The 71,289-nt window shown below is 49.8% G+C and overlaps 1 protein-coding gene across 1 annotated transcript; it reads right to left on the bottom strand.

Annotated features, from left to right (window-relative positions):
• Positions 1-43,661: 43,661 nt before the first annotated feature.
• On the bottom strand, positions 43,662-69,635 carry TBC1D21 (TBC1 domain family member 21). The gene is made up of 11 exons (XM_065559014.1): positions 69,369-69,635; positions 68,351-68,458; positions 64,647-64,750; positions 61,283-61,377; positions 56,607-56,717; positions 53,931-54,031; positions 52,776-52,872; positions 51,624-51,721; positions 47,813-47,929; positions 43,793-43,882; positions 43,662-43,706 (listed from the first exon to the last, which is right to left on the bottom strand). The coding sequence occupies exons 1-11, from the start codon at positions 69,426-69,428 to the stop codon at positions 43,662-43,664; spliced, it is 1,026 nt and encodes a 341-aa protein (XP_065415086.1). The 5' UTR covers positions 69,429-69,635.
• Positions 69,636-71,289: the final 1,654 nt, after the last annotated feature.

Below are 71,289 nucleotides of genomic sequence, written 5' to 3'. Positions count from 1 at the left end.
ACAACGGTGCAACGCGCTTGATTTGTGGAGAAACAGCTGCGGGCGACGGCGTAGAACTGGACCCTTGGATAAGGTAGGAACAGTCCAGTGGGGACTTTACCTGTTTTGACCTGGGGACGCCCAGTGTCTCCCTAGAGTATGGGGCAGGGACAGGGTACTGCAGGCAGGGCAAGGTGTACGCCCTTAGAATGCATTCTGGTGAACTGGAAAGTGTTTGGATCGGATCCGTTGATTAAAAGTAAATTAAAAAGGTTCTGTACAGTAGACTGGCCTCAATATCAGCTAGAGGACCAGGAAAGGTGGCCACCGGAGGGATCACTTAATTATAATACGATCCTTCAATTGCTTTTGTTTTGTCAGCGTACGGGTAAATGGAATGAACATATGTATGTACAGTTGTTTATGTTGTTAAGAGATAGATCAGATCTTTTGCAAAAGTGTAATTTGACTCCGACAGGTTCGGTATTAACTATTGTTAGTCCTCAGAACCCTTCCCCGGTTGTAATGGCAGAGTCGGTGTCCCCTTCGGCTCCAATACCCCCACCGTATAAAGATAGGGTGCCTCAGGTCCCAGAGATTGCCCCCTTGGTGGGATTCTATCCATTGATTACTGAGACTCGGATAGCCTGTCCTGGAGCAGACAATCGCCCAGCCACTACAATGCAGGTTTATACCCATGTGCCTTTTAACCCAGTGGACCTAGCAGCTTTTAAGGCACAGGCAGGGGAATTCTCTACGAATCCAAGCAAGTTTATCTCGGTCTTTGAGGGGTGTCTGGCTAGCCATAAGCCTGACTATGATGACTGTAATGTCCTTATGCAGACCCTGCTGTCTGAGGTGGAGCATGATCAGGTTGTGTCTAAGGCACGAGAGGAGGCACAGCTTAGACATGAGGCAGATGCAGCAAACGTTCCTGTTGCTGCAGTTCAGGTCCCTACAGCAGACCCCCGGTGGAATCCCAACGTGCCAGCAGATCTCACCTGTCTCACTGTATACAAGGAGCTCCTATTACATCGTCTCCTACACTCAGCTGTCTGACATAACAATTGGGCTAAGCCGTATGAGCTAGTACAGGAGCCAAAAGAGAGTCCGGTTGCTTTTCTGCAGCGTATTCGGGATACCATCAGGCAAACTACTAATGCAAACCCCGATGATCAGGTTACTGAGGCAATTATGAAGGGTATCTTTACCAGCCGTGCCGCCCCTGATATTAAAAGGAAACTGCAGAAAAAGGAGGATTTGATGGGCATGACAATGGCACAGATTTTGGAAACTGCAAACAGGGCTTACAGCCTTAGGGACGGAGAAAAGGAAAAGAGGCAAGTGAAAATGATGGTTGCAGCAGTACAGGCTGAAGGCAGGGGAAGATTTCAGGAAGGTGGAAGGGGAATGAGAGGACGTGGGTGCCCTGGCTCACAGGAAAGGCGTCTGGGTCGCAACCAGTGTGCCATATGCCGAAAGGAGGGACATTGGAAAAATGAGTGCCCCGAAAGGGAAGGTACCCCTATGATGGCAGCGGAGGATCAAGAATAGGGGTGTCAGGGGAGACAGACTATCCTGCCCCCAGACCCCGAGTAAAAATGCGGGTGGGAGATTCAGACATAGACTTTTTAATAGACTCTGGAGCTGCACGAACTGCTGTAAACCAACCCCTTCAGCTGCCTGTGGCAGATTCCCTCACTGTGGTGGGAGCCACACGGAAAGGAACTAAGTGCCCAGTACATGCCCCAGCAGAATGTGCTTTGGGAAACAGAACTCTATCTCACAGACTGGTTTACCTCCCCGATTGTCCAACGCCACTATTAGGACGGGATCTGCTTTGTCGCTTAGGTGCCACCCTGCATTTCACTCAAGATGAAATAAGCCTCACCTTACCTCCAGAGAATGCCTGGATAACGACACTTGCAATTGAGCCCTCAGCCATGCAAGCCCCAGAGTGGAGTCAGTGGGAGAAGCGGGTTTTTCCTCTGGTATGGGCATCAGGGATCCCAGGAAAGGCAGCCCATCATACTCCTATTACTGTTCAGCTCTTGCCAGGAAAAGGTCCAGTGCGAATTAAGCAGTATCCGATCAAAAGGGAAGCCAGAGAGGGATTGCAGGAAACTATAGACCAATTCCTAAAGTGCGGGGTACTTCGAGAATGCCAGTCAGCTTGGAACACTCCTATCTTGCCTGTACAAAAGCCCAATGGCACATACCAGCTGGTCCAGGACCTGAGGGCAGTTAATGAGCGGGTTAAGACTCTACACCCCCTTGTTCCAAATCCGTATACATTGTTGGCCTCTATGGGGGGCAGTACACCCATTTTTCAGTCCTGGATTTAAAGGATGCTTTCTTCACGATTCCAGTTGACCCCCAGTCTCAGGAGATTTTCTCCTTCGAGTGGGAGGACAAAAGGAGGGTTAGAAAGCAGCTTTGCTGGACAGTGCTGGCTCACGGATTTAAAAATTCCCCCACCCTTTTCAGCCAGGCCCTGGCTAGAGACTTGGAGGAGTGGGACAACGAGGACAAAGTCCTCCTCCTGCAATATGTGGATGACTTATTAATTGCTGCAGTGGGTCTAACCTCTTGCCTTAAAGCCACTGTGAGCCTCCTGAACTTTGTTGGACTTCGAGGATATCGAGTAGCACTGAGTAAGGCTCAAATTGCTCCCCCAGTGGATGGAATCTGACAACGGAACACACTTCACATCCCAAGTCATTCAGAAGATATCGGATGCCCTACAGATCCCCTGGAAGCTTCACACGCCATGGCGACCGCAGGCCAGTGGGGTAGTGGAGCGTACAAATCAGACACTTAAGCGGCACCTCTCAAAGGTTTGCCAAGAGGCTTTCCTTAGGTGGCCTGATGCTTTGCCCCTTGTTCTGCTCCGCATTCGCGCTCTCCCTAAGGGCAGGTTAGGGCTCAGTCCCTTCGAGATTATGTTTGGAAGGGCATGGCCTATGAATGGTACATCGGTTCTGGCAGGGGAGTGGGAAATGGGGTGTGGCTTCTTATCTCAGTACATGTGCTCTCTGTCTGCTGTTCTCTGTTCTCTCCACAGGTATACCAAAGATTTGCAACCTCTCCCGCTGGATGCCCCGATCCACTCCTTGCAGCCAGGCGATTCCGTACTCGTCCGGACCTGGAAGGATGAGCCTCTCCAAGAGAAGTGGAAGGGACCCCACACCGTCCTGCTGGTCTCCCATACAGCAGCAAAGGTTGAGAGACACAAAAACTGGATTCATCACTCTCGTCTGAAAGCAGTGCCTGCTCCTGAACGGTGGACCGTCCAGCCTGCAGAGAAGACTGCCAGCGACGATTTGGGACTTAAGCTGTTATTCAGACGACAATAGTGTCTGCTGAGAATGCCCTGTGATCTCTTTGGACAGTCACAGCGCACTCCCTGCGAGACCTCTGAGCGTTGGTTGTGTTTGTTTTCATAGGACCAGCCTAACCTAGTGGCCTGGTCCCTTTTGTTTTTAATCTGCTTACTTTTGATAATTGTTATTTTGTGGGTATTTGGGGAATTGTGATTGTTAGGCCCTAGGATCACCTGCCCAATATGAGTTCAGATCCAGGGTCTGCCACAGTGGTGCTCTTTGCCATAGGGACACTCCTCTTGTTAACTCCCGTTTCTCCCCAGGCACATGCGGGATGGAAAGGGATCCCTACTAACTTAGAGACAAACACATATGAGTCCCTGAAGGTTTGCTTTGCCCAAGAGTTTAACCTCTCCAACTGCTGGGTATGCTCCCAAATCCCACACCATGCTGCAGGGTTACCCTGGAAGGTGGTTCCCCAGAAATCCCGGCATACTCTCTCATTGAGAACCCCAGCTCCATGGCACTCAATCGTATCTTGTCTACAGAATATGAGAAAACTCAGCCAAAAGCTTGTTGAGTATTCTCAAAGGAGGGAGCTGTTGGGGTTACTAGGCCTGCCTGAGCCAGAGTTCTTCCATGTTTAAACTCTGTCCTTCCATGTTTAACTCTGATCGACCTCAACAACCAAGGACAGGAATTGGAATGTGTAAATAGCCAGTTAGCAATTACAACCTTGTTCATACCAGGTACCAAACAATAATGATGATGTTGGCATGTTTCTAGCTGGGGAAGGGGTAATAAAGTAAGGGTAAACAGAACCAAATAACTGTTTGGGGAGAAGTTACTAACAAGCTGGATTTATAGCCCTAGAATGATTTAATTGCTTAAATGTATAAACATGCCTTTGGTAGAGAGGGGAGGGGGAGTGGGGGGGTGATAGAGAGGGGGAGAGAGGGGGGGCTTAGTTGTAAAATGTATAAAGAAGAGAGAAACTGTTTTTGCTGGTGTGCTTGATTTGAGACTTGCCTGTCTCCTTGCACCACTTTGAGATCTCAAATAAAACTTTGATTGTTTCTCCACCCCGGTATGTTTATTGGCGCGAAGCACTCCGGGCAACGAACCCCACTGTTGCTGTCCTCGGGCCCCTGTGCCGGCAACAAGAGGTCACAACATGGCCCAGAGCACGCAGCTGCATAGGCAGGCAGCATGGTGCAGAGCAGCTGCTGTTCATGGACATGAGGTGTGGCTGCAGGGGCCGTGCTACTTATTGGAAGGCCAGACCATCCTTGGACGGCAGCTGCAGTGAACGGCAGGCTCGAATGAGAGAGTTATGGAATCTATAAATGCAAACAGTGGCCTTGTTAAATATGAGTGGCACTTGCTTTAATGCAGAGAACAGCACACAGCTCAGGGGGTTGATTCTCCATAGAGGGATTTTCCACAGCTTGATACAAGCATGCTCCCAGCCGCCCCCTGCTGCCCTGGAGTGAATAAGCTACAAAGCAACAGCAATCAGCCCCACTGTGTCTGCTCCTGTGCTTACCCAGCTGCACCCTAACTTGGATGCAGGTCTCATGAAACAATTTTAAAGTGCAACTGAATAATCATGGTGGGGGGAGTGGAAAAAGGACCACAGCTCCATGGCCTGATCCTGCCCATGGAAATCTTGGCCATCTGAGCTAACAGCAGCTCCTGCTCAAGGGAAGTTTCTGTGTGTTGGGAAAGGAGGCTGAAGGTGCCCTGATTGCCCGGATAGCTGTGAAGGGAGCATGATGGCGCACATTTGAAAGGAGCAAAGGGAAGTTGTGTTTTGCATTCCTGTTGTGAAAGGGGATGAATCTGTGGCTCTCCTCTGGGCCCCAGGTAGCTCTGTCAAAGGGGGGAGGAACAGACCTTGTCCTCCCCTCCCACTGCTGCTATGTACCTATGATTTGATCCAATCCTGCACCCAGTTTTGCTGTTACATCAGTTTTATGCTAGTCTAGCTCCACTGATGGCAGGTGAGTTACTCCTGATTTACACCATTGTATCTGAGATCAGTATTGGGGCTTTGCTTCTCCTGGGTACAGGCATAGCAGAGAAGCTTAAAAGCCAAGCTGCAGTGAAGAGAAGAACAATGGCAAAAATCCAACCAAACAAAAAAAGACACACCAGTGTCCAACCCACTAGGGGACAGGGGAACCTAAAAAAGGGGGTGGTGCTGATTGGGCAGAGGGTATTGCCATGACAAATGGGGATGCACTGAATCAGGGTGGGTCCTCAGTGACTCCCACCAGCAGGGTTTACAACAGCATCATCTGCCTTCCATAATTACCCTGCAGAACTCCCTGCCACTAGACAGCAAGATCTTTGCAGGACTAAAACAAAACAAAACAGGAATGGACATTTATATGGATACTGTGAGCATCCAGAGTTATAATATTAAGGACTAAAAATAAACAAGAGCCTTTTGAAGGAATCTAAACCCTCCTGCTTCAGGCCATAAGTCAATTTTTAATTAATGAGGATTAGTAACAAGCGCCTCTTAGAGGACAGGTTATCCCATGACTAGAGGGATTTGTGCCCCTTCCTCTGAAACAGCTGGTCCTAGCCGCTCTCATACAGGACACTGGGCAAGTTGGACCTATGCTCTGATCTGCTCTGGCAATTCTTATGATCATGGATTAATCTGAGAATTAGGCTCAGAGCAGAGTGTGAGGAACCTGGTGTTCTGTTCACCTGCTTCCCAATATAGACACACACTTTCTGGCTCACATAAATTGTAACAAGGTGTGAACAAGGAAGCTTCCATTTAGTGCATCACCGGACAGTGGTTATACTTGGTCTGACTCCTACACTGAGTCTAGTTTGTATGTTGTTGGTGCCATGTGATATGGAGAGGCTGGAGGGACAAAGAGCTTGTGGTAGTTTCTGTGGGGAATCTGCCATGGAGAACACGTCTGAAAATACTTAGTGTAACATGGTGCATTGCAAAGGCAGAAGGGGCCCTCTAGAAGCATAGTTCTGAGCTGCAGGGGTAAATGCCTTCTCCAGACAGGAATGATCTAGAGAGCAATCAGATGCAAGACAATGACCTCACCCCACCAGGGCCGCCCAGAGAATTCAGGGGGCCTGGGGCAAAGCAATTTCAGGGGCCCCTTCCATAAAAAAGAGTTGCAATACTATAGAATACTTTATTCTCGTGGGGGCCCCTGCAGGGCCTGGGACCTGGGGCAAATTGCCCAACTTGCCCCCCCCCCGGGCGGCCCTGCACCCCACCTATAAATCTGGTGTCCCCACCTCCCTCTCCTCCTGGCCCATCATTGCCAATCACACAACACATAACCCAGGGGCCTAACAGATGCTGCTGTATTGATGTACTGTACATGCCAGAACAATGAGAGAGGACAGGCAACACGTTCCTGGACAGTGTGACAGGGTCAGGCCAGATGGATACAGGAGAGTGTTAGAAGGCAGATATATTAGTCCCAGATTAAGTAGATCCCTTTTTCCTGGGTAAGGTAACGGGCAGTTCCAGAACAAGCAGGAACTTGCTAGAACCAATTAAGGCAGGCAGGCTAATTAGGACACATGGAGCAAATTGAGAAGAAACTGCAAGAATCAATTAGGACAGACTGGATAATCAGGGCACCTGAGTTTTAAAAGGACCTCATTTCAGTTTGTAGTGTGCATGCGAAGAGCTGGGAGCAAGAGGCACTAGGAGCTGAGAGTAGTAAGGTGTATTGCTGGAGGATTGAAGAGTACAAGCATTATCAGACACCAGGAGAAAGGTCCTGTGGTGAGGATAAAGAAGGTGTTGGGAGGAGGCCATGGGGAAGTAGCCCAGGGAGTTATAGCTGTTGTGCAGTTGTTCTAGGAGGCACTCGAGACAGCTGCAGTCCATAGGGCCCTGGGCTGGAACCCGGAGTAGAGCGGTAACTACCCTGAAAATCAAATCCCAGACTGTCTTGTTATGAAACAGAGTTCATACAGAGAAACAAGGGGAGCCAAGATGTGTGCCTTTATTGGAAGTGGCACAGATTCAGGGCAGGGTGAGACCAGTGCCAGCAGCTACTCAGAAAGCACTAGCCTTGGGAAGAGGCCTAAGTCTATTTCAGGACACAGAGGAATGCAGTGGAACCTTGCTAATTTGCACCAGTGACTGGGGGACATTTGCAGTGCGTGAGGCTAGATGCACTGGGATAAAGCATCATACACTGGTCTGCTGGAGGCTGGGCTGATGGGGAGGAAGCACAGTCTAAGGAATGGGCACTGCATCAGGACACAGGTGGGTTCTCCCTCCCCCCCCCACCCCCCCCCCAGTACCAGCACTAACCTGCTGGGTGACTTTGGGGAGGCACTTCACCTCTCCATGCCTCTCACTCCTCATCCCACACTATCTACCTCACCACTTCAGCTACCATCTCTTTGGCACAGGACCACCTCTGTGGGTCTCTCCCTATTGCAGTCTCAGGGTGCCTTTCCAGTTCATGCAGTACTACTCTAGTTAGCTTGGTCCCAGAGTAGTGCTTCAGCACAGGCTGTACAAAGCCAGCTAGCTGGGGTACATCACACCCCATGACTGCAGCATAGACACCCCCTATGTTTGTACAGCACTTGGCACAATAGGGCCCTGATCTCAGCTAGCCCTCTATGGAATAGCCAGCATGGATTTGTCAAGAACCAATTATGCCAAACCAATCCTATTTCCCTTTTTGACAGCATTACTGCCCTAATGGATTGGGGGGAAGTGACATATCTTTGATTTTAGTGAGGCTTTTGACAGTCCCACTTGACATTCGCACAAGCAAACTAGGGAAATATGGTCTAGATGAAATTACTATAAGGTGGGTTCAAAACTGGTTGAAAGACTATACTCAAAGCATAGTTATCAATTGTTTGCTGTCAAAATGGGAGGATGTATCTAGTGGGATCCCACAGGGGTCAGTCCGGAGTCTGGTACTAGTCAATATTTTCTATAATGACTTGGAAAATGGAGTAGAAAGCATGCTTATAAAATTTGTGAATAACACCAAACTGGGAGGGGTTGCAAGCAGTTAGGCAGGATTCGAATTCAAAGTGACCTTGGCAATTTGAAGTACTGGTCTGAAATCAACAAGATGAAATCCAAGAAAGTAAAGTGCAAAGTGCTTCACTTAGGAAGGAAAAGTCAAATGCATATCTGCAAAATGGGGAATAACTGGCTGGGTGGCAGTGCCACTGGAAAGGAGCAAGGGGTTATGGTGGGGCACAAACTGAATATGGGTCAGCAATGTGATGCAGTTGCGAAAAAGACTAGTGTCCTGGGGTGTGTTGTGTTGTGTGCAAGACACAGGGGGTAACGATACCACTTATAGGGCACTGGGGAGGCCTCAGCGGGAAAACTGTGTCCAGTTCTGGGTGCCACACTTTAGGAAAGATGTGGATAAACTGGAAAGAGTCCAGAGGACAGCAACAAAAATGAAGGGGAAAAAAAGTTTAAAAAACTCGAAAGGTTAAAAAGCCTGGGCACGTTTACTCTTCAAAAGAAAAAGACTGAGGGGGACCTGATAACGGTCTTCAAATGTGTTTAGGGTTGTTATAAGGAGGACAGTGATCAATTGTTCCCCACGTCCACTGAAGATAAGGCAAAAAGTAAAGGGAGAGTTAGGTTCGATATTAGGAAAAACTCTCTGGAACAGGCTTCCGAGGGAGGTTGTGGAATCCCCATCACTGGAGGTTTTTAAGAACAGGTTAGACAAAAACCCCTGTCAGGGATGCTCTAGGTTTATTTGGTCCTGCCTCAGCACAGGGGGCTGGACTAGATGCCCTCTCGAGGTCTCTTTCAGCCTGACATCGCTATGATTCCGTGGACTCTTTCTCCCAGGAATGCTGCACATTCTGCTGGGAAAGGAGGGGGTAGAAGCTTCTACAGCTGCTTTGTGCCACTGGAGGATTCCCAGGTGCATGTTTGGATCTGCTGAATTAATGGCTGCTGTGTGCTACCAAAGCTGCCTAAATCAACAGAACAACCAGGGCCCAGGATCTAGGTCTTTGAGTACAATTTTCCCCACTTTTGCTTGGTGGCCACTCTTGTTAAGCAACTAGTTTGTGTACTTCCCCAGAGTGGTCAACTGAAGGCTGATTTTTCTGTGTGAGAGCACACACGTGTGTAAAACTGACAAGGCATAATTCAGCAACACACACCATGCATACAAATCTGTGTGTGTATATAAACTGACAAGACAATCTAGCAACACACTTAGGGTTACCATTCGTCCGGATTCCCCCGGACATGTCCAGCTTTTTGAGCTAAAAATAGGGTCCGGGGGGAATTTGTAAATGTCCGGACTTCTCCCCCCCCCACCCATGCAGAGCGCGCCGCTAACAGGGCAGCCGGCCGGATGGTGTCACTTACATGGGGTCCGACAGCCAGAGAGAGCACGTCCTCCGCCTCCCCTGCAGCAGAGCTCACTCCCTCCCTCCCTCCCTGCATTCACAGATTGCCTCCGGCAGTTCGCACCAGCAGTCTGGAGCTCCTCCCCCGCTCCTCCTCCCCTGCCAGCCAGCCTGCCGGGACGAACAGCTCACAGAGACGTTAGGCGAAGGCCAACAACAAGGGAGCCAGGGGGTCGGAGAAGGGGCAGGGAGGTTTTGGAGGGGGCAGTCAAGAGACGGGGGGGTCCTGGAGTTCGGGGGGGGGCTTTCTGGGAGGTGGGTGTGGATAAGGTTTTGGGCAGTCGGGGTACAGGTAGGAGGTAGGTTCCTGGGGGGCAGTTAGGGTGGGGGAGGGTCTTAGGAGGGGGCAGTTAGGGGACAAGGAACAGGGAGGCTTAGGTAGGGGGTGGAGTTCTGGGGGGCAGTTAGGAGCAGGGGTCCCAGGAGGGGGCAGTCAGGGGACAAGGAGCGGGGGGAGGGTTGGGGGTTCTGAGGGGGGGCGGAAAGTGGAAGGGGCAGGGGCGGGGCTAGGGCAGGATGGGGGCGGAGCTAGGGCAGGACCGGGTGGGGCTAGGGCAGGGCTCCTCCCGTCCTCTTTTTTGCTTGCTGAAATATGGTAACGCTAAACACACTATATACACACTCTCTCTCTCTCTACCACAGACAAGGCATAATCTGGCAACACAGCATACAGAGGAAACCAGGAACCTTCCTGCGGCTGGAAGTTTCCCCCTTACACATATCTCCCCCTTCCCAGAGGGCCTTCCTATTTGCTGCCCAGGGGTGAAGCAGCCTCTCTTTATGCCAGGGGGCTGATTTCACAGACAGCTGGCCCTGGGATAAGGCCTGTACCCCCATCCCCTGGCTCTAGTTACCATGAGTCACCAGTTGCCAGCCTTGCCTTCAAGATGCATGTGACTGGGCCCAGCAGGCAGAGGCTCTAATTAAAGAGCCTAGGCACATACCAGCTGTGGACAGTGATCAGATGGAGGCTGCGGCCTTTTCTTCTTTTGGGTCTGGTGATGATGGGTTGGAGAGGGGCATGAAGACAGGGAGAGCTAGTCTGAGGTCTGATTCAGTCATGCTGCCCTGCAGCCTGAAACGAGCTTGTCACATTTGGGTGCAGGAGTGAGCTGCGGCTTTTTTGCAGGACGGGACAGCCACACGAGGCATTCCTGTATAAAATCCTGCTTTAAAATTGCCCCACAGGGCTATTTGGGGGTAGTTTGCAATCTACCAGAGTGGGCATGGAGTCAGTCTTTCATTGGCATGTTAAATGCTGGTAATATATTTGTTAGAGGGTCAAAAAATATATGGCAGGTTATTTGCATTACAAACAGCATCAGGGCCCATTGTGCACAAACAGACAGGCCCTGCTCTGAAGACAGAGAAAGGGCTGGGGAGTTAAGAGGTTAGGGGATTTGCCCCCAGTCACACAGGAAGCCAGTAACAGAGCTAGGAATTGAACCCACGTCTGCTGAGCCACAGGTGATAGCCTTACATGTAAGAGGAAGGGTGGTCATGTGGGTAACAACTGGCCAGCCAGTCCTTGCCACATGCCACCCAGTGACCAGCTAAGTCCTAGGGGAGGCTAGATCACATGACTGTCCACTTCCCTCTCCCAGCTAAAAGCAAAGCCCCATTAATAGTCACCCAATGGGACAGCAGGGCCAAGATTAGAACCCAGGCATCCTGCCTCCCAGTCACTTTAGCCACAAGATACACCTGGCCCTCACCTACAAGCCTCACGTTTTTGTACTTAGGGTTCTTGACTGCTCTGGCCGCCTACCCCACAAACATGGGGTTGGAGCTTGCCACAAACCGGCTTAGCTGCACTGCAGCCAATGGAGCTGTTCTGATAGGCAGCTGCTGGGGAGCAGTGCCATATGTAAGAGGAGGTGTGAGGCGAGTAGGAGGATGAGGAGGGCCTAGAACAGGGGTGACCAACCTGAGCCTGAGAAGGAGCCAAAATTTACCAATGTACATTGCCAAAAAGCCACAGTAATAAGTCAGCTCCCCCACCCACCCACTCCCAGCACCTCCCACCCGCTGGCAGCCCCGCCGATCAGCGCCTCCCTCTCCCTCCCTCCCTGCACCTCCTGATCAGCTGTTTTGTGGCATGCAGGAGGCTCTGGTGGGAGGGGGTGGAGTGAGGGCATGGCAGGCTGAGGGGAGGGGGTGGGAAGGGATGGAGTGGAGGCAGGGCCTGTGGCAGAGCCAGGGGTTAAGCAGTGAGCACCCCCCAGCACATTGGAAAGTTGGCGCCTGTAGCTCCAGCCCCGGAGTCGGTGCCTATACAAGGAGCTGCGTATTAACTTCTGAAGAGCCGCATGTGGCTCCGGAGCCACAGGTTGGCCACCCCGGCATAGAAGATGACTGCCCAATGCCCAGGACATTCACCTCTATTATCTCTTCCATGGCCTGCGATCACTAGAAATGCATTGACTTCAATAACCTCGCCCCCAGCTTCAAAGCAGTGTTCAATCAGAAATCTAGGCCCCCTGAATAACGCATGTGTGTTGCAGCGAATAATGGCCTCTAACTCTCCTGGCTCCCTTGGGCTGCTTCTGAGAGCCAGCCTGCCCAGAGCCCGCTCCCCAGCTGTCCTTTCTCAGGGAACACACAAGCAGTGTTTGAAATGCGGTGACCTGTGAAAGACCTCGAGGTTGCAGTCAGAAAAGCTGTCCTCCAAGGACTAGCAGGGACCAGACAGACTCTGTGCAAGATTCATACAGCTGCAGCAATAATATGGGCTTAACCCTGTCTGGGCTAGTGTGGGGTAAGCAGACCCCGTCACACACCCTCCCCCTTAAGAAGGACCCCTGAGGACGGTCTGTTTCCTCTTCCTCACCTCCCTGTTTAGAAAAAAAACTCGAGTTAGTGTGGGTCTTACCCGGACGATGAAATACGCAGAACTTGTAGGGTTGGAGTGAGAGGTACCAGTGCATAATCTGGAGGTTCGTGTCCTTCATGATGTGTATCCACCCGAGGGGGGCATGGTCCATGATCAGTTTGAAGATGTTCCCCAGTAGGTAATAGCGTAGGGCGTCAATAGCCCATTTCATGGCCAGGGCCTCTTTCTCTATTGTTGAGTAGTGTTGTTCTCGAGGAAATAATTTGCAACTCAGGTACAGTACTGGGTGTTCTTCCCCCTCCAGCTCATGGGAGAGTACGGCCTCTAAGCCCACCTCTGAGGCATCTGTTTGGAGTATGAACTCCTTTGTAAAGTTGGGGTGTTGCAGACCATAGCCGCTCCCCTTTCAGACCTGCCGAAGTCTGGTATGAAATGGCGATAGTACCCAGCCAGTCCCCAAAACTGGTGTACCTGTTTCTTCATCTTGGGTGTGGGTGTATCCATAAGGGCTTGTACCTTATTGATTAGGGGGTGCAATTTCCCTCCCCCTACAAATGTACCTGAGGTATGTCACCTCTTCCTGCCTGAGATGGCATTTCGCCAGGTTGGCCAGGAGGCCAGCTGTTCTCGGGGCCTGGAACACCCCAGCAAGGTATCGTAGGTGGTCCTCCCAGTTACTACCGTAGACTACAATGTCGTCTATATAAGCTGCTACATACTGATCGTGAGGCAGTAAGATCTTATTCATCAGCTGCTGAAAAGTAGCTGCTGCTCCATGTAGCCCGAACAGCATGGTTACGAAGTGGAAGAGGCTGAATGGTGTTGGAAAGGCTGTTTTTTTCCCAGGAGTTTGGCATTAAGGGGATTTGCCAGTACCCTTTGGTTAAATCTAGGGTCAACAAATACCTCGCTCCTCTTAGTTGTTCTATGAGTTCTTCTACATGAGGCATTGGGTACGCATTAAACTGGGAGATAGCGTTGACCCTCTGGAAATCGATACAGAATTGAGTCGTCCCATCGGGTTTTGGGACCAGAATGATTGGTCTAGGATCCCTCTGGGCTATCTGCTATACAAGAGTTCAAAGGGTGAGAACCTAGTCGATGCTTGGGGCACCTCCCTTATAGTGAACAGCAGGGCTGGCAATAGTGCAGCCCAGTGGCTGGGGTCCTCCTCCACAAATTTCTGCAACATGGACTTCAGGATACCATTAAAATGCCCCACTAGACAGTCTGTTTGTGGGTGGTAAACTGACATCTGGAGTGTCCATATATTCAGGAGGCGGCATAGCTCTGCTATTAGTTTAGAGGATATGTTAGTGCTTTGGTCAGTCAGGATCTCTGTGGGTATCCCAACCCTAGCGAAGATCTTCACAAGTTCAGCGGCAATCACCGGCACCATGGCTGCTCGCAGGGGAACAGCTTCGGGATAATGTGTTGAGTAGTCCATGATCACTAGAATAAATTGATTCCCAGTCTTACTTCTTTCCAGGGGGCCAACCAGATCCATCCCGATGCGTTCAAAGGATACATCGACTACTGGCAGGGGTATCAGGGGTGCCCGGGGTACACCCTTCGGTCCAGCTCGCTGGCATTCCAGGCAAGACGCGCAATAGTCTCGGACCTCTTGGTGAATGCTGGGCCAAAAAAGAAATGGTGGGCCACCCTCTGGAGGGTCTTTTCCCACCCCAGGTGTCTTGCCCAGGGGTTTGCATGTGCTAACGGTAGGAGGCTTCATCACAACCTCCGAGGGACCAACAGCTGAAGGAGCGGCTTGGGCGTCTGTGGTTCCTGTACCACCCAATATAGGCAATCCCGCCAGATCTCAAATCGGGGCCCCTGCGGTTGTCTCGAAAGTGCGTCCTCCCCAGGGCCTGGGGTGGCGGCCTGCTCCCAGGCCCTACTCAGGGTTGGGTCCTCTGCTCCTTCACGAAAACTATATCTCGCTCCAGCTCTGCCTGAGTGTCTTCCCTGGACAGGTGCCTCGCTGCACGGGAGTAGGTGGGAATCTTACCAGCCATAGATGTCCCTTCCCTGGGGTCTGCCTGCAGTGTGTGTCAGAGCAGGCCCCTCTCTGGAGACCTAGCCCCTTCCGTTCATGGAGCGGGTGGTTGATACTTCTGGAGGATCTCCCTGAATTCTGGCCAGTCCCACCCCAGCACTATGGGGTAGTCCAATCTGGGGGCCACGCCCTGGCTGTGGGTGAAGGACGGATATCCCCATGGACACATTGTAAGTGCATTTATTCACCAGAGAGTTTAAGGTCAGGGACCAGCCCCACCCATATGAGGGCCTGACTACATCCCGAGTCCACAAGGGCATTCGTGGGGGTCTCTTTGACCTGTACGGGGACCACGAGCTTTTCCACTCCTCTTTTCTGAGCTCTGTGGCTGGCAACCCAGACTTGCCCATAGTTGCAGTCCATGAACAGACATTCCTGCCGAAAATGTCCCTCTTGGTCACACTCCCAGCAGCGATCTTGGGCTTCCGTGGGCCCAGGGCATTCTTTTGGCGGGCTTTGGCTCTCTTGTGGGTGCTGATCCCTTCAAATCGGACTTCAGGTGACCCTGTGTCTGGGTTCGGGGCTGAGGGGCTTAGTGAGTGTGGGGCAGGTGATGGATGGACGTTCCTGGGCCTCCTCTCCCCGGGGGCTTCCCTTGCCTGGCCTATCCCTTCTGTTTAGGTTTCCAGTTCCCCGGGGTGGTGCCTGGGCTCCCTTGGCTGCCAGATAGTCCTCCATCAGGCTCACGGCTGCTGACATGGTCGCCGGTCAGTGGCGTCGCACCCATGCTCTCCCTCCTGCCGGGAGGATCTGGGTGAACTGCTCTAGCACCACCATCTCTGCCACCTGGGGTCTTGTCAAGCCTTCTGGGTCCAACCATCTCCAACAGTGGTCCTGTACCCGTTGGGCCACGGCCCATGGTCGAGCCCCAGGGGGGTACTGTTCTTTGTGGAGGCGCTGGCGATAAGTCTCTGGGCTAATGCCAGTATGGTCTAATATGGCTGCTTTCACCCAAGGGTACTCCAGGACCTCCCGAAGATCAAGGTTACGGTAGGTAGTCTGTGCCTGTCCAATCAAATATGGAGCTAGCATGGTGGCCCAGTGCTCTGGGGGCCACTGGGCGGCTGTAGCAACCTGCTCAAAAATGACCAGGAATGCCTTGGGGTCATCCCCTGGCCCCATCTTAGTGAGGCATATTGGCAGCCCCAACAAAGTCTCTCCGGATCCTGCCTTGTGGGTGTGGGGGCTGGGGCTCCCAGCAAGTGTAATAGAGTTGCCACTTGCTGGACCATGCATTCTTGTTGTACTGTTGCTGGGCAGCCAACTCATGAAGGAGCGGCTGCTGTTGCTCCTGATGCTGGGTCATCTGCAGCTGCTGCTGGCTGGCCATCTGCTGCATCATCTGAGCCTGTTGCTGTCACTGTTGGCCACTTGCTCTTGCTGACTCTCCAGCATCCACTTTAGAAGCTTCTCGGTATCCATCTTGGATGGCGGCGGGGCTCCCATCATCTAGATTCCTTCCCCTGGACCTTTCAGCAGGTCCTGGTCATTGCCCACATTCTCCACCATGTGTGATGATCTATGCCCCTAGGGTCAGGGCAGCGCAGCCCAGTGGCCAGAGTCAATGGAGCATCCCTTAGGTGCAGGGCAGTGTGGCATAATGGCCAGAGTCTATGAAGGATCCCTTAGGTGCAGGGCAGCATGGCCTAGGGGCCAGAGTCTAGGGAGCAGCCCTTAGGTGCCAGGCAGCATGGCCTAGCAGCCAGAGTCCATGGAGCAGTCCTTAGGTGCAGGGCAGCATGGCCTAGTGGCCAGATATCAATGCGGGTGGGGCTCCCACCCAACTCCACCAGGCCCTGACCTAGGGCCCTAACAGTGGCATAGCAATTTGCCACTGACTGAGCAGGGGGTGGGTCCTACCGAAACACGCTGAGGTGGGAGATACCATCTGTCACCCTCCCTGGGTCACTTCCTACCAGTATCTGCATTGGGGTGTCCCATGAGCCTTCAGATTCTCCGTGGTCAGTTGGGCTGGTTGCCTCCTGTGGCTCCTCTAGTCGCCGGGGTTCAAGCAGGCCCGGGGAGGCTCTGATTCCTGGCACACGCAGGGGCTGTGGTTGGCCCTCCACAGGAGCTTCCCAGACAGGTCCTTCCCCTGAGGCCTCCAGCCCAGACTGAGCTGGGCTTCCTCCCTTTATACTGCTAGAGCATTTGGAGCATGCCCAGTCCCGCTGGGGAGGCGGGACTTCTGCTGTCAATAATATGGGTTTAACCCTGTCTGGGCTAGTGCGGGGTAAGCAGACCCCGTCACACCACTCAAGAAAGAGATCTTGGGGTCATTGTGAATAGTTCTCTGAAAACAACCACTCAATGTGTAGCGGAAGTCAAAAAAGCGAACAGAATGTTGGGAATCATTAAGATAGGGATAGTTAATAAGACAGAAAATATCATATTGCCTCTATATAAATCCATGATACGCCCACATCTTGAATATTGCATGTAGATGTGGTCATCCCATCTCAAAAAAGATATATTGGAATTGGAAACGGTTCAGAAAAGGGCAACAAAATTGATTAGGGGCATGGAACAGCTTCCATATGGAGAGATTAAGACTGGGACTTTTCAGCTTGGAAAAGAGACGACTAAGAGGGGATATGATAAAAGTCTATAAAATCATGACTGGTGTGGAGAAAGTAAATAAGGAAGTGTCATTTACTCCTTCTCATAGCACAAGAACTAGGGGTCACCAAATGACATTAATAGGCAGCAGGTTAAAACAAGCAAAAGGAAGTATTTCTTCACATAACACACAGTCAACCTGTGGAACTCTTTGACAGAGGATGTTGTGAAGGCCAAGACTATGACAGGGTTAAAAAAAAAAGCACTAGATAAGTTCATGGGCTATTAAGCCCATCAATGGCTATTAGCCAGAATTGGCAGGGATCGTGTCCCTAGCCTCTGTTTGTCAGAAGCTGGGAATGGGCAACACTTGATGATTGCTTGTTCTGTTCATTCCCTCTGAAGCACCTGGCATTGGCCACTGTCAGGAGGTAGGATGCTGGGCTAGACGGATCTTTGATCTGACCCAGTATGGGCATTCTTATGTTCTTAAATTCTAGTCCTAGTCTTAAGCCCTCTCCCCACATTACACAGTCTCTCCAGCCTCCACTCCCAGAATTAAGAAGCCTCCAGAACTGCCATGGGCTCCTACCTTGAACTCTTCCATTGATGATGCTTCCTGTTGGCTTGATGAGACCCCCTAGGCCTGGAGCCCAAAGCTACAGCCATGGGAAGAGACCCACAGTTGGTGGTGGTTCTGTGTATCACGTTCCTACCTGCCGGCCTGTTGACAGCCCTAGGAAGGAGCTGGGCATTTCTCATTGTCACAGTCAGGGTCCAGACACCCCCAGGCTTAAATCCCCGAAAAAAGCAGTTAAACCAGCTGATTGCCACCAACTACGTTATTGTCCTACAAAAGAATATCCAGTAAGGTCTTTTATGAGAGCTTGTAATGTTCTGAACTTGATGGTCATTCTGAGATCTGTATCCAGACAGTGGTTATGAGTTTGTGTACACAGCAAACTGTGCTCCTAAGCTGTGGTGGGGAAGGCCCCTGCCAAACCAGTTGTTTGCACACAGCCAGCTTCAAGTAGCTGCCCATTGTCCAGCCCTGGAGAAGACAAGGGTGGACCATTAGAATTAATGGAGAGATGTGGAGACAACTGGAAATTGAAAAGAAAATCCCTGCCCTCGAACATCAGGTCAGGTCAGAATTTCCCATCTGATTAACCACAAGTCACCTTGTACTTGCCACCCCACCCCCACCTAGGAGGTGACACACACACACACACACACACACACCCCTTGAGAGGTGCTGATCTGCAGTGCCCTGTGTCTTGTGTTAGTACCCAGTTAGATTCCTCCCTAGAGGGACACTGAACATCTATTGGGGTGTGAAAGTTACTAGTGACCCCCCTTAACAGCTAGCAGCCTTTATGTCAGCCAGCGGCCATTAGGGGGAAGCAGACACCTCAAGTACACAGTAGCCTGAACTTTTCAACTGTCTTCCCTTTCAAGGCCTTGAGGTAGCTGGAGCTGGTCCCAAGCCAGTTTTCACTGACCAGATAGCAGAAGCACGGGTCTGGCAACCACCAATCAAGTGTTAACACGGCAAGGGCCTTTGTCTGAATGTGTGTAAAGGATCTGTAAAATGTGTGTAAGACAGAGTCTTTGTACCAAGGTGCAAAGCTCTCCTTTCTTCTGCAGAATAAAGCAACTCTTCTTTATCCCTGTCTGGCTGTTATTGGCTCTCAGCTAGGTGGACCCGATATTTCGGTGACACAAAGACTTTTAAAACTATACTTCACAAGACATACTTGGTACAAAATATATCCTAATTATATGACAGTAGTGAATATGGGGGTTCCAGGGTGCTGCTTTGAAGCACAATGAGCCACAATGGCACATGCTGGGAAGTCATAGCTAGAAGAAAAAAAAAAGTTGCGATCGCGATCAACTTCATTCTTCAGCGGCAATTCGGCGGCAGGTCCTTCCTCCAAGAGGGACTGAGGGACCCACCGCCGAATTGCCGCCGAAGAGCCGGACATGCTGCCCCTTCCCCATTGGCCACCCCAGGCACCTGCTTGCTGCGCTGGTGCCTGGAGCTGGCCCGGTCTATAGAGGTGAATAAATGCCATGCGATTTGCCATCTCCCCCTCACCATGATTGCCCAGCAGAGAGGAGACTGGAACACAGAAGCAGCTGTCTGTTTGCAGCTCTGGAGCCCTATGAAGAGACTTTGTAGAAAGCAAAATCCCAGCTCTATAACATCAGGGTTAGCTCCCAGCTGGTACATGACTGATTACCAATGTGCAAGCTTTGTCAGACTGTGTACCTCCACCCCCAATCTAAACAGAGATCAACATCAGAACCAAGCAGGCTCACAATTTATGATGTTGCATCCAGATGGAAGTGCAAATCCAACTTAATTTTGAAAAGGTTATTTATATCTTCAGATCTCCCAGCTCCAGTTATTAAGAGATGAGACGGGAGGGAGAAGAGAAGATGAGCAACAGCCGGATTGTCTCGGGGGGCAATGAGAGACCCAGGCAGAGCATAAGTATTTGACTGCAACAAACACACTGCAGTGAAACTGTCAGGACTCACCTGTCCTTGTTTACAGGGAAGCTTTCCCCAGCTGTTGAGCCCTGGGCATGCTGTTATTCTAAGGTCATTTGGAAGAGATAATCCTTAAGCAGCTGACAGGTCCCCAACTGCTAGCAAAGTTCAAGATATAGAATGATGTGATCAGTGAGTATTTTGGCTGCAGTGCTTTCCCCATCACTGAGGATTACTGGGATATTTGTGCGCAGCAAGATCTCTTCCTTTCATAGCTCATCCTGCTTCTCCTGGCACTAGACAGCACGGTGAGTAAATGTGATGGGCAGAGAACACAGGGCAAGTGGGCCCTTCATGACCACGGAGCTGTTTTGCACCTATCAAGTTACACCTGCCTGATGAAGGAGTCAGGCCTGAGAGGTGAGTGCCTTGCTAGCACGGTAAGCTGAAGACACCGTTGGGATAAGAACAAATGCTATAAGTGCCCACTTCCCAGGGTACCCAGCGTTAAGAGGCACCTCACCACCACTGCACTTAGGATGAGAAAGGCTTATCTGCCTTTTGTGGTCCAGCTCCCTGGAACCACCAGCCCCTAGCACCATGAGCCCTGCCTCCCAGTACTCGTTCTTTGTACAGGTACAAACCACCAAGTCCTCCACATGTTCCCTGCAGCATCCAGCCCCTTCTCCACCAAACATGCACTGAATGACCAGGCCTGCTGTTCCCAAAGGAACACTACATTGCAGCGGCCCAGCCAGAACTTAGACCACAGCTCCTCTGAACATACAGCACGTACATATATTTATAGTGAAACAAGAGTAAGTTTATTATCTTTCATCAAGTATCAGAGGGGTAGTCGTGTTAGTCTGAATCTGTAAAAAGCAACAGAGGGTCCTGTGGCACCTTTAAGACTAACAGAAGTATTGGAGCATAAGCTTTCGTGGGTGAATGCCCACTTCATCAGACGCAAGTAATGGAAATTTCCAGAGGCAGGTATAAATCAGTATGGAGATAACAAGGTTAGTTCAATCAGGGAGGGTGAGATGCTCTGCTAGCAGTTGAGGTGTGAACACCAAGGGAGGAGAAACTGCTTCTGTAGTTGGATAGCCATTCACAAGATGAATCCATGCTGACTGTTCCAGATCACTTTCCTCTCCTCTAAGTGTTTCATAATTGATTCCTTGAGGACCTGCTCCATGATTTTTCCAGGGACTGAGGTGAGGCTGACTGGCCTCTAACTGGGGGTGTGGGCTCCGGGGTGGGGCCAGAAATGAGGGGTTCAGGGTGTGGGAGGGGGTTCCAGGCTGGGGCAGGGAGTTGGGGTGCAGGAGGGGGTGAGGGCTATGGCTGGGGGTGCGGACTCTGCGGTGGGGCTGGGGATGAGGGGTTTGGTGTGCAGGAGGGGGCTCCAGGCTGGGGCTGAGGGATTCAGAGTGCGGGAGGGGGCTGCGGGTTGAGGCAAGGGGTTGGGGTGTGTGTGGGGGGTGATGGCTCTGGGATGGGGCTGGTGATGAGGTGTTCACGGTGTAGGAGGGGGCTCTGGGTTTGTGGGGGGGCTCAGGGCTGGGGCAGGGGGTTGGGGCATGGGCTTACCTCAGGTGGCTCCCAGTCAGTGGCACAGCGGTGCTAAGGCAGGCTCCCTGTCTGTTCTGGCTCCACGCTGCGCCCCAGAAGCGGCCAGCAGATCCAGCTTCTAGGCAGGGGGCGGGGGACAGGAGGCTCTGCACATTGCTCTCTCCCACAGGCATTGCTCCACCAGCTCCCATTGGCCAAAGTTCCCGGCCAATGGGAGTGCAGAGCCAGTGCTCAGGGCAGGGGCAGTGTGCATAGCCCTGTGGTCATCTCTTCCCTGCCTAGGAGCTCGACCTGCTGGCCGCTTCCAGGGCGCAGTGTGGAGCCAGGACAGGCAGGGACCCTGCCTTAGACCTGCAGCACCACCGACTGGACTTGTAACTGCCTGGTTGGCGGTGCTGGCTGGAGTCACCAGGGTCCTTTTTCAACCGGGCATTCCGATCGAAAACCAGACACCTGGCAACCCTAGCCACCATGCACACACTTGTCAATTTTGAACACTCGTCCATTCAGGTCTCCCGGCAGAGTTCCTCTGGGCTGCATTCAGTAGCTCCTTGGACTCTTTCATGGAGCAGTAGGCGCTGTCTGGTGTTCTCTGCTCGGTGTCCCCCTCTGGAAACCTGACTGTAAACCTCTGACCTTTCCTCTCACTCCAGAGATTTCATTTGTTGTCCCCTGGAATCAGTTGATCCCTGTGTTTTTTCTTGTCCTTCCCCTCTCATGGGGGATCCCCTTGGGGATCCGCCACATTCATGGGGACCAAATAGGCACACACCTGGCTCCAGCCCTTAGCAATACGGGACAAAGCATTTTTGGTGTTCACCTGCCATGGAAGTGCTTATGGCTTTGATGCAAGCATCGGTCACCACAGGGCCTCCTGCAACACACACACAAACAAAATCTCTCTGCCCCTCATATTCAGGGGTGTTGCTAACTTAGCAAGTCAACAAGAAGCAGTCCTCCCATCCCACTGCTCTCCCCTACGGCCTGCTTCATCACTTAGTGTGAATGAAAATAGTGGGAGGTCTTTGTTAGGTATGCTGAGGGGCCAGTGATTAATGCTGAGACTCTGTGATTTTAGAGATAACAGCTTGGCCTCTGCATACAATCCTGAGCCTTCTGGTGCCACACAGAAGAAGTAGGTCCCACCTGACACCTGACCCTCTATGTCTGGTCCCACTCATACGACACACATCACAGCCTCTAGTCTCCCACTCAATCTGCTTGTGTAACCTGTAGTGACAGAGCTCAGGAGTGAAGTAGAAGTGGCTCAGCACCACTCACGATGTGTCACAGACTGTGCAGACTGAATCGTCATTGTATCTGAACACCTATGTCCATCAGCAATGATAAGCTTTGTGCTCTCTCAGCTGTCTTTCTCTGCTTGTGGTCTCAGACTGTAACTGAGAGCTCCGTGGGTCAGGGGCTGCTTTGTGTTCTGTCTGTCAAGCACTGCAATGGGGCCCTCACCCAGGACTGTGGTTCCTAGCTGCTACCACAATACAAATAAATAAGCTCCTTAGTGTTAGTACCACTATTACTCCCAGCCTTGCCCCTGTCCCCAGGCATGTCCTGTATCAAGAAATACAGGGCATAGGCCATGCCCACCTCCGCCCCCAAAGACCTGGCACTAAGGAACCAGCGTCTGCTCACTTCTGAGTTGCATGCAGCCTGGCCCATTAGCCCTGGGACAAAATGAATCTGGGCATTCTGGTATCTCAGAAGGTATTTAGGGCCTCATGGGGCACAACTCTGCATCTGTCTGCAGTGCACTAGTACATTGTTGGTACTATGCAGACACTTAAATTCCGACCAAAGCTTGTCAAGCGCTCATTCCTGACACGGGAGTCATAGACTTCCTGTGATGGGGAATCCCATAGCCCATATGCTGATGTCTAATTGATGCTCTTGTTGCCAGCACAGGTGTGCTCGAGGACAGCAACAGTGGGTTCGTTGCCCGGTGTGCTTCGCGCCAATAAACACACCAGGGGGAGAAGCAAACACAGTTTATTTGGGATCCCAAAGCGGTGCAAGGAGACAGGCACGTCTCAGATCAAGCACACTAACAGGAACAGTTTTTCTTCTTTTATACATTTTGCAGTTAAGCCTCACCCCCCCCCTTTCCCCTCTAGCCCTCCCTTTCTCCCCCCCTTCCTCCCTCTACCCCTCCCGTCCCTGGTAATAGTTAAGTCATTCTTGGCAGCTATAAGCCTAGCTTGTTAGTAACTTCTTTAAACCGTTATCTTGTCCTTTTTCCCTTCAGCCAGAAACATGCAGGCCTCATTATTACTGCTTGAGCAGGGGGTTGCACACAGATAACTGGTTGCTTACATATTCCAATTGCACCTGGCTTTTGAGGTTGATTAGAGTTTAAACATGGAAGGATAGAGTTTGGTTCACTTAGGCCTAGTGCAGGAAGGCTTCATTGACACTTAGTGGCCTTCCACCCTCCCGAGTTACCTAGGGTGAGGCCTAGTGACGTCAACACTCTCTCAAGGCCAGAACTCGCTACCACTCAGTGCAGAGGGCTCATCACTCATGTGAGACTGATTTGCACGTGAACCGAAGAGCAACAACTGTGTGCTACAGGCTCAGGCCCATCCGAGGACATCGCAGGCTCAGGGCTAGGATCAGACAATGCTAAATGGCTCCAGGGTTAAGTGCTGGGCTCCTACTGACTCATGACTTTCTTTGTTTTTAATTACAAGCTCCCCTCACATTGGGGATGGATTCTAATGACACTTGAGTTCATGTTAACAGGTCAGGCCTGGACGCTTTCCAAATGAGACCCCCTCAGCACAGATCATACCTGCTTTTCCCTCCCCAGCTCTGCCACCCAAGGCCCGGTCATTAAGCCAGCCCTAAAGTGGCCCTGAGATTGTTCATTAAAGAAACAGCTTCTGTTCACTGCTGGGGTTGGCAAGATTAATGGGAGATGCTCACTCTGCCTCTCATCTGGGAGCTGCAGCTCTTTAATTAGGGAACTGATAAAATAATCTTTATTATTATTAATCAACTCTTCTGCTGAGGCTGCTGTTACCCTCTGCTGTGAGGTGCTCTGCACCCAAGAATATAAATTTCCTTTCCTTGTCTGTCTCCACCTCCCCTTCCCCACCACCATCAAACTTCCTGCCAGGCAGGGGCCTGAGCCAGTGACGAATGAAATCAATCGAAGCCTTCCTATTGGCCTCAATGGGCTTTGGATTAGGCTTCCTAGGATTTCGTGACATGGTTGAAGAGGCTGCAGCTGCATGGCCGTGAACAGCTTGTATGAGTCCAGTAGGTATGAATGCTTCCGGACCACAGCCAAAGACCTCTCAGATTGCCAGCTGTGACTCCCAGGGGCCCTTTCATATTTACTTCCTCAGAGAAACAGATTTTTCTTTTTTAATTTTTCCTGATAACAACCCACTCCCCCAAAGAAATTGTTTCACCTGTTGTTGCCAGTATAGGACTGGGATTGCTATGAGGGGGTGCAGATCAGGATGGGTATGTACATGAGAGAGACACAGGAAAGGGCTAACAGACCCTGCACTATGTTGAAATGTTGAAAACATTGAAAATGTTATTGCAATCGAAAGCAAAGAAAATCACATTCCCGGAATTCCCTCCCCATTCAAGGTCACATAGTCACACAATCATAAACATGTTGGGCTACCAACCTCCCAAAACACACTCTCTCTCTCTCTCTCTCTCTCTCTCTCTCTGATACATGCTTAACATTGTTAGCATGGATAGATTTCCCCCTCTTATTTTTATGGTAGACCTGAGGGGGCCACAACCATTGCTCACCAAAGGGTGAGAAATACACCAATGAGAAAGATATTGATAACATTCTCTCTCTCATTCTAGCTAGCTATCTAATCTCTGCTCCCATAGCTATCTACCCATCTACCTACCTACTTAGCAAACATTGGTTGTAACGTCACAGTCCATCATTGTAGCATTTGAGCACTTAACTAACTGATAGCATTAGAGAAGGGGTGGAGCTGAAGAGTTCGGATCTAGATTCAAACTCTCCCAAAGCTTGGGGGCAGGGAGCTCAGTTCTAAGGTTCTGGTTTGCCCCCATTCCAGAGCCAGTAGTCAATTGTGAAGTTTGGGTTTGGATCTGAACAGAAATCCTGTATCCACACAGATATGCTTTCCCCCATATTCTAGATTATATACTGAAGCAGACTGAAAAGGAGTATCTAGCTATGACTTCCCAGCATGTGCCATTGTGGCTCATTGTGCTTCAAAGCAGCACCCTGGAACCCCCATATTCACTACTGTCATATAATTAGAATATATTTTGTAACAAGTATGTCTTGTGAAGTATAGTTTTAAAAGTCTTTGTGTCACCGAAATATCGGGTCCACCTAGCTGAGAGCCAATAACAGCCAGACAGGGATAAGGAGGAGTTGCTTTATTCTGCAGAAGAAAGGAGAGCTTTGCACCTTGGTACAAAAAACTCTGTCTTACACACATTTTACAGATCCTTTATACACATTTAGACCAAGGCCCTTGCAGTGTTAACACTTGATTGGTGGTTGTGAGACCCGTGCTTTTGCTATCTGGTCAGTGAAAACCAGCTTGGGACCAGCTCTAACTACCTTAAGGCCTTGAAGGGAAAACAGTTGAAAAGTTCAGGCTACTGTGTCCTTAAGGTGTCTGCTTCCCCCTAATGGCCACTGGCTGACATAATGACTGCTCGGATTAAGGGGGGGTCACTAGTAACTTTCAAATTTGTGATAAATGAAGGGGGGGGGTAGTTCCCTTTTATGGAAACCCATCCAGCCAGTAGCTATAAAATCCCTCTTAGTAGCTGTTCTCTAATTGCTCTACCTGTAAAGGGTTAAAAAGTATCTCTGCTATGCATAGGTAAAAGAAAGTAAGTGGGTACCTGGCCAAAAGAGCCAATGGGAAGGCTAGAACTTTTTAAAATTGAAACAAGACTTCCCTTTTGTTTGTCTGTTGTTGTTCTCCCGGGGAGAGGCGGACAGGGCAGCAACTATGCTGTAAGAAGCTTGGGCCAGGTATGAAAAAATAATCAGTATCATACCTAGAAACTACTCATTTAAAACCCCAGATATGTAAGTAGATCAGGAATGTCTAGGAAGATGTGTCAAGTATCAGAGGGGTAGCAGTGTTAGTCTGAATCTGTAAAAAGCAACAGAGGGTCCTGTGGCACCTTTAAGACTAACAGAAGTATTGGGAGCATAAGCTTTCATGGGTAAGAGATGTGATTAGGTTTATCCCTTTTATTTCATTATGGTTTGTGGATTCCTCTGTGCTAATCCCAGGTACTTTTGTTTTGCTTGGAACCTTTAAGATGGACCTCAAGAAAGCTATTCTTGATGCTTAAACCTTGTAATTGCTCTTTTAAAATTTAGCAATAGCCTGAGTTCCCAGATGTATTTTCTTTCTTTTTTTTTATTAATAAAATTTACCTTTTTTTAGAACAGATTTGGATTTTTGTGTTTTAAGAGATTTGTGCATGTGTTGTTTAATTAGCTGGTGGAAACAGCTGATTTCCTTTCCCCCCCCTTTCTCAGCTCTTCCCCAGAGGGGAGGTGAAAGGGCTTGAGGGTACCCCACAGGAAGGAATTCCCAAGTGCGCCTTCCTGGGCTCTCAGAGGGGTTCTGCACTTCGGTGGTGGCAGCATCAACCAATCCAAAATCAGAGAAAACCTGTAACCTTGGGAGTTTAATATAAGCCTGGAGTGGCCAGTATTAATTTTTAGAATCCTTGTGGGCCCCCACCTTCTGCACTCGAAGTGCCAGAGTGGGGAATTAGCCTTGACAGTTGTGATCTGTTGAATATTAATATCCTCTTGGATTGTATGTGCTATCATTGTATGGGAAGTTATGAAGCTTTGCTCTCTCTGTGTTACTGAAATGTGTTGTGAGGTTGGGAAACACCCACAACCAATATTTCAGGTACAGCAATGGAGGTGCTAGACATGCTGATAACCCATTAAAGGGAATCCACATTCCCAAGGTCTATCCCAGGAACCGCATACTATGGAGACCTCTGAGAAAGAGCACGTACAATGGACACTGCTTCACTCACATCAAAGCAAAGCAAGCTGGAAGTGACATCATCACTGGGCCTCATTCCCCCCACAACTCAACACCTGTAAACACATCTGGAGGACAAAGACTGAACTGGGGAGGTGGTTCCAGGTTAAAGGAGAGTTCCAGCCTGTGTGTGGAAGATCTGTAACCTGCTTGTACTATCTATCAGGGTGAGACACTGCTAGATTCAAATCCTGTCTAGTTTATAGAACTCAGATTGCGATTTTACTTTTATTTCTTAGGTAACCAATACGCTTATTACTTATAATCACTTACAACCTATCTTTCTGTAGCTAATAAACTGTGTTTTGGTTGACGTGCTTGAGAAATCTGCTCAGGTTGCAAGGGCTGGTGCATGTCCACTTTCTTTTGTGGAAGTGGTGGACTAGGTTATAAACTTACACTGGTTAGACTTCTGTTAAGGCAAGATGGTGTAACTCTGGGGTGCAAGGCTGAGAAGCTGGGGGGAATTGGCTGGAGCCTCTCTGTTGTTGCCTCATGAGTGGCTGGCAAAAGCATCCATGTAACTCAGTTGGGTGTGTCCCTGCCTGTGGATGTCTGTGTAACTGCAGTACCTGGAGAGGTTTACAGCTTGTCACAGCATCACAGTGTGAGAGGGTGCCCTGGCGGGTAAGCCAGAGGGCTCAGCGGTACCCCAATTTCAGGTTGCACCCCAGGGAAACCGTCACACCCATATGATACCTGGGCTCCAAAGCTATCTTCCCCCATCTGTTCCAAATGTGAAGAGCAACCACAGATTTTTCAGCCTAAAATTTTCTTTAATTTAGGTTAAGAAAGAATAAAGGTAAAGTCCCCAACAAGAGAGAGTACTGTGTGTGTGTGTGTGTCCCCTCTCCATCACAGGCTACAAAAGCTCTGGGAGCAGGCCAGAGACAGGTCAAGAGAGCTGTTAGATATTTAAAGATGCCCTACCCAGGAAACAAAAATCACTCCAGCTTTGTAGATGTAAGAGCCACACATGCCTGCATGGCAGAAGCAAGAACTGATGGTTGGCACTGGCACATGAGCTGAGAATGCAGGTCTATGCTTTCTGTGTGGGGCTCACCTTCAGCACTATTGAAGCTGGAATCAGCACTGGACTGGGAGTTTTCTCAATGGTGCACAAGACAGAGCACAATCCACTTGAAGAAGAAAATGTATCTGAATGTTGCTGCACACAACAGCAGTAGTGACTTGATTGCCACAGTCAAGCCACAAGCAAGCAGCCATCATAACTGACTGTGTGTGTTGTGTGCCACTGCTGCCTTCTAGTATCTGTTCTTGCTTGTAGCTATGTCACCCTCTGATGGATGTCTTGGAGAGATTGCAGCTCCATTACTTCTGACCAGATCTAAATGGAACTCAGAGGAGCTAGCCTTACAGCTCACTTCCCCCTCTACCCAGGGCCGGCTCCAGGCACCAGCTTACCAACCAGGTGCTTGGGGCAGCCACTTCAGAGAGGGGCGTCACGTCCAGCTGTTCGGTGGCAATTCGGCGGACGGTCCCTCACTCCTGCTCGGAGCGAAGGACCTCCCGCTGAATTGCCACCACAGATTGGTTTTTTTTTTTGTTTTTTTGTTTTGTTTGGCTGCTTGGGGCAGTCAAAACCCTGGAGCTGGCCCTGCCTCTACCAATCTGTTGGTTTGCTGGGTCGGTACCATGCACAGCCAAACCTGGAAGCAGGTCAAGGCTGAGATGCTTTGTAAAGTTTGGTGGGTGTCCCAGAATGGGAAGAGTATGGTTCTTGCAAAGCAGAACTGAGATGCGTGGTCAGAGTTTGTGGGATGGAGGACTCAAGCCTGGAACAGCGGGGGGGATGCAGGTCAGGACTGAAGTGCAAGACTTATGCAGCAGTGTCTTCAATGGATCAAGACTGAGATGCATTAGCAGAGGGATATGAGGGCCACAAACTGGAGTGGCAGGCAGTGTTTCAGGTTAGGCGTGAGCTATACTGGCAGAGTTAAATGGGGGCCAGACATGGAAGAGGGGGTCAAGATTGGGGTGTCTTGGCAGAGTGGGTGGGGAGAGGGCAGAGCTGGGATAATAGGTGAGCTGCAGATCAGGAGAAAGGGTATGGTTACACTGCAAAAAAGACCTGCAGCACTGAGTCTCAGAGCTTGGTTAAACTGACTCAGGTTCACAGGACTTACATTATGGGGCTAAAAATAGGACAGGGAGAGGTTGAGGCTCAGGCTGGAGCCCATACACTGAGACCCGTACTCCTAGCCAGGTTTCAGAGCCCAGGTGCCAGCCTGAGCCTGAATGTCCACACTGCTATTTTTGGCCCTGTAGATGAGGCCAAGTCAACTGACCCAGACTCTGACACTCCTGGCCCCAGGGCTGTAATATGCAGTGTAGATGTACCCTAAGACACACTGGCAGAGTTAGGGTGGAAGAGCCAGATTGCAAGAGTGCTGCGCAAAGCTCGTGCAGTCTGTCACTTTTATGAGCACTTAAAATGAATCCACAAAGGTCAGATTTCAGTCATGAAGAAGACAGCTTTCCCAGGCAGTACCACACCTGCTCATATTTCAGCCTTGATGCAACCACAGCACTCCCTGGTTCTGCTACAACTTCTCAGCGACAGAAACCCCAGTTCACTCTTCAATACCAACTTCATTAAACAAAACAATAAACCCACAATGTGCTTTGAAATTTAAAAAAAAAAAAAAAAAGCATAAGCGAAGCAACCCCACTTGGAAGGAATAATCTTGTTAAAAATGTCAGCAGGGATAGAACATAATTAATACTAACAAATTCATTTCAGAACAGTCCCTCATTCACCTCAGAATAAATCAGCAGTTGCCACACAGCTCATTTCGTCATCACAAAGAGGGAGATAAAAAAATCAGTGCCATATTTCTTCAGTGATATTGTGGCGGATACAAAGTGCAATTAACACAGGGACTTTCCAAGCACAATAAATCCTTGCCTTTCCCAAGAGGCTGCTAAGATATGTATTGCGCTGACTAGGAAACATGCAGTTGATACTGTGGAGGGGACATAGACTGTAAGTGCTGGGGGGCAGAGACCATCCTTTTGTCCTGGGTCTGTATAAATTAGACGAGTTTGTGAACAAATAATGGATGGGGGACAGAGAGAGGGGGGAGAAGCTAAATTGTCAATGCCGATTATTTATGATTCATAATTTGATTGTTCTGTATTTGTATAGTGACTACTGCAATGGAGGCCTGGTCCATGCCACACAATACAAAAATATACCACCACCACAATAATCATTTGCCTTTGCTGTGTTTGTACAGCGTCTTGCACAATGAGGTTGTGGTCCATGCCTGGGGCTCCTACACATTACTGCAATACAAAAATATAATAAAATACTAATACAATTTATACACCTGAGCAGGGCAAATTCTGCAAGACACTGTTAATAAACATAGCTAGTGGAAATGTTTATGTCAAAGATAAATTTTGCATAAACTCTATTTCAGAGAAAGCACAATGTTTCATGAAATCAGTTTGATTTCTTTGATACATTTAGATAGTTGATCTAAAAATTCAAAGCAAAAAATATTGATTTTTTGTAATTTTGGGAAAAAAATAATTTGGAGGAAAAATTTGGAGGAAAACAAACAAACAAACAAACAAACAAACAAAAAGACCCTGGCAAATGGGAAAGAAAAAAATAAGGAGGAGAAAAAGTATTTTCCCAACTAAAAACAAATTTTTCAAAATGTTTATTTAAAAGTTTCACATCCCAAAACAAATATTTTAATGAAAATTTTAATAAAAAATGTTAATTTTAAAGGAAATTATACTCCAGAGTATTTTTGAATGTTTGAACTGCCTCTTTTAAAACATTTGTTTGACAGCTAAACCACTAGCTACTTTGATTATGTTGGTGCCTCTTTTTAATTGCTGTTCATTAACATTTACACAAATTATTTTTTGTTTGCATGGACGTTTTGGGCACTATCTATCTTAAATAGGAGACTTAAAATGATTACAAACTATGGACACAAACAAAGAAGTTCCACACAGCTTGAATTCCAACATTCTCTCTTTTGTTTACCTGGGGATGGGTGGGTAGGGGGGTGCCTAGAGCTCTGTGCAGTTACTAGAGACATCTAGAAGTATTGGAGCATAAGCTTTCGTGGGTAAGAACCTCACTTCTTCTGAAGAAGTGAGGTTTAAGAACCTCACTTCTTCTGAAGAAGTGAGGTTCTTACCCACGAAAGCTTATGCTCCCAATACTTCTGTTAGTCTTAAAGGTGCAACAGGACCCTCTGTTGCTTTTTACAGATTCAGACTAACACGGCTACCCCTCTGATACTAGAGACATCTAGTGACTGAATGATATATTGCAAGTGAATATACAATTATATTTTTTGCTTCAAGTGTGAACAAAAATATGTTATTCAGTAGTCATCATTCTTGTCTTTACAATCTTCCAGTTGCCCAATCATGAACTGGAAACAACACCACATGACTTAGCTGACCAATCACATGCCTTGAACACTGAACAGCAGCTATCTCAAGTAAACTGGTTATGAATATCCCACATGCTAACATTTGTTCACTTTACACATATTCCATTTGGCACAGGTGGATATGTGGTAGAAGTTAAGACTGGTTCACAGGCCATCCCATGGGGCTAAACTTGCAATCAGCATTATTCACAACAACCAACAACACTGGCTTTGTTCAAGATGACCATGGATGTGGGAATAACGGCAGGAAAGTGCCGTATGGGGAACTCAGCTTTGATTCCCAGGCTTGACCTTAAGCATCATGGGTGGTGGGTACCATAGGCTGAAGGAGGCTGTGCCTCCCCAAAGAGACTGGTGTGGATCCACCCACACTCTGCCCCCAGGCCCTCTCCTGTAGTTCCACATGCTCTGCCATGGCGCAGGCTAGCTGGGGTTGGGGCTGGCCAGCATGCTGCAGGGACATGGGCAGCTGGTGCTGGGCCCGTGCTGCCCAGTCAGTCCTCATACTGGACCACCTGTCCACCTAGTGCATGGGGTGCTGTGGCCGCGGAGGGGGTGCTCTGGGCTCCTGCGGAGAAGGGTGGGCAGAAGGGGAGGGAGAAGGGCCTCAGGCACAAGGGGAGGGGTGGGAGCTAGCCTCCCGCAATGGCCGGGTCACCGACCGCCCATGCAGACATATGCTCAATTCCATTCAGTTTGATGCAATTTAAGCACATTTTTCAAGTTATGGATGTGCTTAAGCACCCTTCCTGATTTGGGACCCTGGAGGTAAGGCATAACAGATAGGGTTACCATATTTTGTGCCTCCAAATGGAGGACACTCCCCGGGGCCCTGGCCCCGCCCCCAGCCCCGCCCCCACCCCCCCTGACCCAACTCCGCCCCCTCCCAAAGTCTCCGCCCCCTCCCCTGCTTCCCGCAAACATTTGAGTCGCGGGAAGCCTGTAGCAGGTAAGGGGGAGTGTGGGGGGAGGAGGCCCCCCCAGCTCGGCGACCCCGGACCGGCTCCCCGACCCCGTGGGCCCGGACCGGCTCCCGGCTCGGCTCCCCAACCCGGCTCCCCGACCCCACGGGCCCGGACCGGCTCCCGGCTCCCCGGCCCGGCTCCCCGGCCCCGCGGGCCCGGCTCCCCGACCCCGCTGGCCCGGCTCCCCGACCCCGCGGGCCCGGACTGGCTCCCGGCTCGGCTCCCTGACCCGGCTCCCCGACCCCGCGGGCCCGGACCGGCTCCCGGCTCCCCGGACCGGCTCCCTGACCCCGCGGGCCCGGACCGGCTCGGCTCCCCGACCCGGCTCCCCGACCCCGCGGGCCTGGACCGGCTCCCAGCTCCCCGGACCGGCTCCCCGACCCCTCGGGCCCGGACCGGCTCCCGGCTCGGCTCCCCGACCCCGCGGGCCCGGACCGGCTCCCGGCTCGGCTCCCCGACCCGGCTCCCCGACCCCGCGGGCCCGGCTCCGCGGGCCCGGCTCCCGGCTCCCCGACCCGCGGGCTCGGCTCCCGGCCCGGCTCCCCGACCCCGCGGGCCCGGCACCGCGCCCCCGGCTCCCCGCCTGGCCCCACGCCCAGCCCGGCCCGGCACTGCGACCCTGGCCCGGCCCCCAGCCCCGCACCGGCCCCGGCGACCCCAGACAAAGAGGCCCCGGCCGAGCCCTCCCGATTTTCCCGGACATGCCCGGCTTTTGGGGATTTCCCCCCGGACAGGGATTTGAGCCCCCAAAAGCCGGACATGTCCGGGAAAATCCGGACGTATGGTAACCCTAATAACAGAGAGAGGCGAGAAACAAGTGGGCAGGGGAGGACGGAGTAACAACTAATGGCATGTTGTAGCACAGACGCAGTTAGACAAACCCCTGTCATAGAATCATAGAATCATAGAATATCAGAGTTAGAAGGGACCTCAAGAGGTCATCTAGTCCAACCCCCTGCTCAAAGCAGGACCAATTCCCAGCTAAATCATCCCAGCCAGGGCTTTGTCAAGCCGGGCCTTAAAAACCTCCAAGGAAGGAGACTCCACCACCTCCCTAGGTAACGCGTTCCGGTGTTTCACCACCCTCCTAGTGAAATAGTTTTTCCTGATATCCAACCTGGACCTCCCCCACTGCAACTTGAGACCATTGCTCCTTGTTCTCTCATCTGCCACCACTGAGAACAGCCGAGCTCCATCCTCTTTGGAACCCCCCTTCAGGTAGTTGAAGGCTGCTATCAAATCCCCCCTCATTCTTCTCTTCTGGAGACTAAACAATCCCAGTTCCCTCAGCCTCTCCTCATAAGTCATGTACTCCAGACCCCTAATCATTTTTGTTGCCCTCCGCTGGACTCTTTCCAATTTTTCCACATCCTTCTTGTAGTGTGGGGCCCAAAACTGGACACAGTATTCCAGATGAGGCCTCACCAATGTCGAATAAAGGGGAACGATCACGTTCCTCGATCTGCTGGCAATGCCCCTACTTATACAGCCCAAAATGCCGTTAGCCTTCTTGGCAACAAGAGCACACTGTTGACTCATATCCAGCTTCTCGTCCACTGTGACCCCTAGGTCCTTTTCTGCAGAACTGCTACCTAGCCATTCGGTCCCTAGTCTGTAGCAGTGCATGGGATTCTTCCGTCCTAAGTGCAGGACTCTGCACTTGTCCTTGTTGAACCTCATCAGGTTTTTTTCGGCCCAATCCTCTAATTTGTCTAGGTCCCTCTGTATCCGATCCCTACCCTCTAGTGTATCTACTACGCCTCCTAGTTTAGTGTCATCTGCAAACTTGCTGAGAGTGCAGTCCACACCATCCTCCAGATCATTAATAAAGATATTAAACAAAACCGGCCCCAGGACCGACCCTTGGGGCACTCCGCTTGAAACCGGCTGCCAACTAGACATGGAGCCATTGATCACTACCCATTGAGCCCGATGATCTAGCCAGCTTTCTATCCACCTTACAGTCCATTCATCCAGCCCATACTTCTTTAACTTGGCGGCAAGAATACTGTGGGAGACCGTATCAAAAGCTTTACTAAAGTCAAGGAATAACACATCCACTGCTTTCCCCTCATCCACAGAGCCAGTTATCTCATCATAGAAGGCAATTAGGTTAGTCAGGCACGACTTCCCCTTGGTGAATCCATGCTGACTGTTCCTGATCACTTTCCTCTCGTCTAAATGTTTCATAATTGATTCCTTGAGGACCTGCTCCATGATTTTTCCAGGGACTGAGGTGAGGCTGACTGGCCTGTAGTTCCCCGGATCCTCCTTCTTCCCTTTTTTAAAGATGGGCACTACATTAGCCTTTTTCCAGTCATCTGGGACCTCCCCCGATCGCCATGAGTTTTCAAAAATAATGGCTAATGGCTCTGCAATCTCACCCACCAACTCCTTTAGCACCCTCGGATGCAGCGCATCCGGCCCCATGGACTTGTGCACCTCCAGTTTTTCTAAATAGTCCCGAACCACTTGGCATGGTCTAGGCATGTTTCATCCTGCCTTAGTGTGGGGAGATGGACTGGATACCTCTTGAGGTCCATTCCAACCCCACGTTGCTATGAGTCTAATTCTTCACCAATCGGGAGCAGCACTACCAACTCACTACCTGCCTCTCTGAGGTTAGATGGCAATCTCCCATGTGCATTTTGGCAGAGATGAGTTTTAAGGAGCAACTTGAAGGAGGATAGGGTGGCAGCTTTAGTGCTAGGATTTTCTAAAACCCACCATATGGACCTTTCCAGCTTCATTCTGCTTCCCTCTGCCTGCAGCTTGCAGATCTCCTTGATAAGCAGGCTAAGGGCAAGACGAGAAGATATTGAATTGTGAGTAACGGGAGCCAGAGCTGTCAGAAACATAATCTTCTGTGTAATGCAAGAATGTTTTTGTTAGTGGGAGCAATAAGTATTCGGGCCCATGGCACTTCACAGAGATTAATGAGCAGCTCTGAAGACGTGATTGCCAAAGGTGGGACTGAGGGACACTACACTGAGCCGCTCATTGTTTTACAGAGCAGCCGCAGAGAGGGAAACATGAGCAAATTCTTTTCAAACACGCCATTCAGAATCCCATTGTGCTACTCGGTGCTATTTTTATATTGCAAGATTTGTAACAATTAGGGTTTATTTTTGTTCTTTGTCCTTCTATATTTCTAGACCACCAAGACCACCAAATTGAAAAAAGCTCCCTGGTGAGCTAAAACTATTCCTTACTGACACAGAACAACTGGAAAGGAACATTATACTTAAAACTGGAAATGCTTAGGGATTTCCAGCTAGAGACACTGAGGCCTGGTCCCCACTAAGCCCCCACTTCGGACTAAGGTACGCAAATTCGCTACCTTAGTCTGAACTTACCGTGGTCCAGACGCGGCAGGAAGGCTCCCCCGTCGATGCCGCGTACTCCTCTCGGCGAGCTGGAGTACCGGCGTCGACGGCGAGCACTTCCGGGATCGATCCGAGATCGATTTATCGCGTCTTAACCAGACGCGATAAATCGATCCCAGAAAATCGATTGCCTGCCGCCGGACCCTCCGGTAAGTGAAGACGTACCCTTAGGAATATCTAATTCCATTAGCGTTCTTCATCTGAAGCCTCAAAAACAGCCTTAACTCTGCCCCAACCCACCAGATGGAATCATTAGTAATAATACCTAGCTCTTATATAGCATTTTTAAACACTATATCTCAAAACTCTCAGGCATTACATCTTCAAGACATTTTCACATCACAATTTGATTGTTAATTATGTTAACTTCCAGATACATAGATCTCCATGGGATATGAGCTAGATTGATAGATACACCAGCTTTGTTGTACTCGTAAGTGGGTGTTTAAAAAAAGGAGACGCAATATGGGGAACACAGCCCATTGTCTTGTACTTGGTAGATCCACTGTGTGCTATGTAATGAAACAACAATTCATTGTTTCATTACATAGCACAACAATGGCACTCCAGATATAGGGGTAGTTGGTTAGGGTCTCTAGCCTGCAATCCAGGCAAAGGAGCAAACAGCTGCGAGTCCAAGTCCTTTGTCAGGGCAGGGAAGCCAAGAATCTATGGCTCGGGCCTGTATTCAGGGCTGAGCAGCAAGAAGGTCAGGCATCCTAGCTCTGGCAGATGGCTGACAATCGCAGGCTCCTTGGCGTAGAGAGGGGGAACTGCCACCCCAGGGGTGAGGTGGCAGGGGTAGGGGGACACAGGACCACCCGACTCCACTGCCTCCCAGCCCAGGGCCCTAACAGTGGCAGAGTTTTCCACCACTGGGTCAGTGGGGAATCCAGCTGCAACACGCTGATGGAGATCTCTGGCAGCAATGGAGCCAGACTAGAATCGGCTGCCCCTGGGCCACTTCTTCTCCTCCCCTCGGGGGGTACCTGGATCCATAGGGGGTCCTCTGATTTGTCTGGGTAGAAAGCTGGTGGCAGTCCCAGTGGCTCCTTGGTGCCTGGGCAGTAGGTGGCTCCAGCAGCTCTGGCCAGTCTTCAGCTCAGTGGGGATCCGCTGCAGGCTCCCAGCTTGGGAGCAGGCAGGAGGCGTCTGGAGCAATCCCTTTTGTATGTTCAGTCTGAGCGTGGGAGATGGCTCCACGCCTGGTCCATGGTTATCACTGCCACATCCCTTGGGGCAGTCCCTGACCTAGCCTGGTTTCTGGGCAGCCCTTTTCTATCCTGCCTTCTCCTAAGGAGGTAATGTCTTTTTATACGTCCCGCCTCATGGCACCGACAGAAAACCCTTCGCTTCCCTTTGGCTATGGATCTCCCATCGTCTTTCCCTTGCTCAGCCCCTTCCCCGGGGCTAGCCTTAACCGTACAGCTCAGGTTAGGGTGCTCCCTCTACAGGTGCCCCTGTAACCTACAGGCCCAACATGCCTGTTCCCTCCCTGTTTGCCTCACAGGTGGGACTCTCTTGGGTTCTTGCTCTTTCCTGCTCTTTGCGTAAGGCTTCTGTCCCTCATCCCAGCAAGGGCACTCTCTCCTAAAGTGTCCCCTCCACCCACAGGTGTAACACTGCCCTGCTCAGGCTTCTGCCCTCCTAACCTTGGGGCCTCGCTTCTGGCTCCTGCTCCCCTTCTGGAGGATCTTGAGCAAATAATGCTGCTCTTCCGCTAACTGCCTCAGGCCTGCCTGCAGGTCTCTTTGTGCCTCCTACTGTTGCTGCTGGTTCTCTAGGGGTCTGGCTCATTAGGGCCTGGATTCTCCTTGGTTGCTTATCAACTCCCTTCAGTGGGAGCAGCAACTCTGGAGTCCAGCCTGGGAAGATACACCTGCCTTCTGCCAAAAAGGCCTCCACACACAGAAGCTCTATTGTCCCTTTGACCCAAGTGCCTCTGCTATAGCCTTTCGACTCCCCTTGTATCAGGGGGGCTTTAAGTGAGTCTCTAACTCAGTCCCTTCCCCTCAGGGGTGACCCCGTACCTACATTCTCCACCACATGTGATGGGGTGGGACTCACCACCGTAGTGCCTCCTGCTGGTCATCTTGTAGATCAGCTCCACAAGTTAGCATGCTGATTCTTGGTGCTGTCTCACTCGCCATCACTTCTGCTCCTGGACCTGTGTCACTCCAAGGACCAGGGTGTCCTCCTCAGGACACAGCCCTCCTGCTGTGCCACACTCTGTGCTCCCTACTTCTGGGGGACAATCCCACAGTCCAGCCACTTCCTCAGTGGCAAGTGTGTGGGGGGGGACACCCGGGCCCGCCCACTGTGTCACCCTCAAACCTCTCAGTCTATTTCCCTGGGCCACTTCCTCACAGTCCCAGCACCTTCTTTGCCTTTGCCTCAAGGCCTCAGCCTGCAACTTCCAGCCACTCCCTAGCCACTTTCTCCCTTCAAGTAGCACTGCTCTGTCCAGAGTGCTGGCTTTCTTCCACCTACAAGGCAGCCAGACTTCCCTCCTTGAGCTCCAGGGAGCAACTGAACCTGCTCTGCCCTGCAGCTCTTCTTCTATGGGCCTGCTGGGCCCTGATTGGCTGCTCCTTGCAGCCCCTCTTCTATTAGCTGCTTTCTACACAGCCTTCCTAGGGCTCCATTAACCCCTTACATGCCACGGTGGAGCAGACACCCCATCACAGAAGGCTTCTCCTGTCTGAGGTCCTTCCAACTTGTTCTCTCTTCACTGGCTCTTCTTATCTCCCAATGAAGTGTTTCAGGCTGTATTAGCTCAGCTTCCCAATTCCCGCCTAGGGAGCATCTGCTGCAAAATAAACAGCCCTGTGTCAGCAAAAATGTCTGAAGTGATAAAATGCAGCTCTGTGTTAATATTCACTGGACACCTTTGGAACATATTAGGGGCTCTGAATATGATATCGGCAGATTTTCTGCTCCACCTGCCAACCTGAGCATTGATGGCGTCGCACCAGGCATCGTGTAGGGAAGTTCCCAGATTTGGTTCACTCCTACTAATCCACCAAACTTTGTGGTGGTCCTGTGGGTGGCACCAGTTAGGCCAAAGCGTGCATCCCTTCGCGTGTCAGTGGAGAATTTGAGAGCATGGTGTGCTGGGGTGTTTTTGTCCATCATCGCAACATGGCCAAAGAGCACACAACACCACTTCTTAATACAGTGAGCAATGGAAGGAAGGCCAGATCTGTGCGAGACTGTGACATTGCGCACAAAGTCAAACCACTTTATTTTCAGGATTTGGCACTGACCGCGAACCTGGAATGACTCTAGCCGCTCCAAGTTTGCCTGTGAGAGGGTCCAGGTTTCTGATCCATCTAGCAATACAGGCAGTACACACATTTGATAGATCCTCAACTTGGTCTCAAAGAAAGACATTTTTATGTCCATAGGTGAGACATGGACATCATGCAGTAGGTGGCAAGACCTCCTCATCAAAGAATGTTCAGTTTTCTGTGAATGTTTGAATTCTGCTTGCAGCCTAGGTGAATTCATCAACATTCTCCATGGTACTCACCACCCACCTGCACTGGGGGTTCTGATGGCCCAACTCCAAGCTTCTGGATCTTGGTGTTCTGCCATGCAATGTTCAACCCCAGAGTGTGGGTGATGTCTTGGAGACTTTGGAGGGCAGGGCTGAAATTCTCTGACTTCTCTACAAGCAGGGCAGCATTGTTGATGGTTGGTGAACATTTCTTGACCAACCTTGATTCCAAAGTGTGGAGTGGCAAGTGCTAATATCCAGTCGATAGCTCGACAGAATAGTTCTAGGGCAAGAATGCATCTCTGCTGCACACCTAAGAAACCTGGCAAAAGCCATGAACCAACATGCACTCTCGCACAAATTCTGGTGTGATGATTGCACACCAGATTCAGCAGAACATTTGGAACACCTTCCAGTGCAAGCCAAAATACTGACCTGTCGACTCAAAAGCTGCTTTGATGTCGATACATGCCCCGTGAAGATGAGAATTATTAAAAGATAGTTAGCAGAAACAATATGCCAGGTGGGTGGCCTTCACTGGCACAGGCTGTCTGGCTGGAGATGTAGAGAGGAGCAGTATGAAGAGAAAGGCATGGAGGACATCCAGGGGATGGTGGCTAGAGGGATTACCCCTCCCATGCTAGTGGTTGGTGGTTTGATTTCCACCAGTGCTTTATTAGGAGGTGAAGGCTGGTCTTTGGTTAAGCCCTGTGCAGAGCTGTGCTCAAGTCATCCTCTGGGATCCTGGAGAAGTCAGTATGCCTCAGTTCGTAATGGGGTAATGATCTTCCCTTTGCCTTTTTAGCTCATCAGCACTTCAGGGCATGCCTTGCCCGTGCAATGCCCAAGGCATAGCTGGGAACAACCCTGCCAGCCAGAGCTCAGAGGGATTGGAGGGTGTGGGAAGAGAAGAGGTGAAGCATAAAGGAAGCAGAGCCTAAGCTGGGGACAATCTGTTTGGTTAGGGAGGGAAAGAGGAAGAAAGAGGCAAGGCAGAGCATGTATCTCAGATGAGGGTTGATGCATATGTGCCCCTGGTGAATGCATTGTGGCTCGTTGTCCCACTCTAGTGGCCAGACCATCTATATATGTTTATGAGTCTGCCCCTGCCCTACCATAGCTGGCTCTTTTGCTCAGAGGGTGGAGGCTCGTACTCTTTCAATGCATGGGTTCAATCCCTGCATGTGACGACCCAGCCTTACACAAGCCTTACCACTACTGACTTCAGCACCCCCAGGCCTCCCATTAAGCCACCCAAGCACCTTGCGGGATGGATGCCAGGGGAAGGTGACCAAGCCCATTTGGCAGGATCGATCTGCCGTGCCACCTGGCTGGGGCTCTAGTGGCTTTCCAACATCCTGAGTCACTCCAGCAGCATCTCCTGTCCATCCCTGTCACTTCTGAGGTGTGTCTCCTGCAGGGCGTAGGTGCCTGGCATGTCACTTGGAACATGCTGCAGATCACTGGGCAGCCCTGCTCCATTGCAGTTACAGTGTTTCTTCCCGGTCTTTGTTTATTTTGTTGGTACAGCGAGGCACCAGAGAACCTGCCATCTGCTCTCCCCACGGCATGCAAAGCAGCAAGGCAAAGAGAGCAGAGCAGTGGGGTCGGAATGGCTGCAGAAAGTGGAAGCTCTGCAGGGCGCTCTTGGCTTCCCCTCAACCCCTTAAATGAACACGGGTGATTCTCAATAAAGCGGCTGCAGCAGGCTGGATATTAACGTGACATGGGCAGATCAGAACCAGCTTTGACATGCGTTAAGATTCCCAGCCAAATGTGAGTGGGCGTTAGGCAGAACCATGGGTTTATGTACCTAGATTCCTTCCCCCCCGCCCCCTCAGCATACTAGTGCTGCCCTGGGGGACTAGGATTCACTCTAGTCAAAATGGGCCCCAACAAGTACGATCAGAACCGATGGAATGGTCTGAGAATCCTGGCACTGGACTAATTGCCTGATCCAGAGCCCACTGAAGTCAACCAGAGTCTTTCCATTGCCTACCATGGGCTGTGGGGGTACCTCTAGCAGTGGGTGTTGGAGGGCAGGCCGTGACTGAGAAGTAGTAGCAGAGCTGGAGGAGGGGAAGCTGAGGCAGAACAAAGCCTGTATGTAGACTAGTTTGGCAGGGGGCAGGATTGGTGCATCCAGTGCTTGGTCCCAGGGCTTACCAGGAGCACTGCTGTAGTTCAGCAGAGGCTCAGAACCACAGTAGCAAGAGTGGGCCACTGGGCAGGACTCAGGTGCACTGGCAGAGCTGTGGGGGCCCAATCCTGGAAGAACAGCGGGGGAGGGGTGCTGCACAAGATCAGACTATCTGAAAAATTGGAGAGAGTCCAGCAGAGGGCAACGAAAATGATCAGGGGGCTGTGGCACATGACTTATGAGGAGAAGCTGAGGGAACTGGGGTTATTTAGTCTGCAGAAGAGAAGAGTGACGGGGGGATTTGATAGCAGCCTTCAGCTACCTGAAGGGGGGTTCCAAAGAGAATGGAGCTAGGCTGTTCTCAGTGCTGGCAGATGACAGAACAAGGAGCAATGGTCTCTAGTTGCAGTGGGGGAGATCTAGGTTGGATATTAGGAAAAACTATTTCACTAGGAGGGTGGTGAAGCACTAGAATGGGTTACACCTAGGGAGGTGATGGAATCTCCATCCTTAGAGGTTTTTAAAGCCCTGCTTGACAAAGCCCTGGCTGGGATGATTTAGTTGGGGTTGGTCCTGCTTCGAGCACGGGGTTGGATTAGATGACCTCCGAGGTTTCTTCCAACCCTAATCTTCTATGATCTGGGGGTAGCAGTGCTCTGCATGAAAGTGCATTGGCAGATCTGTGTAGGGGAAGCTACCAGCCCCCTCCCTTCCCGGGTGCTACAGCAGGGAGCTTGGCTAGGATTTTGTGCCCAGCTGGGAGAAGGCCGCACACCCAGAAAAACTGCTGTGTCCTGCTGGGAACCCAGTGCAAGCAGCACAGGATCCCACTGTTGGTACCCCGGGGTGAAGGAAAGCTGCCCAAACAGGCGGAAGAAATGGGATTGGGGGGCTGGAAAGCCCTGGTCCTTGAAGAGACCCTTGCAAGGTTACAAGTTGCCTATTTACCCAATAGAAGTTATTGAGCTACTTGGGTCTAATTTATAGGCCCAATCCAGATCCAAACCAGACCCAAGTCCACCCAACCTGACCCTGATCCTTCCCCCTGAATCTGAGTTGGCATTGCCACTGCCTTGTGCCCTGGGACATCTCTGCTCCTCCTGTGCGTTGGGTTAGCCAGTGGCAGCAGCCATGTACACTGTTGGCTGAGTGCCCTGCTCCTGCCAGCCACCACCTCACTGTCCTGAGTATCCCGCCACACCTTGTCATGCTGTCTCCGCAGTGGGCTGCCACGCCGACCCGAGCCCGAGAAGGTCCAACTATTTTCCCCTGACTGGAGCTGACGCATAGTCAGGTCCCGTCAGGTTCAGGGCAAGGGGCAGGGCTCTAATAAAGGTGCCCACCACCTGGTTTGCCTGGGTTACTAACAGCACCTGGGGCTAGTAGAATCGAACCTTAGTTGCCTTCTAGTGCCACAAGCTATCTGCTCAGCTGGGGCATTCACACAGCACAGAGCCACAGCCTGCTGCAGCCAATGGAAGTCCTCTTCATGCCAGGGGGCTTTGGCTCAGGGCCTGAGAGACACAGTGAACTGCAGGTTCAATTCTGCCTGATGCCACATGGGCTCACATACTAAGGGGTGGGCATGGCCCCAGGAGCCCCAGGGATTACTATGGCGGCTTTATGCCATTCTCGCACCTCCAGGATTCGGAGCAGGTCTAGGGCTGGTGGCCCTCTGGGTGTACAACAGAGCAGCCCCTGCTGGGGCTTCCTTCCAGCTGCCAGTGAGCTCCAGCTGCAGCGCTTTCCTCTCCAGCAGCAGTTACCTATGTCAGTCCTGCCCCACCCTCGAACTGATAGATCCCCCAGGGATGGGGGGCATTACTTAGTCTGTTTATATTGCCAGGGTGGCGCAGCAGCCAGGGCCAGACTCTGATGCCCACTCCGGGTCACACACATTTATTGCTAACCCTTCTGTCTCTATGGATCTCCCTGAAGGAAGAACTCCTTCAGCTCATCTGGGACCTGTGGAGAAAAGGGGCTGGGTGAGACACTGATGAGATGATTCTCCCAGCCCTCCCATTCCGGCAGCACAAGTCTCTGTCCGTTACCTTGTCCTTGTGTTCCATGAGCAGTTTGTACATTGAGCAGGCTTTGGAGATCAGCTCATCTGCATCCAGGTCTATGATGTTCCCGCAGACCTACGGGAGGAAAGGAGACCAGAGACACCACCAACCAGGGTGGAGAAAATAGGGGGCAGGAGGCTGCTCCCCCAGTGGCCGTTAGCTGTATGTGGAGTGCCTTTTCAAGCCAATAGGTATCACCAAAGCTGGCACCATCACCCCCCAACCCTGCCACTGCTCAAAACCTGGCTCTCCTGCCTGCTGAATGTTCTAACCAGGGCAAGGGGTATCTGATGTGTTAGCTAGGACTGGGTGACTCAGCTCCCAGGAGCTACCTGTATCTTCATCCAAGTCTGAACACTATGCATTTTTGACATTTGCTTCACTTTTTTATTCTCACGTTTCCCATTCTTTATTTCATCCCCTCCTTCTACTTCCCACCAGGGATTACAATCATAGCAATGCAGTGCTGAAAGGGACCTTGAGGGGACATCTAGTCCAACCCCCTGCATTAAGACAGTACCAAGTAAACCTAGATCATCCCTGACAGGGTTTGGGAATCTCATGAGAGATTCTGTTCTGATACGATATACAGCAGTCTCCTCTCCACTCTGCTCTGCAGATCTTTGGCGCATTCTACGATGGAGAGAGGTGACCTGGTCCCATGGAGGCTAAGGCCTAAGGAGTAGAGCTGAGTAGGAAACAGTTTTCCTGTCCTGTGAAAAATTTTGAAATTAAAAAAAAATCTCATCCCGCATCAGGATGAACCAGAGAGACAGAGCCCCACCCCAGAATAGTCCAGGGGCTATTCCCCTGGGATGTGACAGACTGCAGTTTCAGTCCCTGCTCTGCTGGATTGGGAGCAGGAATGTGACCGTAAGTGTCCCAAGTGAGTGCTCTGATCACTAGGCTATTGATTGGTCTGAAGTGGGTCATTTGCTCCCTGTAGTTTTGACCAGAAATCCCATCCTGGACCTGAGAAACCTTCCCACCGAATGTCCAGTGGAAACTGGCCCTTTAAAACTCAGGATTTTTGTATGAAAAACCTGGGGCTCTGCCATTGACTGTGGGGTGACCTTGGGCAAGTCCCTGTTCATCTGTTTCACCTCCTGGCCCTTGCCTGTTTAGATTGTTGGGCAGGGAGTGTCTCTTATTGTGCCTAGCACAACAGGACCCCAATCTCTAGTGGTCCTACTGTAATATTAATAAAAAGTAATGCACATTCAACAGGACATGCCGGTCACTGAAGATGCTTGGAGAGACAATGAGTTCAGGACAGTCTGGAGGAGGTTTAAATAACCATCCATGTTCATGGGTGCTGAACTGAACCACTTCATCTTTTAGACCATCTGCAAATTTTAGGGGTGCCAAATGCAAAACTAGAGGGGGGTCAAGAGAAGTGGCAATCATGAAAAGGTTATATCAGGGAATCTTAGAAATGAGAGGCAGGAAAGAGCTATTAGGTGTTGGAATACCTACTATTTCCCATAGGAGGCTACTCCACAGTCTCACGGATCTAACTGTCAGGAGAGTCGCTCAGACGTTTTCCATTACTGGCTTTTATCTGATGATTACTCCTATTTATTCCTCTTTTGATCATCCAAACAAGCCTTTTCCTTTATTGGTATTTCAAATCTTTAAATACTGAACTCAGCCATCACTCCTGTCCCTCCCCCACACTTCCTTCAGGGAACCTATCCTATATTACACATGCAAACCTACATTAAAAGACCACGAAGACTGCAAAGTCAAGTACTCAAACATTAGGATGGGCCAGAATTAAGGTTTCTGGGCACCTTTAATTGGGCTCCCCTTGTGTGTATGCATTATGATACAGTCTTTAATTATATGATCGCATACTATCTTTTCCACAGGACCCCTGCCTCTTTTAGTAGGAGCTCCCTGCCCCTCTCCCCCACCAGATTTCAAGTCCTAGTCCCAAAGCAGGAGGGGAGAGGGGGGGAGAGCTTCCAAAAATGGTTGTGAGAATTTTTAACATGGGCAAAACAACGTATCTTTCCCTAATCTTGTTATCAGAAATGTCTTGAATTGCTTTTGCTGAAACTTTCCAAAAATAATCAGCCTGAGGCTGACACCTAGCATGGGAAATTTCAGCCAGAATAGTTACAGTTTGGCAAATGTCTGAGCAAGTGTAAACATGGCCATATAAAAGAAAGTGTTGGAGAACTTTAACTCCAGGCATCACTACTAGCTCTACCTATAATAAATCTTTCCAAATAAGTCCTCTTGAAGAATGAATTTTCTGCATTAGGTAGGAACCAGGGATCTAGATTCTTAATTCCCTTTTTTGACTTGAAAATTGCCCCTTTGTCCTTCCCCATCTATTCTCAGAGATTATAGCTTGAAAAATTGAAATGGGACCTCTTCACAAAGGTCAGGCTAGGAATCAGATCTGATGCCAAGCTTCCTTCAAGTTCTGCATATCAGGAAAGGACCAAGTTGTAGATTTTGGATCTGGCTCCTGGTTTGAATATCCCCAAAGCTCAGGGGGTTTAGGATCCTGTGTTCATATTTGGGCTCATGTCCACTAAAAACACTGAACTCACATTTGAGAAAAGTGCCACTTGACTACTTTGGAGAATGGCAACCAGGACAGGCAGAGCTCATGCTGTGGAAGTGCATGCTTCCCTCAGTGTTCCCTACCAATATGTCCTATCCCTGAGTGGGGAGGCCCACCTCAGCGGGTGAGTGTGTCCTTTCACTCACATTCATTGTTTGGCCTCTGCCAACAAGGGGGCTGTAGTGAGGCCATGTGTCTCCCCACCGCCCCGGAGGGGGAAGAGCCCATCCAGAGGCCAGAGTGGGCGGAGCTAGGGAGTTCTGAGCCCGCCCCTCAGAGGGTCAGGCGGCGACCCAGAAGTATAAAAGCTTGCCCTCACAGCTCAGTTAGGCCCCAGCTGCTGGAGAGACCAGACGTCTCCAGCCTAGCTTGTGGCTGGGAAGACCCCGCGGCCCAAGGTGGCCGCCAGGACTGGCCGGGTCTGCCTTGCGCCCGCTATCCGGAGGAGCTGCCGGACCTGTCCATCAATCCCTGGCCTGACGAACCCATGATCCTGGATCCCCCAGAGGCTGACACCAGGACCCAGGTAGGCCCCGAGGGGGAGTGTGGAAGTAGCACGGGGACAGCCGACCCGAGTCTGGCTGCAGCACTGCCAGAGCCTATGTCAGTGTGTTGTGGCCAGGATCCCCACTGACAGCAGCGGGTCTTCTGCCGCTGCTAGGGCCCTGGGCTGGGACGCAGTGGAGTGGGAGGGCCTGCGTCCCCCCTGCCACCCAACCCGTGGGTGGCAGTCTCCCCATCTCCCAGGCCTTTTGAGGCTTGGGCCTACTATTGTTGCTCAGCCCTGACTGAGGGCCTGAGCTTCTGACTCAGTGTTTGTTGCCCTGCCCTAACCTAGGGCCTGGGCTAAACACTCTTGCTTGATGCTCAGCCCTGACTGAGGGCCTGAGCTCCTGACTCAGCGTTTGTTGCCCCACCCTGACCTAGGGCCTGGGCTTAATACTTTGTACTATTGTTGCTCAGCCCTGACTGAGGGACTGAGCCCTTGACGTAGCATTGGTGCCCTGCCCTGAGCCAGGGTCGGGCTTACTGTGTCTTCCAGGACCGCAAGGGCTGCCGAGGGAGATCCTGCAGCCAGACGAAGTACCCAAGCACCAATGTGTAGTGAGCCGGTGTGGCTCCCCGCCGCCCCGGAGAGGGTCGAGCCCCGGCAAACCCTTGTACAGGGGCCGATCCATACCAAGCAGAAAGGTATGTCAGGTGATGTAGCTGTCCACTGGGACCTGGCCTGAGACCCATCAACTTATCTCACTCAGGGCACCAAACAGCAGCCTGATGGCAACAACCCTCTATTGCTATTGAGAAGGGCTGGAATTGAACCCTCTCCTAGAGGGGTGATGCAGTGCATCCCATTCCCCCCTCATCTATTGATTTCCTGGGGGGCGGGGAGCTGTGTTACACACCAGGCTCCCTGCTGGCTGACTCACCATTAAAATGTCATCTCCACCCATATTTTCGCGGAGGATTTGGTCTCTGACACTCTGCAGCATAGTGTAAGCCACGATCACTTGGAAATTTCTGCAGGGCATCCCCATCAGGAATACCTTGGAAGAAACAGACCATGGGCCAGAATCAGTGAAAAACATCAGAGGTGATTCCCATGCTCCACCCAAACCCAGCGGAATCTGAACCTTTTGTTTCAGGAACCAAACATGAGGAACTAGCAGCCTATAGTGCCTTTTATGCTGGAGGATCCCAAAGCTTTTCATAGACTATATCTTTGAGATCACTGAGTCATCTGCCATTCAAATGCAACCACCTGTGTGGTGGAACAAGGCAGCTATTTCAGAGCATGCAGCACACTACACAAATAAATAGGGGAAATAAGAAGTGAGGTTTTTACCCACAAAAGCTTATGCCCAAATAAATCTGTTAGTCTTTAAGGTGCCACCAGACTCCTTGTTGTTTTTTTAGGGGAAATGGAGAAACAGTTGCTGCACACGAAATTACAGGAGCAATTTTAGGGAGGGTTGGGCTCATGGTTTAGGCACATGAATGCAACTGAGAAGAGTTGGCTTCAATTCCCACCTCTGCCACAGATTCCCTTATCCTCTTGGACCTTAGCTTCCCACCTGAGTGTAAAGCAGGGATCAATTTAGAGGATATGTTCTTAGGGGGTAGGTACCGTCTCCTGCTATATGTACAGCGCCTAGCAAAATAGGGCCCTGATCTTGGCCGACAACACTGGAGCTAATCATAGAATCATAGAATATCAGGGTTGGAAGGGACCTCAAGAGGTCATCTAGTCCAACCCCCTGCTACTCCTCTTGCAAAATACGTAGTAGGGGCTCTTTATCAAAAACAAGTGCCTAGGCCCTTGGCTTGACATCTCAGCCAAAACATGGCACCTGCAACAGCACAGAGCCCCCTGACTTGCTGGGTCCATACAGACTCCACTATATTAAGCAAGTGCAAATTAACCATAAACCAGTATTGGTCGTTCATCTTTCCATCCACATGGTCTGAGCTGCATTTGCTGCTGGGTGAAATGATTCTAGGTTTTGCCCAAGGGCAAAGTAGCTTTTGATATCTTTTTGGAGACTCACTTGGCCAAATAATCTCACTTCCAGCATTGTCTGCACAGGGTGTTCAGACACCATCTTCCCCATCCCAGAGAGAATTTCCCCTTCCATGGCACAGCCCTGAGACCTCAGCAGGAAGGGCGAGCATGGAGAGAGAGCTGTGTGCAAATACCAATTGAGATATGAAAACCACCGGGGAAAGGGCCGGGAAATGAGAACACTAAGTGAGTGGTTTGGTTTGGTGGGGCAAGAATCCTGTTGCTGCAGCAATCCTCCCTTAGCCTTGGAACTTGGACACACACACAGGGTTTTGGATAGCTACTGGGGTAAAGGCGGTAGGCAAATTCTCAGCTGGTGTAAATCAGCAGTTACTGATTTCAATGAGGCAGCATTGTCCAGTGTGTAGAGCACTGGGCTAGTACTCAGGAGATCTGGATACTAACCCTGGCTAACCTGTGGTGAGACTTGGACAAGTCTCTGTGCTTCAGTTTCCCCATTTAAGGTAATGATCCTTGCCTCATTTGTGAGCAGCTTTAAGAGCTATTGATGAAGAGCACTAGATGTTGTCATCTTTCAAGCTGAGGGGAATTACATGAGTGAAGACTGCCAGTGGGCAAACCACAAGAAAGTCTCACAGATTCAGAGGCTCACTCAAAATATCTGAACCTCGCTGTACAGCCCTGCAACTCTGCAGACATTCACTTCATCTGCGCAGATAGTGGAATGGATGCAAATACAACCGTGCAGGGCTCTACTCACCAGTGGTGCCTGGCCCACAGTGTCTGACTCAGGCAGCCTGTGGGGCGTGGCACGCTCAGGCTGGTGGCAGCAGCCAGTGCCTGGGGCTGAGCGGCAGGTTGGAGTCAGGATTGCCCAGCACCCGCTCGCTGCGACACTTCCTGTCCAGCAGCTTGGGCTCCTCAGGTAGCGCCAGCATCCCCACCATGGTCCAGCCCGGCAGCTCTGGCTGCGCTCCTGGGCTGCAGGGCCCGCCCACGGCCATGGGGATTGGAGTGGGTGGGGCTCCAGCGCCCCACCCCTCCACCCCGCTGTGATGCAACACCCACTGCTGCTACTGTGTGCCATCGCTCACGAGCCCCTGGGGCGCAGCACATGATGCGCCACCCCTTCCCCCCAGCCACCCCCTCTGCACCGCCCCTTCTTAGGATTGCCAACTTTCTAATTTCACAAAAATGAACTTCTTTGCCATGCCCCTTCCCCAAGGCCCTGCCCCTTCTCTGAGGTCCCGGCCCCCTTCCCTCCAGCCCCCCTCCCTCCATCACTCACTCTCCCCCCACTCTGTGGGGTGCAGGCTCCAAGAGGGGGCTCAGGGCTGGAGCAGGGGGTTAGGGTATCTGGGAGGGTATTTGGGTGCAGGAGGGTGTTCTGACCTGGGAATGGGGGTTGGGGTGCAGGTGGGGGTGTGGGATCTGGGAAGGAGTTAAGGTGCAGGATGGGGTTCCAACCTGGGGTAGGGGATTCGGGGTGCAGGCTCCAGCCAGGCGGTGCTTACCTGAGGCAGCTCCTGGTCAGTGGTACAGCAGGGCTAAGGCAAGCTCCCTGCCTGCCCTGGCTCCTCGCTGCTCCCAGAAGCAGCAGGCATGTCTGGCTCTTAGGTTCAGGGGTGGCCAGGCGGCTCTGCCCGGTGTGCACTGTCCGCGCCCACAGGCACTGCCCCCCGCAGCTCCCATTGGCCACAGTTCCCTGGGGCAGTGCACAGAGCTTCCCTGATTACACCTGCACCTAGGGGCCACAGGAAAATGCCAGTCACTTCCGGGAGCAGCGCGGCGCCGGGCAGGCAGGGAGCCTGCCTTAGCCCCACTGTGCCGCCGACCGGACTTTTAGTGGCCTGGTCAGCAGTGCTGACCAGAGCCACCAGGGTCCCTTTTTGACCGTGCGTTCCGGCCGAAAACCAGATGCCTGGCAACCCTACCCTTCTCCTCAAGACCTCAGCCCCACACTACTCCTTATCCCCAGTCACCACCATCGCGCTGCCTCTTCCCTGCAAGACCCTGCCCCCACTGCCCCCCCTGCCCCCCCTGCCCCTCCCTCCCATCGCTAGCCCTTGTGAGACAGTTTGCTGCTGTGGGTGTGGATGCAGATACAGGTAAAAGTCGGCTAGCAGATTGCGGATCTGATCGTGGGCAAAAACTGAATCTTTTCAACCAAAACCCAAAATATTTCAATTTGGAAATGCTGCTGCCAATGCCTCATGGAAGCTGTAACTGAGCTGCCTCATTCTCCCAGTCTCAAAAATCACCATCATCATTCCTAGATCTTATCTAAGTGCTTTTCATCAGCATGTCTCAAAGTGCTTTACAAACGAGGGCAATATCCTTACCCCCATTTTAAAGATGGGAAAACTGAGGCACAGGGCGGGGCTGTGATTTACCCAAGGTCACCGAGCAGGCTAGTGAAAAAGCCTAAAATAGAACCCAGGACTCCAAAGTCAAAGTCCACAGTTTCTATAGGCCATTTGTGACCAGCCTTAGTTTCCAGTCCCACTCTGGAGTGGGCCATGTCATCAGTCCTCAATCACAGAAATAATGCAAGGGGTGATTAGTTCATTGCCCTGGAGTCACATCCACTCTGGCAAGTCACTCAGGCAGCTTCTCTGGCTGAGAATCTTTGCCCTCTGTAGGGGAAAAGGAAAGTCACAAATGCCCGGTATCCATCATGCCTCCAGGCAAGCCAGAGAATGGCAGAAAGCTCTCACCTCCCACAGTCTCCAGACATCATCAAAGGATTTGAAGACTTGCTGGAAGAAGAGGCAAAACCAGGGGAACAGTGACTGCACAACTCTGCTCTTCCCTTCTGGAGGATGAGAAACGTAAACTCAGGTCAGGGACTGAGACACACCTTACCATCCAGCTTGTGCATGTATAAGTCAGAGAGTCTCACACTAGGGCACTCTTCTCAGTTGCTTTGTTTGCTGCACTACATGTTGGGTTGCCACCTTTAAAAGTTGGTTCTCCAGAGCAAACATACTGTTGCAACGCCTCGACATTGCATCACCATGTTGCCAGCTCTCATTGTCATCAGGCAATGCAGCATCAGCATGTAGTGACATTGTCACAGAATGGGATGCTGTTACATTGCTGTGCAACATCAAGGCATTGTCATGGCAACTCCATGCTATGTCATAACAAGAGGAAATTACACAGGCCCCAAAAAATGCCGAGACTCTGACAACCCATCCCCATGACATGTAGAACGTGAGTCAATATTGGAACTGTCCCATGGAAACTGGGATGTATTGGCAACCCCAGTCATTCTCAAGCCTCCTATTTAAACCCATGTAATGTCCCTGGAAGTGGCATGGAGGTATAGTGTAGGACCTGGAGGGGAAGGAAGAGCTTGGATTTTCCACCAAGGTGACATCAGTAGAAGAAGCCAGGTCTGGCCTTTCTAGTCTAAGGAAAGGACAGCTCAATGCAGGAAAGGAGCCTTAAAAGAGAAATTCCTGTCAGGGATGGTCTTGGTTTACTTGGTCCTGCCACAGCACAGGGTGCTGGACTTGATGACTTTGCATGGTCCCTTCCATCCCCACAGCTCCGTGATTCTATGAAATGCGAGAGGACCACTCCCTCTACCCATCCTTGTGAAATTCACAAGATTGTGGTAGTGAAAGACAGGAAAAGTGGATGGGGGAGGGTTGAGATTCCTGCTCCAATGTCAGGAAATCCAGGATGTGGGACCTCTGCTCAGGGCCTCAGCCTCCATGCACATGAGATGTGGCAGAACTAGGCGAAACCTGTGCAAATGGTTCCTTTGTTTTGCTTCCAGCACCTGGAAATTACACCACCTGAGCTCCAGTAGCATTTGCTTTGTGGTTCTCTGGGTAGAGAAGGAGAGTAGCAGGACTTACCCAAGTGCTTTGCAAAGATGGGATCCATAAATGCAATCACGGCTTTCAGCATTATCAGATTTTTCCCGACCCCAATGTTCACGACACAACTGTGCTCCTGGAAGACAATTCAGGAAGGCTTGGAGGACAGGAAGAGAACAGATGGCCCAGCTTGGCTACAACCTCCTGTTAAATCCATGAAGCCAAATTCATCCTTCCCATAATTCCATTGGCCTTACCCCAGGAATGGATCTGGCCAGGGTTTACACTACCCCTGCATGAGTCACCAACTCGGTTTCAACCTGGGACCTCCTGAATTGTAATATAGATTGCTACTGCTTAAGCAAAAGGTACACTCCCAGTAGCTGGTAGCAGCAGTAGGATGTTACCCTCTGGCGGACCAGTCATTAGACACAAACTCCGGGCACACTGTTGCTTATGTTTCTCTGTTTCCGTAAGCATGCACTACTATGTCTAAAGTTAAACATACATTAGATATAACCTCTGCTTGCATGGTGCTCATAGACACCTTTCTGAGACAGCCAGGGGGCGCCGCCTTTGGCTTGCCAACTTGGAGAGGTGCAATGCCCTGAGAAGCATGGTGGGAAGTCATGGTGAGGACAGCGTCTTACTGGATATTTGTTTGCAGCTTTCCTGGGCTCACTTTATCCAACAAGGTGCCAATCTACAAAACCTAGGAGCCTCTTTGCTTCAGTTCTGGTAAGTTTGGCCTATTGGGTTAGTAGGAGCTAGGAAACAGTTGATTCTCTCCCACCCTTCATTCTGAATGATGGGGATGTTTTGCCAAATTGCTGTTCAAGGTCTTCTGATGTTGCAACTACCTCCCCAACTATCCAGCTTCCACCAGCAGCCTGGGCATCTCCTGTAGGGCTGGCTCAGGGTGGCTTGGTAGGTGGGACACGGGTCAAGTCACGCCATTTGTCATACAGGGGGTGGTGCAGGGTGGCTGGGAGGAAAAGTTGAGTTGGGTGACTTATCACTGGGGATGAAAGGGTGGGCTTGCAAACCAGGAGGGGGCAGACTGGCCCTCTTCTCTCTGGGGTGTGTGGATGGTCAGGTCAGGCAGATTGCCTCCAGGAAGCGTTGCTGCAGGCTGGTCAACTGGATGGCTCAGTGAGGGCACAAAGCCAGGGCCCTACAAACTCTCTGACCTACTGTTTTCTGGAGGAAGAATTGAAACAGCCAGTAGACCTCATGTTCCTTCTCCACCAGCAACTGGAATAGCAGGAGCATCTCGTGGAACCCCTGCTGGTACTCTGCCAGGAGAGAGAACACACAGACACACACCCACGTGTACAGATAGACATATGTGCAAACAAACTACTGCAGCAATCCAGAAACATGCTACGAAACAGCATGTCCCTGGGGATTAGGTTAATATGCTCATGGAAGCTCTCCTCCCACTCGATAACAGGGATTTGTGGGTGGAGCTCACCAAGACAATGAAAATCCCCACCCTCTTAAGTGAGGGAGGGGCAACAAATTCCAGAAATGAACAGATCAGAAGGGAATGAAGCACAGGCATGGGGTGCAGGTTACAGGGTCTAACCCAGGGGCTCACTGCCCTGTGGAAGAGTCACATGGGCAGTAGTGGAGATCTAGGGTTACCATACGTCCGGATTTCCCCGGACATGTCCTCCTTTTGTGTGCTAAAAATAGCGTCCGGGAGGAATTTGTAAAGCACTCACAATGTCCGGGATTAGCAGAGAGTGGCTGGGAGGGCTGCAGGGAAGTCCCGGGCTGGACTCAGGAGCAGCTGTAGAGGAGCCGGATCCGCCCTGCATTCTGAGCCAGCAGCTGCCTTGCAGCCCAGTCCGGCAACACTGTGCAGGGCCAGACCGGGTTTTGTTGTGCAGGGCCAGACCGGGTTTTGTTGTGCTGGGGAGCTCAGCCACGTGTCCGGCTCGGCTGCACAGAGCCCAACACTCTGTTCTGAGCAGCAGGGTAAGGAGGTCAGGGGGCAGGAAGGTTCTGGAGGTGGAGGTCAAGAAACGGGGGGGGCTTTTTGGGGGGAGTGGAGAAAGTTTTGGGCAGTCAGGGTACAGGTAGGGGGTAGGGTCCTGGGGGGCAGTTGGGGGGGGTCTTAGGAGGGGGCAGTTAGGGGACAAGGAGCGGGGGGGGGTAGGGGGCTGGGAGTTCTGGGGGGGAGCTGTCAGGGGGCAGGAGTGGAGAGAGGGATCGGAGCAGTCAGGGGACAGGGAGCAGAGGGGTTTAGATGGGTTGGGAGTTCTGGGGGGGGCTGTCAGGGGGCAGGAGTGCGGAGAGGGATCGGAGCAGTCAGGGGACAGGGAGCAGAGGGGTTTAGATGGGTTGGGAGTTCTGGGGGGGGCTGTCAGTGGGTGGGGAGTGGTTGGATGGGGCGTGGGAGTCCCAGGGGTCTGTCTGGGGGTGGGGGTGTGGATAAAGGTTGGGGCAGTCAGGGGACAAGAGGCAGGGAGGCTTAGATAGTCCTGGGGGGCAGTTAGGGGCAGGGGTCCCAGGAGGGGGTAGTCAGGGGACAAGGAACGGGGGGAGGGTTGGGAGGTCAGGGGGGGGCGGGAAGTGGGAGGGGCAGGGGCGGGGCTAGGGCGGGGCTCCTCCCGTCCTCTTTTTTGCTCGCTGAAATATGGTAACCCTAGGAGATCAAAGTCCTTTGTTTATCCATAGCTTGGGCAGTGCCATTGCTAGCCCCTCCCCTACTCCACCCCGGGTCGCAGCTCTGACTGGGAGGGGTCACCACTAGTGGGGACAGGGGAATTCAGTTCCAGTGACCCACGTGAGCCTTGGCCTCTTTGTGAGACAGTCTGCATGAGTGCACAATGCACAGTTTCCTAACACCCTGGGGGATTTGCCCTTGCACAGAACGGAGATTGTGGGAGCTTAGTTGGTCACTGGGGGGCAGGGACCGCACAGGCAGGGTTGGGGGAAGGTTTAACTGTGTTCTGTTTTACCAGGTCCTTGTAATGTGCCCATCACTATGGTGTCTGGGCATGTTCCAGGAGTGCATTCTGTGGCATGGCTGGCATGTCACCATTTGGTTTGGGAGAGGAGGGATTTTGGCCATACTTGAATAGGAAACCTGAAAGTGATACAAACATGTCCCTTTCACTACCACCCAGCCCCCTACTCACCCCACTTCCCATGATCCCTCACTGTTTCCCAGTCACCCCACTGCCCATGATTTCCCTGGCCCAATCACCACCTCCTATTCTTCTACATGTGGTTTTCCCCCTGCCATTCTGCATACCCCTCGCCTGTTCTGCCATCTCGCTCAGTGGAAAGCACCTGCACATCCCTCTTTCAGAAATGAGCTTCAGTAGGGTGACCATATTTCCCGAAGAGAAAATGAGACACCTTCAGTGGCTCACCAGAGCCCCCACCCCCATGCTATTGCCAGTTCCTGGAACCCTGCCCCCCACTTCCCCCATGCCATGTCCATCCCTGGAACCCTGACCGGGGGGCGGGAGGGAGCATAGTCCCCGCAGGAGGCTGTTGCCTGTTGCTGGAACCCTACGGGGGGCCACACATGCTGGAATTCTGGAACCTGCTTCCTCCCCCCAGCCCTGCCTTCCCCTCTGCAGGAGGCTGATATCTCCACTTGCCCCCTCAGCACCGTACCCCACTTTTGCGACAAAAGAGGGCATTTGACCATTTTGCTCTTGCCAACTGATCAAGTCAGCAAGAGGAAACAGGACAAATGCCCACCTTTTGGAAAAAAAGTTGGGATGGCCGGGACAGGGCTTAAAAAAGGGACTGTCCCAGCCAAAACGGGACGTATGATCACTGTAAGCCTCAGAGACATGATAAGGATCCTTTGCCGATGCCCAGGTGTGCCGCTGCCCCAGTACTCACCAGCCTCCGTGTTGCATACGTAACTTAGCAGAAGGATCTTCTCCAGCTGTTTCTTGTCCACTATGGCGTAGCCTTGTGCATCTCGGAGGTACAGTCTCTGCAGGTCTGAGTCTGTTGTGGGAGAAACAGCCATGTTTCCCTTATGGGGGCAGGGTGCCCGGAGCAGACTGCATCGCTGGCTCAGATCGTGCAGCCCTCCTGAGGTGAAGGGGAGCTTACAGATTCCTTATTTCCTACTTGTTTGCTAGCTGCAGAACTATCCAAGGAAATGCATGTGATATTATGACTGGACATACTGAGACAGGTTCTTTGCCTGGCTCTGTTCCCTTTGCACTGATCCGGGTGTGGGATCTGGCCCAATCTCCACTGCTGAGGATTTCCCTGGCTGGAGGGAGTCTTCAGTGGGCAACCAGCTGGCACAGCTGGCTTCTGGTCCACCCTCTCCTTCTGGCTCTGGTTCAGAGGGCATATCAAAGGCAGACAGGGGCATGCTCAGGGAGGGAAGGGAAGTGGATGTGTCCAGATCACATTATGCTCTGGCTATCATCAGCTGGCTGACAGTCTTTGAAAGACTGATGCTAGCCTGGAGTGCTTTATCGTGCGCCAGGATTGGGTAGAGAATAAGGGAGCCATAACCAGCTCCCCCTCCATACTGCACTGAGTGGAAAATTAATACAGTGCAGAATCTGGCCCCTGCAATGCTCTTACTGTATGTGACTGGCCTGTGCAGAGACCCCGGGGATGGGTATATTAGAAATGCCTATGATAGACAAAATGGATGTTGTGGTAAAACAGCTGTGGTGAGGTGAGCAGTATGAAAGGGCTCTGAGCTCAGAATCTCAAAGCTGCTGATAGGTGGCAGGGTATTCTAGGTCCACAATCAGTCCCAGCATGCTGGCAGTGCTACATCTTGAATGTGAATGTTGGATTTCAGTAGGCTGCGGTACTGCATGTACCTCTGTGGGCTTATAACCCCTTAGTAGCAAGAAATAAAGAGAAGAGAAATTCTGCTCAAATAGGCAAACTCTTTGCTAGGTGAAATCCAAATCTCAAAATGTACTGCTGAGGGAAGAATACATTGTTCAAGTACCTGGATGTGGCAGCACCAGCTACTGCTAAACTACACTTCTACAGCTGCTAATAACTCACCAAATGGCAGATAATGTGTGTTACTTTAAATCAGTGTTCTGCATCCAGAATTACTGGCTGTGGGTCTTTCTGATTGGGTGCAAGTGGCCCAAGGGGAGTGGCAAAGTATGACCTTGGAATGTTGGGAAACACAACTTTCTCTAAGCCAAGTTGAACAAGGGAGCTGCACTGGAATCACGACTGAACTTGGAGGAGACAATTGTTGGTATCCACTGTTTAAGTGCATATCTGTTTACATAGAGGCAAAATGTGATTTCCTTTACACTCAGTTGGAGTCAAGGTGATAAAAACACATTCTGCTGAATGCATGACAGTTATCAATGCTTTGCTGTTGAATTGGGAGGGCGTATCTAGTGGAGTCCCACAGTCCTGGGTTTGATATTATTCAATATGTTCATTAATGACTTGGATTATGGAGTGGAGAGTGTGACGTTGCACCCCATACGCTTTATAGAAATATGCTTATGAGTGTAAATATGACATAACTGAAATATGTTTTATGCTAGATATACCATGTAACATATCTTTGCAAAGGTTATGATCTACTGAATATATTCATACTATTTGTATGCATGTATCATTTTTATATCGGAAGTTATGAGCATTGGCTGTATGCTTGTATTTAAAGTGTTTGCTGTAGGAAGCACATAAGGCAGATTTGGTCAACATAGTGTGAAGGGGCTATTCAAGTAATTGGGAATACTTAAGTAACAATGGACTTTGGGAGATGCCAATCCACATCTGAGCTTTCCTGGGAATGTTCAAACTAACATGTAAACAATGGCGTCAGCCTGCAAAAAGCTGAATCATTCATAGACATGTGACTTGCCCAGGTGGCTAGAGACCCCATCTTGTGACTGTGATGTTACACAGAGAAAGACTATATAAGGCCCTAGAAACCCCTCCATTTTGTCTTCAGCTGGCTCAGAAGACAGCCTCTCCACCCCAAAGAGATGCCTGAAAGAAACTGGAACAAAAGACAGTAACTACGGGGGTGTGAGTGATTGCTGAACCCAGACTAGGAAGGAGTCTAGTCTGTGAAAGAAGTTTATTGGAACATCTCTGAGGGTGAGATTTACCTGCATTTAGTTTCCTACTGTATTAGGCTTAGACTTACGTGTTTTTGTTTTATTTTTATTGGTGATTTACTTTGTTCTGTCTGTTATTACTTGGAACCACTTAAATCCTACTTTTTATATTTAATACAATCATGTTTTGCTTATTAATTAACCCAGAGCAAGTATTAATACCTGGGGGAGCAAACAGCTGTGCATATCTCTCTATCAGTGTTATAGAGGGTGGACAATTTATGAGTTTACCCTGTATAAGCTTTATACAGAGTAAAATGGATTTATTTGGGGTTTGGATCCCATTGGGAAATGGGTATCTGGGTGCTAGAGACAGGAGCACTTCTTAAGCTGTTTTCAGTTAAGCCTGCAGCTTTTGGGAGACATGGTTCAGATGTGGCTCTGTGTTTGCAGCAGGCTAGCATGTCTGGCTCAACAAGACAGGGTACTGAAGTCCCAAGCTGGCAGGGAAAACGGGCTCAGAGGTAGTCCCAGCACATCAGGTGGCAGTCCCAAGGGGGTTTCTGTGACCCAGCCCATCACAGAAAGTATGCTTATAAAATCTGCAGATGACGCAAAGCTGGGAGAGGTTGCAAGTACCATGGAGAAAGGATTAGAATTCAAAACTACCTTGACAAATTAGATTATTGGTCTGAAATAAACAAGGTGAAATTCAATAAAGACAAGTGCAAACTACTTCACTTAGGAAGGAAAAATCAAATGCATAACTATACAAGGGGAATAATTGTCTAGGTGGTAGTACTGCTGAAAAGGGTCTGGGAGTTATAGTGGATCACAAATGGAATGTGAGTCAATAGTATGATGCACTTGTGAAAAAGGCTCATATCATTCTGGGATGTATTAACAGGAGTGTTGTATATAAGACACGGGAGGTAACTGTCCCGATCTGCTCAGCACTGGTGAAGCCTCTGCTCACCAAACTTTAGGAAAGATGTGAATAAACTGGCAAGAGTCCACAGGAGAGCAACAAAAATGATAAAAGGTTTTGAAAACCTGACTTCTGAGGAAAGGTTAAAAAAAACCCTGGTCATGTTTAGTCTTGAGAAAAGAAGGCTGAGGAGGACCTAATAACAGTGTGCAAAGATGTTAAGGGTTGTTGTAAAGAGGATGGGGATCAATTGTTCTCCATGACAAGAGCAATGGGCTTAATCTGCAGCAAGGAAGGTTTAGGTTAGATATTAGGAAAACCTTTCTAACTGTAAGGGGAGTTAAGCTCTGGAACAGGCTTCTAAGGGAGGTTGTGGAATCCCTGTCATTGGAGGTTTTAAGAACAGGTTGGACAAAAATCTGGGGATGGTCTAGGTTTACTTGGTCCTTACCTGGTCAGTGTAGGGGGCTGCACTAGATGACCTCTCGTTCCTTCCAATGCATTTCTATGACTCTGATTTTTCTAAGGCTCTCCGCCAGGATGGAGAATCAATTGCTTCTAAAGTATCCACCCAGTCCTACCTGGCTCTTTCCTGTCTCAGCTGATTGATTTATGCAAGTTACAAATCAGTGTAACATTAAGTTTGCAGTATCGTTTAATATTCCTTTTGTTGTACAACTGGGAGAAGACTAAATGGGAATCTGAATATAATAATGCTAATCACTTTTGTAGTTCCTTTCATCCACAAGCAATTGACCCCGAGTGGATTTCCAGACTCCTAGTCTCTCTCTTACTACATCTCTATCTAGTATCTTTCTTTATATAACTTTCTCTCCCTGGGTCACTTGACCCATCTCTGAAATGCTGATGGCTCCAGGCAAAGATGTGGAATTCATTAGCTCAAGCAATCAAATACTGCAGTTCAGGACTAGAAGAATATCACAAAGTGGAACTGCAGGGGGGGAGTTTAGGTAAGCAGCAACGTAATTACTTGAGTTGGAATTTGGCCAGGACACCAGGGTTAACACTCCTGCTCTTCCCAATAGCATCATGGGACTGTTAATGACTAGCAGTGATCAGGACCTTGGTTTTACATCTCATTTGAAAGGCAGTGCTTCTGGCAGTACAGTGCCCCCTCGAACAGTGTCAGGGCGGTGGTCCAAATCATTAATGACACAGAAACAACAGTTTTACCTAGTGAATCATAACAATAATATTCCTGACTGCACCTGGAGGTCTGCCTCCAGATAAAGTTACGTCCAATACTGCTTAACAGACGAGATGGAAAATGATCACACGTCAAGCTAAGCTGATCTCTCCTGAGTAAGGCTTATGCTCAGGTAGAAGAATGAAATCAAACTACAGGTGTCCTTAAACTTCTGAAAGGCAAACAGATCACAGTACTTGAGCCATTTGAGTCAGAATCTCCAGTGAAGGGTGATCACTGGAGCTTAGGGAGATCCATGTGACAAGGGGCTAGCGACCCGGCAAATCACATTGACTCATCTATCTGCTCTCCCCCTGCTCCTCTACCCCTGGAAACACCCAATTCAACCCCTGTGACAACTTACTGATGAAGCTGCGGACCTGCATGAAGTCCCTGTGCTCTGTCTCCAGTAACGGTTGGATCTTGTCATACATGTTGCACAAGGCCTCGTAACTTTTCCTGAAAGAATGTGGGAGGTAGCTATTGAGAATACGCTGCAAGAATTGAGCATAACGTCATAAGGGATTGGTAAGAGTTTTGCACCATCAGAACCTGGTGAATGAAGATTCACAGTAAATGAAGGAAATCAGGGGGGTAGGAAAGAGGCAGTTGATCTGTTTTATTTAGAAATTGTCCCCAGTTTTGCAACTAGGTTGTGAAAAATTAATAATTTTACCAAGATTTTAATTTTGGTTGTCTAGCTAATATTGCAACGAACTGGCATGTGCGTGCGCACCACTACCCTCTGCAAACCTGTCAGCATTACCAATGTGAAGTTGGACAGCATTGTGTGGGTCATTGGCAGTGAAGATTGAATGCGGGACCTCTGGATCTTAATATATGAGCCCTAAATTCTGAGCTAAAAGAGCTGTCTCTTCTAGACACTGCTGTGGAAGGCTCATCAATCTCCAGCTGACCTAGCCACCACAAGAGGACAGAATGCATAGTTTACACATCCTAAGTCCTATACTGCTAACAACTGATAGAGATTCTCCATTAGCTCAAGAGCTAAAAGACTGTGTTTTAGGAGCAGGAAGATCTGGGGCCTTATGCTCAGCTGGTATCTAGCAGAATAGTGTCCTGAAAGTCAGTCTTTTAGATTGTAGACTTCAGGTCAGGAACTGTCTCTCTTCTACATTTGTACAGCACCCAGTACAAAGGGGTGATAGCACTATATAAATATTTACTATTACACTGATAACAAAGTGGCTGCTGGACTCTCTCCCAGCCGTCACTGTGAAGTTCTTAGGTGCTCTGGAAGGCCAGGGTTCTCCATGTAGCAGTTACAGTTTGGCAGGGAAAAGGGAAGGCTCCAGAAAATGTTTCAAAATAGAAATTCTAAAGGTAACTGCAGCATGCAGGGGTGTTAGACCGGGTCACCATAGGAAGACAAGCCACTAGCCCCTCCCCACCTTCTTCTAATCACATCTCCTGCTGGGGAGCCATCTTCAATGGTAACTGCCCCCACCCTTTCAGAGTGGCACTCTGTCCACCCCACTCGTGGCTGGTCACATGTGCAGCAGAGGTCCTGGGTTTGCTCCCTGCTATTGCTGACCCAGTCACAGCGTGGAAATCCAGGTGTCTCTTCCACTCTTTTATTGTTATTCTTCTGCCATGGGTAATAACTCCCTCCCCACCCTCGTTTCCCTTGGCAGAGCTCACCTGCAGTTCCATGGAGCAATAGCAACACTTTAGCCCTACGCTCTGCTTGCACATTTAGGCTTTTCCCTCTGGTCTCTTCCAAGGCAAGTGCTAATGACCAGAGGATTCTGGAAACAAACTGAGATGCAAAGAAGCTGACAGCTGGAGGTCATCTGGGGAGCAACTTGTGATGTCAGTAGGGATTTCAGGGACAGACTGCTGCAGGATCTGACCCCTAAGGCTTGACCTCAGATATGTTCACATTCCCACTGAGGCACAGTTGCTGCACCTGTTTCCACCCAGTCCATGTGTGACGAAGTGGGGTTTTTTCTTGTTTTCTGTGGAGTTTCAATGGTTTGCATGCGGAGGGGGTGGGACTCAGTTTCCCTGGGTGTTACTGGTTTAACGAGGTGAGGGGAGAGGGAGTGTGTTTTGCAGAGGACTGGAGAGAGGACGTGGGGACCCAGCCAATGGCCGGGAGGATGGATACCCCAGCGACCGGTGACCTGGCGACCTGGTGACCCAGAGGCCCAGCTGAGGAGACGCAGCCGGTTCTGGCCAGTGGGAGGACAATGGGCTGCAGAGTGAGGACCCAGTGACCGAACCAGCCGGTTCCAGCCAGAGGAGAGAAGCAGGAGCGGAGGCCCCGGTTTACGACCCTGTATACCTGGAGAGAAGACAATGGACAGAGGCGGGGCCTGGGGCCGGGGATCTCAGATGCCCAGCTGCGAGCAGGGGGGCTCGGGGCTGGAGAGGGGAAGCAGGCAGAGCCCACCTGGATGCAGGGAGACTGGGATGTGCTGTGCTGAGGGAGGCCAGGCCTGAGGGTCAGAGAGTTTCCTGTGCTGTGTTCAACTCTCAATAAATCCTCCTGTTTCATGCTGGCTGAGAGTCACTCCAGTCTAGAGAACAGGGTTGCATCAACCCCTTCGGGGGTGAAGGCCCCGGGGGTCCAGAGTGAGTGGACTCCCTGAGGGGGCCCACGGCAGAGACAGACATGCTAAGGCTCAGAGAGATGCGGATCCAGGAAGTGGAGGGGCCTGACCCCGAGAGAGAGTGGACCCTCGAGAAGGGCTGTCTCACTAAAAGGGGCACCCCCCACGGACCACACGGGGCCAAGAGTGGGCACGATCTGTGAGTCCGTTTGTGAGTCCGTGACACCATGTCTGACCTCTACAAAGTAATGGTCCTGAGTGCATGGAAAGGTGCAAAATCCACCATGCAACTGTAATGGAGCCACTGAGCCTGTTATTAAAACGGCTAGAACCTACATCTCATTTATGCTAAGGCCATTCTGTACCACTCAGCTTCAAGGGGACAGAAAGGGGTCTCAGAACATTCCCTCCTCAGCCAGTGCAAAGCTGGCATAGGGGCTGTGCCAGGTCATAGCATAGCGGGTGGCTCAGGGACATAGTTCGAATGCTCGGTACTACAGCTGGTCTGTTTTCCAAGGACCATAGGAGGCCCATGGGAAACAGAGTGTAAGTTGGAGCAGCCCTGAGGCTGGAAGGGAAGAAACCAAAAGAGAAGCTCAGCACAGTTGCTGTGGGATCACACCATTGGGGCTGGTACCTGTGGACAATGAGGGTCCTGACTTTTGTCACCAGATTAAGAACCTGTTTTAATTAAATCTATTCTACCGCATTCAAAGCTGACATAAGCGTGGCCCATCAGTATCTGCAAAGCCACCACCTTACCCTGTTAAATCCCTCCGTGGAACCCACCCATGATGCTTAGCCTTCATCGGGGTGCACTGGGTTGGCAAGTGGCAAGCTGGGACAGATGGGTTTCTGCTCAATTGTGATATCTCTTTCTCCCAACCCATTCACCCTGGAGTGTCTGTCTCGTCTCCTTGTAGTGCCCTCTCTGACATGTGGACTGTGAGCTCTCTTCTTTGCTTCCTGTCTGCAGAGCTCCCAGCACAATGGGGCCTTGATCCTTGGCCGGGGTTCACAGATTCTACCATAATCTGCATCATCATCATCATCATCATCAAATCTTCAGGGATGCTTGTGAAACCATCGGCTTCACCTGTGTACCTTCTGGAGCCCGATATAGAAGGACACTGCAAACAGATAGATCCATACCTCTTTATACTGTCAACAGTCAGCCTCTCATCATGCGAACTCCTCCAGGAGTAGTAGCCAGTGAGAAACTTCCATGCCTCTGATCTCACTGCTGGATCCAGACCCTGAAAGGGATGGCAAAGTGAATACAGGGGGCTTTTATTGGCACAAAGGGCAGTGGGGCACCCATTTCCCAGGGAAAGTTCTGCGGCCTCAAACCTCTGAATATTTCCTTAGTCCTCATGTCTTGGTGTTTGGCCATAAAGTGAGATGGTCACCATTTTTGGGTCAAAACGTTTTTTGGATGGAAAACAGCTTTTTGATGAAAACAGAGTTTTAGCAAAAAAATTGAATTTTATTTTGGCCTGATTTTTTAATTAAAAAAAAACTTTTAATTTTAATGAGGGGGAGAGGGAGGAGAATGAGGTAAACAACTTTGGTATACAAGCAAAAATCTTGGGTAAGTTGTTACTGATCGTTCTTACTGAAAATGGTGTTGTAAAACTCAAAAGTTTCTTGGCTTTTACTCTCAGTTCTTTCATCAACAAAACTGAAACATTTTCACAGGAAATTTCAAAACAAATATTTTTAAAATTTCCCATGACAAATAATTGGCATTTTCCAATTGGCTCTAACCATAACTAGGGCTGTCAAGCAACTGAAAAAATTAATTGCGATTAATTATGATTAAAACACTTAATCACAATTATTTGCACTGTTTAATTGCACTGTTAAACAATAATAGAATACAATTTATTTAAATATTTTTGGATGTTTTCTACATTTTCAAATATATTGATTTCTATTACAGCACAGAATACAAAGTGTACAATGCTCACTTTATATTTATTTTTTATTACAAATATTTGCACTGTAAAAATAAAAGAAATAGTATTTTTCAATTCAGTTAATACAAGTATGGTAGTGCAATCTCTTTATCATGAAAGTTGAACTTAAAAAATGTAGAATTATGTACAAAAAATAATTGCATTCAAAAATAAAACAATGTAAAACTTTAGAGCCTACAAGTCCACTCAGTCCTACTTCAGCCAATCGCTCAGACAAAGAAGTTTTGCTACAATTTGCAGGAGATAATGCCTGCTTTTTGTTTCCAATGTCACCTGAAAGTAAGAATAGGCATTCACATGGCACTGTTGTAACCGGTGTCGCAAGATATTTACGTGCCAGATGCCCTAAAGATTCATATGTCCCTCCATTCCAGAGGACATGCATCCATGCTGATGACAGGTTCTGCTTGATAATGATCCAAAGCAGAGCGGACCGAAACATATTCATTTTCATCATCTGAGTCAGATGTCAGAAGGCTGATTTTCATTTTTGGTGGTTTGGGTTCTGTAGTTTCTGCATTGGCAGGGCCGGCTCCAGCGTTTTTGCCGCCCCAAGTGGTGGAAAAAAAAAAAAAGCCGCGATCGGTGGCACTTTGGCGGCAGCTCAACCGCCGCTGCTTCATTCTTCAACGACAATTCGGTGGCAGGTCCTTCCCTCTGAGAGAGACTGAGGGACCCGCTGCCAAATTACCGCCGAAGAACCGGACGTGCCATCCCTTTCCGTTGGCCGCCCCAAGCACCTGCTTGCTGCGCTGGTGCCTGGAGCCGGCCCTGTGCATTGGAGTGTTGCTCTTTTAACTCTTCTGAAAGCATGCTCCACACCTTGTCCCTCTCAGATTTTGGACAGCACTTCAGATTCTTAAACCTTGGGTTGAGTGCTGTAGCTATTTTTAGAAATCTCACATTGGAACCTTCTTTGCAGTTTGTCAAATCTGCTGTGAAAGTGTTCTTAAAATCAACATATGCTGGGTCATCATCCGAGACTACAATAACATGAAATATATGGCAGAATGCAGGTAAAACAGAACAGGAGACATACCCCAAGGAGTTCAGTCACAAATTTAATTAATGCATTATTTTTTTAACGAGCATCTTTAGCATGGACTCATGTCCTCTATAATGGTGGCTGAAGCATGAAGGGGCATACGAATATTTAGCATATCTGGCATTAAAGACCTTGCAACACTGGTTGCAAAAGTGCCATGCGAACACCTGTTTTCACTTTCAGGTGACATTGTAAATCAGAAGCAGGCAGCATTATCTCCTGTAAATGTAAACAAACTTGTTTGTCTTAGCGACTGGCTGAAAAAGAAGTAGGACTGAGTAGGACTAGGCTCTGAAATTTTACATTGTTTTGTTTTTGAGTGCAGTTATGTAACAAAAAAATCTACATTTGTAAGTTACACTTTCACAATAAAGAGATCGCACTACAGTACTTGTATGAGGTGAATTTAAAAATACTATTTCTTTTGTTTATCATTTTTACAGTGCAAATATTTGTAATAAAAATAATAATATAAAGTGAGCAGTGTATTCTTTGTATTCTGTGTTGTAATAGAAATCAATATATTTGAAAATGTAGAAAAACATCCAAAAATATTTAATACAAAAAATAGAATACCGATTGAAATTTAAGTGTGATTAATTGCGATTAATTTTTTTAATCACAATTAATTTTTTTGAGTTAATTGCATGAGTTAACTGTGATTACTTGACAGACCTAGCCATAACCCTTCTCTGGGCACAGCATAGCCAGAAGCTCAGAGCACTGCAATGGTGATTTTTGAGTCACAAGGTGAAATCTTGCAGCACAGGCACAAGGAGAACAAAATGCAAAATATGCAGATATCAGATTTTGTGCAAGTTAACCGAGGTCAGTGGAGTTGTGCAAGGGAAGATAGTGCCTGCAGGAGCCAGCACAAGAGCTAACTACCTGCATTTAAGGCTGAGCACTAAGATTTCTCACTACTAGCAAAGCCAAAGGGGAACTAGGACATTGTCACAGTTCTCTGAAAAGGTGCCAGGTTGTCCGGAGTCAGCTCAGGTTTCCATGGCTGCTTTGATGAAAATTAAAAGCTATTTTTACTGGTTTAAAAAAAACCAGGTTATTTTGTGATAAAATATGTTCTCTCTCACTGGGCAAAAGTGAGTCATTTGTAAACAAACTCCAAAATGCAAAAGCCAAATAAGCATAATGGTTGTATTGGAGTGGGCCAGGAATTCCTGTGTTTTCCTGGGAAGCCAGTGAAAAATTAATATTTTTCACAGTGATTTTTTTGTCTAGTGATGCACAAACTTGAAACGATCAACGACATTTCTTCTAAAAAATGCTTGGATTCCAAATCGTCATAGCAACCTCAGCATGTGGTACTTCTAAAGTCTGATGGCCAGCGGAGGTCACCAACCCTACAGATGGATTAGCTGTCCTGAAATGAGCCTTAATCTTCTCTTAATCCCTGTATGGAGTTTGGCATTGCTGAAATAACACCAGATCCTTCCTTGTGAAGGAGCAGGTTCATGCCTCCCCCTGGAGGATGCTCCTCGCCTAGGGAGAAGTGTGGCTGGCACAGAGCCAGTGTAGCTGCTCCTACATCATTCTTCCCTGCACCAGCTGCAGAGGCTGTGGCCTGGGGAAAAGGTGTGTGGAAGGGGCATTGCATTGGCAGCAGACTGCTCTCGCTTACACTGGTGGAAGGGTCCAGCCTGGCACCAGTATGGTCTCAGGACTGTGGGAGGATACAGGAGTTTTGACGCCACCTTTGTGCCCAGCCTGAGTGCTTCTTTGCTGCAGCTGGAGACCCTGCCTCAGGGCACACGATGCCCACCCGGCATAGCCCTCCCTGCTGACTGTCACATTTAAGAGCACACCCTGCTCACCCTGTCCAGGATGTTGGATGAAATAAAATCTCGAGATTTCACCAGGTGGCCACTCTCATCAAAATACCCTTCCCACTCGGCCTTGTCGATAGGCATCTTCTTCATCCCCTGGAGACAGAAAGAGAGCTCAGAATTAACTCAAATCAAGAATTAGGTGAGCACAGGGGGCCCATTTGGCCTTAAAAATCTCTGAAAGCCAGGGAGATATCGACTCCAGGTCCCTCCTGCTGTGGATGTTAAAAACTCAGGGAAAATTCCAGAATTGGTGCCCAGCATCCTGGTTAAATTCCCTCTTAGGGATTGCACTGTGCTTACCTAATTCCCTGTGCACTTCAGCTGGAAAGTTATTATCCTTCATGTCCTGGCCTAAATTGCTATGTACTGTTGCTCTGTGCTGTTAAACAGCTGCTATGTTTCACCCCAGAGATGGCTGCACTTTAGTAGCGGGTAAAGTGATTGTAAAGCTTGTCTCATCAAGAATTTATAAAATCTTCTGACTGCCTTTGGGATGAGAATCTGTTACAGCCTCCAGCTACATAACCTTAGCTCCAACTCTAACCATTTATGCTTTTAGTTCTGGAGGTCCCTGGTTCAATCCCCAACATGCTGGCTTTAAGCTCATGCTTTGAGATCAAGAGGTGTTCCATATAGAGAATATTAGTGACAGAAATACATTCTATCTCAATTCTTCCATGGTTCCCCTTATAATAGGTTTGTGATCTCTATTTTCAAGACAGGAAACTGACGCATAGAGAGTCCAAATATCTTGACGATACAGGAACTCGAGGGCAAAGCAAGCAGTTGTTTGTCTCAGGCTGAGGCAAATATTGCTCTGGAGGAAGCCCCTTGCCTTTATATGCCTTTATTAACCTATATTTATTAGAGGCACCATGGCTGGTTTTCTGGGGCTTGCTCCAACTGCCACTGAGGTCAAAGGGAATCTTTCCATTAATATTCCTGGGCTGTGGATCTATACTCTGGGATGGAAGTCCACTTGAATAGGGGAGGATGCACTTACCAGCAGAGATGAGAGAGATTTGATTAGTGAGACGCTCAAATGTGGGGAGATGGTTTCCATAGCCCTTTCCACCTGCCTTTGGCAATTCCCACCAGAGACCTGCAAGACAGGTGGGCATATGAAACCAAACCAAACAAGTTGGGGGTTTTGTAGCGCCTTTTTTTAAGTGTTTTTTTTTTAAAAGGTTGTCCTGTCTCTGCCCACTCCAAGAGTACTGTAGAGGTGGTGCTTCCTGTCTCAAGAGCAGAAAGAGACTGAGCTGGTTGCTGATAGTTGCCACGATGTCATAGGGATATGAGGTGACTCATCACAAAGGGTTTGTGAGTATGGATCCCCACAAAGGACATTCTATAACAGCTTGTCAAGCCTGATTCCCTACTCTGGCACTTTGAGTGCAGAAGGGGGGCCCCCGCAAGGATTTTAAAAATTAATACTGTCCACTCCAGGCTTGTATTAAACTCCCAAGGTTACAGTTTCTCTCTGACCTTGGATGGGTAGATGCTGTCACCACCCAAGTGCAGAAAACGCCTTTGAAACCAGAAAGGCGCACTTGGGAATTCCTTCCTGTGGGGTACCCTCAAGCCCTTTCACACCCCCTCCGGGGAAGAGCTGAGAAAAAAAATAAAGAAAATTAGCTGGTGGCAACAGCTGAATAAACAACATATGCACAAACCTCTTAGGACACCAAAAATCCAATACTGTTCTTAGGTCCATCAATGGCTATTAGCCAGGATGGGCAGGAATGGTGTCCCTAGCCTCTGTTTGCCAGAAGCTGGGAATGAGCAACAGGGGATGGATCACTTGATGATTACACTGGTCTACAATTTTTGAGAAGTCATCTGCTTCAGAGATAAAATGTGCTATTTATTATGCATTTTGATGTGCTGAATTCAAATATGACAATTAAAACAACTGATTGGCTACTGTTTCTAAGATATTTAAGTTTTTACATTTTATGTCTATGTATATTGTATAGCTAGTAGAGTTTTAATCAGAAATTGTAAACCTAGGTCTTTTCATGTGTTTATGGTTGCTTTACATGATAATATTTCACCTGTCCTGTTTATGTAACACTTTAAAAATCAGCACAATGGTTATATAAATAAAATTTATTATGAAACAAAAGGCAAAAAACTATTATGTACATAGTTTAGTCCTATTCAGTGTCTACTCGGCGCTTCTTGGCTTATCTCTTGTATTCATTAACTGGAGCATCTCTTGTCACTGTCCAGCAATAGTCTGCAAGCATTGATGGGCTCCATTTGCCCTGATAGCGTTTCTCCATTGTTGCAATGTCCTGGTGAAATCGCTCGCCGTGCTCGTCGCTCACTGCTTCGCAGTTCGGTGGAAAAAAATCTAGATGAGAGTGCAAAAAATGGATCTTTAGTGACGTTGCAACCAAGGCTTTTGTATGCCTTGAGGAGGTTTTCCACCAACAACCTGTAGTTGTCTGCCTTGTTGTTTCCGAGAAAATTTATTGCCACTAACTGGAAGGCTTTCCATGCCGTCTTTTCCTTGCCACGCAGTGCATGGTCAAATGCATCATCTCGAAGAAGTTCACGAATCTGAGGACCAACAAAGACACCTTCCTTTATCTTAGCTTCACTTAACCTTGGAAATTTTCCATGGAGGTACTTGAAAGCTGCTTGTGTTTTGTCAATGGCCTTGACAAAGTTCTTCATCAGACCCAGCTTGATATGTAAGGGTGGTAACAAAATCTTCCTTGATTCAACAAGTGGTGGATGCTGAACACTTTTCCTCACAGGCTCCAATGACTGTCGGAGTGGCCAATCTTTCTTGATGTAGTGGGAATCTCTTGCACGACTATCCCATTCGCAGAGAAAACAGCAGTACTTTGTGTATCCAGTCTGCAGACCAAGCAAGAGAGCAACAACCTTCAAATCGCCACAAAGTTGCCACT

This window comes from Chrysemys picta, chromosome 10 (genome assembly GCF_011386835.1).
Source record: "Chrysemys picta bellii isolate R12L10 chromosome 10, ASM1138683v2, whole genome shotgun sequence".
Lineage (NCBI taxonomy): Eukaryota > Metazoa > Chordata > Testudines > Emydidae > Chrysemys > Chrysemys picta.
Note: the sequence above shows the minus strand (reverse complement) of the source record. Positions and strands in the feature narration are given on the sequence as shown.

Bases quoted from the DNA above. Each gene is read 5' to 3' on its own strand.
- TBC1D21 (XM_065559014.1), bottom strand. From the start codon at position 69,428: ATGGAAACCATCTCCCCACATTTGAGCGTCTCACTAATCAAATCTCTC. The intron at 56,718-61,282 runs GTAAGTTGTCAC...CTCCCACAACAG, and splicing joins GCAGGTCCGCAGCTTCATCA to ACTCAGACCTGCAGAGACTG. The intron at 51,722-52,775 runs GTAAGTCCTGCT...CTCATCCTCCAG, and splicing joins CATCTTTGCAAAGCACTTGG to AAGGGAAGAGCAGAGTTGTG.